The 63,955-nt window shown below is 38.8% G+C and overlaps 1 protein-coding gene and 2 long non-coding RNA genes across 5 annotated transcripts in view; 1 reads left to right on the top strand and 2 right to left on the bottom strand.

Annotated features, from left to right (window-relative positions):
• Positions 1–22,092: 22,092 nt before the first annotated feature.
• LOC122629898 lies at positions 22,093–42,296 on the bottom strand. Its single transcript, XR_006327370.1, has 2 exons — positions 38,476–42,296; positions 22,093–22,276 (listed from the first exon to the last, which is right to left on the bottom strand). It is a non-coding gene; the product is annotated as an uncharacterized LOC122629898 (long non-coding RNA).
• A 959-nt stretch (positions 42,297–43,255) lies between these two features.
• Positions 43,256–46,105, bottom strand: LOC122629899. Its single transcript, XR_006327371.1, has 4 exons — positions 45,908–46,105; positions 45,544–45,615; positions 44,942–45,294; positions 43,256–44,863 (listed from the first exon to the last, which is right to left on the bottom strand). It is a non-coding gene; the product is annotated as an uncharacterized LOC122629899 (long non-coding RNA).
• A 15,178-nt stretch (positions 46,106–61,283) lies between these two features.
• The window catches only part of LOC122630025 (C-1-tetrahydrofolate synthase, cytoplasmic), a 7,434-nt gene continuing 4,762 nt past the window's right edge, over positions 61,284–63,955 (top strand). The window contains exons 1-2 of one of the 3 annotated variants that reach the window (XM_043814041.1): positions 61,284–61,347; positions 63,543–63,614. In XM_043814041.1, the coding sequence (XP_043669976.1) occupies positions 61,322–61,347; positions 63,543–63,614 (98 nt within the window). In that variant the 5' untranslated portion in view covers positions 61,284–61,321. Of the gene's footprint in view, positions 61,348–61,679; positions 61,712–63,336; positions 63,455–63,542; positions 63,615–63,955 lie in introns of those variants that run through there. The other 2 variants (XM_043814042.1, XM_043814043.1) reach the window with 2 other exon arrangements.

The following is a 63,955-nucleotide window of genomic DNA, read 5'->3' as shown; positions in this document are numbered from 1 at the left end:
TCTCTCTCTCTCTCTCTCTCTCTCTTTGTTCTCCTCTTTCTTTCTCTGTTCTCCTCTTTCTCTCTCTCTTCTCCTCTTTCTCTTCCGACTGAGAATGAAAATAAGTGTATCCCACTTCTCGTCCTCCCAACCTTTTTTCTTCATTTCCCTTCGTACTTTCGCCTCGGAGAAGCCTCGTTTCCCTCGACTTTTTTATTACTCTCCTATGACTCCCATTTTCAAGAACAACCCAGAGAGATTTATGCGGTTGGTCAGCGCGTGTTATGGACGCGCTGACGTTATCGATAAGATACTATTGCTAGAAATATTCGCAATTTAATCGTCTGAAATAACGGAACTTTATTTGTACTCGTCGTATAATCTATTTTATTTTCTTTTTTTTTACTTTTTTAGTTATACTCCCATTCTCATTGAAGCAACATTATTTTCTACGTTAACTAATAGACAATAAATTGTACTTTTTAAGGTAACTACAAAGTAAAATATATGTATATATCTATATGTCTTTTTAACAATCGAGCAAGTAGAACGAAGCAAGTTTAAACCAACGACCGGGCGTTAATACCATTTTGCCGGACGTAAGCTCAACTTTCGCAAAATGTCCGCCGTAGGAAAGAACGAGCCGAAGTAGTGCCTTCCAGGGAAAATATTTTTGCCTTCACCAGGAGGATTAAGGAGCACGTTAATTGCGAAATACTGGTACTGGAAACTTCTCATTTCGCCATTTTCGCTACTTCCTGTATTATTATACAAAAATGTTACTCCCTTGGTACTACCATCGCCAATTTTACATGAACTATTTTTCTCCGATCGACCTATTCTTTTATTGCAATTATCCTTGTAATTGAAATAACTAAATTAATAGACATTATATTTTTATAGAATATTTCATATTTATGATTAGACAATTTACATAATGCTTTCATAAAATAGCTGAAAAGAAAATTCCTTTTAAAGTTTTATTGACTTTATGATTTTTATCGAATTCTAGGTCGGTAGGAAAAGATTAATAAACTTGTACGCCAAAGCGAATACACGCGAAAAGAAACGAATGTATCGGTGAATGCGGAGGAATGGCGGGTGGGATGAGAATACGCCGATGTATACAGTCAAAGTGACACGGTTGACACAATGTCCGAACGATCGAGACGCGCCGACGTCGATGGATAGCCACTACTCTGCCGAAGGGGTGCTACAGGTTGACCCCGAGTTGCGTCCTTTCGTGACGCAATCAAGAGACCTTGGCTCGCTTATGATTTACGGATTTCACTACTCATTCTCTGCTTGATAAATTCTTTCACATTAAACTCCTTCATTTTCTTACGGATCTTATCGTTAATCGATTATTCATTAAAAGTTTTCTGTTCGCTTTTTAACAAGTGTTGCGAAAAAATTCCTTCGTTTTTATTCTTATTTCTATTTTCTATATGCAGATTTTTGCAGAGCAGAAGCATTTTTGTTAACGATCAGCCGCTCGTTTGTTTGATATATCCGTACAGTGTTTACCACGAGAAATATACTATTGTAACGCGTGGAGAAGCAGTGATAAAAATCAATAACTTTCGTTGCGCTTGTACTTTCGTCTACACGTAAGTGGTATAAGTCAATATACCTTTCTCCCTCGCCAACGCTGCGATCTTTCGCGGAATAGTTTTACAAAAAAGTGAATGAACAAATTTACATTGGCTGTTTAAATTCATTTTATATCTATAATATTAGCAATAATCTTTAATGAATGTTAAAATGAATTAAGATAGGCAACTGAAATGGCAAACATGAGTTTCTTAACGCGAATAATTTCTTTCTAAAAACTTAATTCTTCTATGATCTCATCGATTTTCACGTTTCTATAATCATTAAAAAATTCAACATTTCTATTGATCTATATCATTAATGATATCAGATCACATAATGAAACAAAAAAAAATATTCAATTTCATATAAATGTTTCTCATCGAGCTGATTTAAACCCAGTTCCATTTGAAAAAAAAAAAGAAAGCTCCAGGGCGTACATTTATTAATAAAAATTCTCTTTACTCAATCGATCGATCCGATTAATCCCGACCTAGAAGTATTGAGACCACTTTCCATAATCCAACATTCTCTCAGCTGATTCAAGATCAAAGCAAATACCTTCCATAGAAATACATGAGAATAATAAGCATCAAGTAAGCAAAAAGTAAACTATATATATATATATATATATATATATATATATATATATATATTGCATATACCGCAGGTAAGTTACTCAAGATTCATCAACGCTAATGATTAAAACGAATAAACAAAACATGAATCAACCAAATCATAATTATAATTTCAGATGACTTATACATGCGACACATGGGACCAGAATATCAATCGTAAATAATGAAAATCATATAAAACTGAGAAATGAATTTTAACAAAATGGATCGAGCCTAATCGATAAGTCGGCCAGCCTCAATCCTTCTCCCTCCAAACTGAACTATAAACCACCCTAGACAATCCGACCCTCTTTGTCCGCAACGCACGAATCCCATCCTTAGGTTCCACTCCCTCTACCTCTCAGTCTCTCTCACCCTTTAACACTTCTTCTCCCTCACTAGTGGTCGAAACAAATTCGCGGCCATTTTTCCATTCCGTAGCTTCAGCGCTGAATTCGCGAGAAGGCACACGATTCATAGCGTGAAAAAGTTGTTGGCTCCCGAATACGTGTTTGGTACTCTTTTCTGAACGTCCTCGTCGCTACCACCGGGACCTGCTACGAAGCTAGAATGCCAAAGCTGGAAAGCTTGCAGTCTGGAACGCCGAGCAAGAGCCATGCCCGCTCATTTTTTTTCCCTCGAGTTTAGCAAGGGAAATGACCTACGATATATTTCTAAGGGGTTTTTGCTGGTTGCTAAGCGGCCGAGAGACGGCGTTATCCAGCCACCCAGCCGGTCTACGGGGTTACCGGACAATTTGCATTTCTCAACCATTAATCTAACCTTCGTCCGGCTCTTTTTACCAGAGATTCTTCCGTCTCTTTCTTCCTATGTCTCTCTCTCTCTCTTTTTCTCTCTCTACCTATCTATCTATCTTTCTCTCTTTTTTCTCGGTTCCTCTTCCCAGCCTCTCGCTCTTTATCCTCCTCAGTCTCAACGCATCCTCCTACCACGGTCCTTTCTCTACACGCTCGAAAGAATGCTTTTGACGATCAAGAGTCTTCCAAGTACAAAGCGAATTCTGTGTACGGGGGCTTCTGGTTTCCATTTCTGTTACATCCAAACGGAGGAGGTGTACTTTGAGGTATTAATGTGTACCCGTCCTGTTAACGATGTTCCGGGCAATGTTACTAAGGTACAGCCAACAATGTCGGATACTTCTTCTTTCACATATAAACTCTTTTAAGTATCTAATGGATGTGCTATAAGAAATGCAAGAGATCTCTTAGAAAGAAGTGTGAATATTTACGATAAACGTTGAATTCTTTACTGAAATATTCCTGAAAAATATTTAAACCCGTACGCTATAAGCCATTTAATAATGGTATCCACGTTTTAACGTTCGGCTACTGCAAACGAAAGAACGAAAAATCCACGGATAGAATTTCCTATCCTATGCGACATGAGATTGCAAAAGTACGGCATGGAAAAGGGGAAGGGCCAAAAGGTACGAGAGAACATGGATGGTAACGCGTTCTAACGGCCATGAGGAGGCCGAGTCTGCACCTCTTCCTCTCTCTTTCTCTCTTTTTCTCTCTCTCATGCATCCTCTTTTTTATCTCTCTCTCTCTCTCTCTCTCTCTCTCTCTCTCTCACTCGCTCCCTCACTCTTACATTTTTCTCCCTCACTCGATCCCCCAAGCGTTCGGATATCATTTTTCAACAGTTTTACTTCGCAAGCACGTCCCTACGAACAAATGAGCTCGCTATCACCGGACGACGACTTTTCCTACCATCAGTGACCGTTTCACAGATATCCATAAGAGAGAGCGTCCCTAAAGCTCACGATGCATTTTATCTCTCTATCTCTCTCTCTCTCTCTCTCTCTCTCTCTCTCTCTCTCTCTCTTTCTCTCTCTCAACCCTTCTTCATAAGAGAGAAAAAGAAAAAAAAAGGCATAACTAGATCGAAGTTTTTGTCGAAGATTATATCCAAAGCCGCTTCCCTGAAATCCTTGGAGTAATTTTTTTCGCACGTTTCCTCTGCTCTTCTCTATCCTTCTATCGTTCTAGGAAAATAATCTTGCGTGGAGAACGTGAACGAATTCGTCGCTCAAAAATTTCAATCCTCAAAAGAATCCACTTGAGAATGAAAATTTAATGCTCGTTACATGATGGTAAAGCGAGAAAAAGTGAAAGTATGATGCGTACTTTACATAGTACCTCTCGAAAATATTAAATAACTTTATCTGCAGATTAAATTCCTAATTAAGATTTTTGACTTTCCTAAATTCGGACTCTCTCCGATCATTCTCTTTGACATTTGTGAGTCCATATAATTCTCCAGGCACGTTCATAATTCTTTAGATAAAAGCCTCCTGAAATGTATTTAGTTAAATAGCATAGGGAGAGAGAGAGGAAAGCGAATAGAGTACTCGAAATACCTCCACTTCACATCGAGCATAATGGACGGTTCCTCGGATGATGCGTTTCCACTAAAAATTTACTTACCAGAGTAGAGACGGTACCTCAATGTACGATGAAAATCTTTTTTTTTTTTATTATCAAGCTATACTAACCGACAAATGTCGATGATAGAACGAAAAAGACGAACGAATATGAGATTGGAAGTAAGATCTACATTTTCTTAAAAACTCGAATAAAAATAATTGCATCTCATCTTAAAATAAACATAGAAGTAATTTAATATTAGAAACTGATTATCGTTTTTATTTCTTTTCACAGAGGCAATAATAAGTCAGCAAATGAAACGGTCCAACTACGAGAACTAGATTCTTTATCCACGCCAAATACCGAAGACATTTATGAGCTCGTCAAAGGGCAACGCTAACGCAAGATGCAAATTTTAAATTGATATCAATGATAACAACGTGGAATCTCATCCTTCTGCGATCAGAAAAGAAAGATAGAAAGTTAGATAGACTTTAGGTTGGTACAGATGGCTGGTAATTTGTTAAGGGATTGACGTCTCGGAAATTGGATATTAAACGAATCTTTCTCCTCCTCGTCGTTGTTCTCTTCGTCATTCTCCTTCCTTCTCTCCTCGCGGCTCGACTCTCTTCTCCTCCTCCTCCTTCCTCCCTATTTCTCCCTCCCCCAATTTCCAGGACCCTACAATTCTGTCCTTCGGTTCCCAACCGTTTATTATGAATACAAGCACGAATCGCACGCTTTTGTTTTATCATGCGAATGGTTTAACTTCGAACGAGTATTTTCGATAGGAATGAAATGTTAAGTCTGCCGGACGTCATTAAAATCATCCAAACATAAAATTAATTACAAATTCAGAGATCCTTTTAGTTATTAAGTATATTACAATATATCATCGAATGAATGCAATTTCAAGACTATCTTAAATATTATTATACTTGCATGTAAAAACAAAACTTCCTTTTAATTCTACCAAAACCTATCGTTTAGTACACATCACTACGATTTATTACTAAAACGAAACTAGCGTGCAGTGCCGTCGTGCCAGTCAGTGATTAGCGACGCTATTGGTTAATCTGTCGGCGATTACGTCGAATTCATCGGCGTAGCGCGCGGAATTCGGTCGACTTCCGATTTAATTATTGCTATTTACCATTTCGAATTCATGACAACTCGCATCGCCGATCGAATCAGTATTATTGGGATAGATGCGAGCCTGCAGCTATGTAAGAGTCACGAATATTCATAGGGGTTTTATCGACGTGATTCCCTTTTAAATTCTTTCATAGAAAAAGTTAAAGATCTTTTCTCGGAGCATCAAATGTTGAACGTTGGATAAATTAAAAAACGAAATGTAATGAGTTACTTTGGAGTGTCGGTTGTGCATAAAAAAGAAGGAAAATTCTTGATAGACGCTTCCTACCGAACGGAACCCATTACCTTCGTCTATTTTAGCTGAAGATCCAAGTTCTCCAAAATGGCGGTCGTGATGGTAACTCTCACAGAAGGGTGGGAGTAAAGTGAAAGAGAAAGAGACAGTGCATGCGACCCTTCCGCTTGGGCGCTCGGGCGGAGGCTTAATTTATTCATTCGTTCCCTTTTACTTGGCGGTATCACGTACCTTACTTTCGGATCACCCTTTGTAAAGAGGGTCGACTGGGCGGGTGCTTACGGCGCATAGCAACGTGCCGCGTATTTACGTTGCTCGATTTCCCGGCTCACCCCGTAACTTTTTCATCCCCTCGACTCTTTCTATGCGCGTTCCATCTCCGTAGGACCGACAGACCACCTCCTATAGTCCCTCTTCAACCCCCTCACCACCCGTACCAGCAGAGAATCTCTTCCCCTTCTACTTTTCCGCTCCCTTTCAATGAGCCTTTTTTGTAAGGAGACTAATTTTTCAACACACGCCCCTTCTAGCTCTCGAACTCGCGTGTATTTCGTGTCCAGTCACTTCCGACGACTGCTTATTAACTTTCCCTCCCCCTCCCGAGATACAGAGAGAGAGAGAGAGAGGGAGAGAAAGAGAGAGAGAGAGTGCCGCGTGAATACCTTCGACGTGGAGCAGCGCACGTGCTCCATACGGCACCGATTCTACCTAACCCGTATTCCACTAATACGTGAACGAGTTCGATCCGCGCGTGTCAATACGCGCATGCGTTCTCCACATCGTCACACGTGCGTTGAACGATGCAACACGCCGCGATCTACTATTTCCATCCCCCTTCCAAGTATTTTTCTCTTTATCGGCTTCTCCTTCGATCTTTGTCGAAAAACCTTCTTAACTCATTAAGGTAAACTATAAGAATACGAACTAATTATATTCATGTATAATGCAAGTATACGTCCACAAATATAGTTTGTTAGAAAATATTGGAATACATTAAAATACGATGACTTAATAAGTAAAAGTATAAGTTGAAGATATAGTTAATAGTTAAAAATGATTAATTACAAAATGAACAGAATATGCTATAAAATGAAAAAGATAATTTTAATCGTGGGTTCTATAGAGACGTATGCTCTCGCATGAAAAAAAAAACATTTCTCTACCAAAGGACACTAGCGTTCGTGTAACCAGGTGAACAGGATCACTTTGTTCCTGTCCCTACGTAAAGGTAATGGACTCGTCAATTGCAGCGCGAGGATAGTAAAAGGAGGAAAGCCAGGAAGAGAAAGTAGAAACGGCCCTATGTCGTCCGTCCGAGTTCCCTTCTGCCGAAAAAAGTGGCAGGAGCATGGAATCGAGTCCTGGCGTGTCTCGACAAAGAGACTTATATCGTCTCGATAAAGAGAAAGAGAGAATGAGGGAGGCAAAGGGTGAAAGAACGGTATGGTTCGAGTGCCGAGCGTCGAGAGGGAGCCACCATCTGAAAAAAATTGGCGGGGAATGATGGCGCCGTCGGTGTAGGTGCACCCCCACTTACCCCCATTTATCTATCTTTCTCATTCTCTTTCTCTCTCGGTTTCTCTCTAACGCACACTCAACAGCCTCTCATGGGGCCTTCTTTCCTTCCTCGTGCTCACTCCTAAATGCGCGCGAGGCGTCCGAACGAAGCGGCAAGTTGCACGAACGAACTCACACAGAGAAAATGAGACGGCGATCGGCGTGGGGCGGTGCTTTTGCGCAAAGTTTTCAACGAATAAGGCGTCCCGACGCGGACGCGTTGCCACGCCTACGCTACCTTTCCGCCGTTGTATACGCACCGTCCGGAATTTTCCCTCTTTCTCGCGTAATCAATGAGAGAGAAGAGAGCCTGGGCCAGGGTATAGCGCCGCCACCGTCGCCACCACCACCACTACTATAATCTCCACCACCTCCACAACCACTACCATCACCAGCACGCGTCTGGCTATTGTAGCAGTGGGTTACGTTACACGTTACACGGCCAGCCTAGAAACCCAACGTCCTTCCGTGCGGCACTCGAGGGAAACCCCTCTGATCATTCCGTTTCTCATGCGAGAGGAAAAAATGCTTCCCACCTCCTTCATCACCTCCCCTCCTCCTCCCCCTCTTCCTCCTCCTCCTCCTCTTCCTCCTCCTCCTCTTACTACCTCGAACCCTTCTTTTTGCTTCTCCATCGTGGCTGGGGATGTTGCGACGGAAAACATTAGGGTTTTCGTTATAGTATCCCGTACACGTGCTCGTTCGACGGACAAGAAACGTCTAACGAGAACGACGATTACGGGAAGGGTCCGTGGATCTCGCGATAACGTCACTCCGTTCTTGGTTAATTTTACTTTGTATGGTAGTCCAGCTATATCTTCCCTGATCTTTAATTTCTTCGATAAGGAGTTAATAGCGTAAATACATTTATGATTAGATAAATAATATACTTCGTTATCTAATAAGCCAAGTAATAGCCGTCAATATCTAGTTTGACAAAGTAACGTAAGCCGAGTAAGTAAGATGAGTAATATAAATTAGCCGACGTTCAGACTTATCTAGTAGTATGGACCGTCCTATAAGCCTGCCACATAAGAAAGTGTTGACAATTATTATTATTTTGTAACTACGTTATATAAATAAATTTCATCATTTTTGTAGTCTTTCTGTTATGCATTATCCCTTTCCTACATTCGTATAATCGCTTTAACATAAGTCGAAGCTCATCGAACTAAATTACGTAGTATCGGAAGGCGATCGCGCGTGATAGTTTCATTATTTTTTCGAAAGCTCGCACAAAATCCCATGATAAAATTCAATCTCCGATCTCTCGCACACTGGATATCGATCGGGAACAGCAGGAACCACAATTATTTGTCACACGTACAAAGGAATCAGAGGCATGTCTGCAGAACTCCACCGCCAATCAATATTTTCGTAGGATACAACGGGTGTCCTGTTTACACGACGTCAGTTTACCGTGCGTTCGCTTCAGGATGTATGAGTTTGCCGAATTAGCGTGCTGTTTAATCAGGCGCGAGGATTGTGTCCTTCCATTGCTTGAACTTTGGCGATGGTGAAATATTACGGCCGGATAAAGATTCACGATTTATATATCTTTCTCGATTTACCCATGATTCTATGTCCGTAAGTTAGCAAAGAAATCACATTTAGATAATAAAGGATGCATTCGGAAAAAGAAACGGAAGAAGGTAAGAGAATAAAGTGCTTGCACTTGGACCGACACTCAATCGAGAAAGTGCAATTCTGTGTTATACGATGTCTACATCGTGAAGATCGACTAGTGAAAGCTACATGCCATGCACGATCCATTCAAGACGTAGCTCTTATTTTTCACAATGCCATAAATACATACTCTTTTGCTGAATGTATGTTACATACGACAAATGTATCTGTTTCGAATAAAACAGCTTTTATAAATTCTAATTTCATTAAATTTTATTATAGATGTTTATATATATATATACGTGTGTATGGCATTACATGCGTTATTATGTGTGTGTGTGTGTGTGTGTAAAGATAACGTTATACAATTTAACTTCATATATAAAAAATAAAGTATAAAACAAAATTTATAAAAATGATAGAATATCGCTATTATAATAGAATATAAAAATCAAGAAATTTTTCAGACAAATTTAAGTTCGAAGGACGGTTCGAAGCTCTTACTCACGATTACCGTCCGGTCGATCTTAACCCATGTGCTTCCCATGTTTCTGCGACACGTTAGGACCCTCCTTCGTCACCATGGTACCAGAAGTACTACCTTTAGATTCTGCATTTCCGTTGTCGAGATAGAAGGACGAGCAAAAGAGGAGGAGAAGAAAAAGAGAGATAACAATGGAAGGAGACAGTTTTACGTCCTAACGTTTTACGTTTTACCCACGCATCATTTCATCCTAAGAGATGATTTTCCATGTCGGTTTTATGGGACATAGAGGAAGATAGCCAAATACCTATTCTAGAAACAAAGTATAGCTATTGGATTCTCGTCATATTGACGCTAACTCCTCAAATGCTTCAGACATTCGAGTTCTTAATGAAAGAATGATAATGATAGTATGATAATGACAAGCCGATAAATATCATATTGGCTTTTTTATAAAAGAAAAAGTATTATTATAGATAAAAAATACTGTTCTCGGATATACAATAAGAAAATGATATTTACTATCCATGATAAAAGATATAAATCGATCTCTCAGAAGCTTAATGATCACCGGCCTAGATACAAAAATCGTCCACGAAACACATTGACACTCGACGCGAATCAGAAGAACGACGCTTACTCTGTTTTTATTTTTTTTTTCTTCCTTTTTTTTCTCGTTTTTGATCAATTTGAAGCCATCGATGCGTCCGACAGATTCGACAGTGAAAGCGTAAATATGTGACATCCGTGAGTCGATACGATTTATTCTCGCATATACCTAGGAATCGGTGTCGGTATAGAAACGAGCAGAAAAAAAGGGAAAGAAGAGGAGACGAAGAGGACCGATTCGTGACAATATTCACGGCAACGATCCTTGTCTCCCATCGAACCACCCCGATTCATCTCCCACCACGAAATAACGCCTATCCATCCTGAAACTCGTCGTCGTGCGATAAACGACCTCCTTCATAATCCATTCTCCTCTTTGTCTCTTCTATTCTCCGACTTAGATCAGTTGACTTCATACACTCATTCGACTGATATCGGATCGAAAGAGTTAATTATTTTTATTTCCTCTTTCTTTTCTTTTTCTTCATCAAAAATCGAGCGTTAGCTTATTTCTCTTTTCCCCTCACGAGCCGCCGTCGAATCAGCGATCGTGGTGCGATGCTGACGCAGCTCATAACGATAATGCGCCTCGGCGAAGCGAAATTCGATGATAATGGCTCGTGGCCGCGCTTGTTCCCCAGTAAGCTCGTAAAAAATGCACGCGGCTCACCGTTCGCTTTAATCGTCGCGACGGCGTTGAACGCTTTTAAAATCGACGTGTGGTTTGTCTCGGACGCAGAAGCGGTAATAGAATAGCTCGAAAGAGTAGAAAGGGGGTGGGTTGTGAGGGTGTTATAGATCGAGAGAGAAAGAGAGAGAAAGAGAAAAAGGTTCGAATAATTGGCGTTTCCAGTTTCTCTCCACGAAACGCCAGGAGAATATTTTTGCGGCGTCGCTTGGCTCACCCAAGAAATTAACCGCGACTCGTTTCGAGCAATTAAACGGCTCTCAAATTCCAATAAATTGAAACTCGCGCTGGTAAATCACCTTTCCCACGATCCACATCGTCGATGAACGAATCATATGATCCTAGTTTTCACTACTGTGGTATCCTTACCGACTCGGTCGGTCTACTCAGAAAGCTACCTTACCGATCACGAAGAATCCTCAACGAATTCACAAATAAAACGCGGGCGTCGCCACTCTCGTGGAAAAGGTTGATAAGGAAAAAAAAAAAGAAAGAGTCCTCGCGCTCCTTAGACAACCCCCACTTTTTTCTAAAGAGAAACTTTCAGGGTAGCTGACAGATATGCGACTCATTGTCGTTGCACTCGCCGCGTTGAAAGCTCGCGTTCTCCGGTAAAAATTGCGCGAACGAACGACCTCCCAGGACTCGTAAAGCGTGCAAGCTCCCGCGTAGAGAGCTTCCACAGGTAGGTGACGTACGTGTCCTAAGACCGAATCAATAATGTCACTGACCTAACCTTTTGCACTGTATATCTCGTGATATATTACATGTCTGATAGAGAGTACAAATACCTCTTTATACATTTACTTATTCGTATTATACTAATTCTTATATAAATAACTTTATTATCGTTAAAACATATAACATGGAAAAAAACGTGCATTTGCCATTCTCAAAGAATTAATTCCAACTCTAAAATTCGACGAGTGACGAGGTCGATGACGGTTTCCTATCCTCAAGTAGTAAAATACGTAATATTATGGACTATGCCTGACATCGGTTGATGCTCGATTTATTCTCCTGGAGAGAAAAATGTCTTCTGGAATTATTATAAAAATGAAAAGAAAGAGACACAACTTTTTTCCTAGTATAATACTATGAATCCTTACATTACAGTATGACATTATTTCAACGCGACTGACATCTTGCTGATAAAACTTGCATAACTATTACGTAAGACTCTATAAAAAAAAAGATAATGAGAAGAAAGGAAAGAATCTCCTCCACTGACCTACTGCAACATGCACGCTTGCGCCGTTCGAGACTAATGCTAGCCATGGTGTGTATTTACACGTGGTTTCCGGCGCGAACGGTGACAGCCGTGGAACGACACACTCGTCCATTTTTTCGTCGGTAGATACACGGGTAACAAAATTATTCGCGAGCACGCGCACGTATACACACAGGGCCTAACGACTACATGACTCTACCAACCTTTCATGTATCCCTGAAAGAGAGAAAGAGAGAGAGTGAGAGGAGGGAGAGGGAGAGGGAGAGAGAGAAAGAAAAACATGTATAGAATATGCAACTCTCACATACACAAAAACCTCCCTACGTAATATACGTCGCCGCATAGCTCTGACGATACATAAACATCGGGAGGATCGGTGGTGGGAGGAGGAATGAAAGGGAGAGAGAGAGAGAGGGGAGATGAAAAAGCGAGGCGCGGCTGAAGATAAGAGGGAGAGAGAAAGAATGCAAAGCAAAAAGAGAGAGAGAGAGAGAGAGAGAGAGAGAGAATCCAATGGGAAGCTGCGAGAGTGAAACAGGGGTAGAAAAGATAGTCGTGTATGTGTGAAAGACAGATAGAGATAGGTACAGGAAGAGAGAGAAAAACAGACACAGAGAGAGAGAGAGAGAGAGAGAGAGAGAATGAAAGAGTGGGAAGTTTGATCGAGAGGGAAGAGAAGGAAAGAGGAGAGAGAGGAGTGTGAAGAGAGATTCATCGAAAGAGAGAGAGAGAGAGGGAGAGGGAGAGAGAAATGGAGAAGGATAGAACTAGAGTGAGAGGAAAGGGGAAAGAAGTGAGAGCAGGCCAGGTTGCCGTTGCTAGATAGAATGAAAAGAGAAAGGGAGAGAAAGATAGAAAGAGAAAGAGGAAGAGAGTGCGAAAAGGAAGGAGCGAGTGGCCGGTACGTTTGCAGGAGAAAGACGAATGCATATGTGTTCTGAAACAAACGTTCGATCAGAGTGCCGATTGTTGCCAATCATACGTTGCCGCGGCCGTACCCCTCTATGTGCCTGGTGGGTACGGACTCGCGAATTCAGTTCTGCGTTTTTACGCGCCGCGGTAACCACCTCGCAGATCTTTCTCGCTCTTCTTGTCGAAAAGCAAAAAACTCGAGTCCTTTCTTCTTAATCTTCATGTTTGCGTGCGCCTTTCCACGTGACCTTGAAATTAAGGGACCGGAGGAACGAAAGGGTTACACTTACATAGCAACACGTACACATCCGCACATTGCATAGAAAGAGGAAACAAGAGGAAGCTCGAGAGAGAGGTGGCCTCTTTCGGATCGTGCGTGCGTGCGTGTGCTTTTCGCGGAAAATGTCGACGCTGCCGGTGGCATTCGATGATTGATGACGATGGCGAAACTACGAGCTCACAACGAGAGAGAAAGAGAAAGAGGGCGAGCGAGCGAGAAAGAGCGAAAGGGAGAGGGAGAGAGGGAGAGAGGGAAAGAGAGAGAGAGAATTTGTGCGCGTGTATGTGCGATTATGTATGTTTGTGCGTGTGCGTGTGTGTGTATACGTGCGTACGCCTCTTGCATACTCATCGAGAGCTTCAACCTCTCCCACCCCTCCCACCTCCTACTTCTCATCATCCCTTTTCCACCACTACTATTATCTCGCTCTCTTCCTAAGCGTGCACGTGCATTCTGCTGTGCTCCGTGTACGCGCGCGGGATGGCCGATGATTTCGGAAAACACGGCCGGCAGTGTCGACCAATGGCAGAGCGGTCTAGTCGTCCGGGCGAGGCAGCGATACGCGATGACGAAATGAGACGGTGTGCGAGGAAGACAAGGAGAGAGAGAGAGAAAGAGAGAGAGAGAGAGAGAGAAAAGCAGAGGGTGGAGAGGAGAGAATGACGGAGTGGGATGACGGTGGTGCGTTGAGTTCGAAGAGGTGTACGAGGGGTAGTTGAACGGGTGAGAGGAGAGGAGGCTGCTGGACGAGCTAGCGTTTCGTGCCGAGTAATAATGAATGTTCGTTGCCGGCGGCCAAGGATTCGTTCTCCCTCGTTTCGTAATGACGTACTGCTTCTCCTCTTTATCTCTCTCGCTCTCTTCCTCTTCCTATCAATGCTTGAAATCGAAGCATTCCCAATATCGATCACTTCTCTATGATCTTCCTGAGGAACGTGTATTTCTTTGATGAGCATTCTTTAAGATATCGGAGGAATGGATAAAAAGACACGAAAGCCGTCAAACTGATAAAATGAGAAACATATTTAGAAATATTATTCGTCAAAAAAATTGTAAAATAAAATCGCTCGAAATAAACATTCGTTCTTTAAGAGAATTTTACGAAATTCAATCATACACGCTTAGTCTAGCTTAATTGTTATTGTTACAATTGCTATGTCTCACGCACGATTTTGAATTAATCATTATCGTTCATTTTCGATGCTTAAATTTCGCTTAACTCAAAAGAGGTTGAAGCAAGCCAGGTTTTTCAATATCGCTTGCTATGCTAGCATCTCGTTATCGAAATTTGCTGAATATAAAACATGTCTATAATAAAATCGGGATTTTTTCAGTACAAAAGTGTATGTGTCATTTCTTATCCTTAATATTCAACACAAGAGAAGAAGATATAACTTGGTTGAAAAATTCCAAACCTAATAATACCCTAACTGTCATTATATCTAAAAAAGAATAAAATATTTTTTTTCATTTCAATTTATTCTAATTTATCTGAAATTGTATGGAGAAATAAAAGTCATTGTAAAATTTAAAGAAAAAATAAAGAAAAAGCACATAATCATAAAAGCAGAAAAAAATCGTTCTTTTTTCTTTTCCCTTGTAGATAGGAACTCCTAAGAAAGAGGGAGAGAAGAAACGAGTTTGAAATCGTGAAAAATTTTTAACTTCTTTCGCGGGAAAAGCGAACATCGACGCGCGTGAAGCACTCTACTGGTTGAAGGGGAAGTAAAATGTGTGAGAGAAAGAGAGGGAAAGAGGGAAAGAGAGAGAGACAGGGTGTTTTGCGCAACCAGATAGGAGTCCTGGAAGGAGAGAAAGAGACGAAGATGGGAGGGGGTGCGCTTTTCACGACGACGATGCAGCTCGTAGGCGATAGTGCGGAGAGCGCGACTCCGGGCGCGCACGCGCTTTTTCGAAAAATCAATAAAACGAAAAGCTTACCTAATGCTATGTTACCTACGGTAGAGTCGGTGAGAGTGGGGTGGGAGTAGCGAGAAAGGGGAAAGTAGACTCCGCCTTCGTCTACTAGCTATAGTGCTGCACGATAGCCGCCTAGATATTACAGTGAGCGAAGCAGATGATCATCTGAAGATGATCTACCTTCTGCCCTCGGCGCTGTTATGAACCAGGGTGCGTCATTCTCTCTTTCTCGATAAGATACTTACAAAAATGTAAGAAACGCCGGAACAACTGGGTCATATAACAAAAATATACACGACTAAATGTTAGATATGCCATTATTTTTTTTATAATATTTTTAATGTATTTTTAAAATTTCTTTCTTGGGAATAAGAATAAAAAATTAGAAATCCCATGTGTCCATATGTATGCATGCGTCAATAGAATTATAATCATAGAAATGTATTGTGAAATAAAATAAATAAAATCTTTTCAAATGTCTCCTTATTAAGTACAGTGGGAAAAAATGTATTTGAATTTAGAGAAATAACACAAAACAATAGTCGCTCTCGCTAGCGATTTAAAACATCGATACCTAAGCTATACGTAGGTGATATGCGCGGAGCTTAACCACCGCCGTGTAAATTTCGACGTTGGAATATTATAGATCGCGTCCTATGGAGGTCAATCAAATTAAAACTGACCGCGACCACTTCGCTCCAAACCTATCCGACCGTGCTTATTATTTTATCAAAACGGTAGGACCACAAAAATCATTTCGAAGCGATTAAAAGCCTCGGCGTGTTAGCGCGATCGAAGCAAGTCCAATTCGTACTCCATCGCGACTCTTCACCAAAATCGGAGAGCGCGACAGCGAGAAAGAGAGAGGAAGAGATAGAAAGAGAGAAAGAGAGAGAGAGAGAGAGAGCGAGAGGGAGAGAAAGAGGGAGAGAAACAGAGAAAGAGAGGAAAAGAGAAAGAAAATATAGGAAAATACGATCGACGCGAATGGATCGAAACTTATCGCTTCGTTAAAAAGTGAAGCTAAAGAGGAATCTTGCTTATTGGAAATATTAAAATGAAATCTATATAAAAGTACGTACATTACTAAATTCAATTAGACTCCAAAGGACACAAAAACGACTTCGGAATTGAACGTGTCCTGAAAGATGTTTTAAATATATAAAATAGATATACATGTATTCCCAGAAAAGGAGTATAAAAAGCTGGAAAAAGAGGGTAGTGTCATAGGGGTGCCTTCGCAAAACGGGAAGTTGCGAATGCGGCGTGCCACGATTAGATTGTGGCTTGTGCTCGAGGCGTCCGACTAGGTTCAACACGTTAGCGAATTCAGTCGGTTGAGTGTTGACAAGTCCGCATCCTCCTCTGCTGGTGCCTTTAGCACTGGCCGTGTAACTCTAACGAGCTTAAGGCACGCCACCTTTTCGCTCGAGTGCATTGTCTAAAACCGCGAGGTGTTCTTGGACCCTCTACTACTCCCACCTCAACAGACACCGTAACGTTTATATGTTTTAACGATAGCTCTGTCGATAGTTAAATTGTTGCTAGCAGTATCATTCATAGGGAATAAAATTTAACGACATCCCTTCGATGTATCTTTTATATCCTTAACAGGAGAGTTATTTTAAGCTAATACATTCCCGTATCAATTTTTTCTCAACTTCAATGCAATTAATTCTTATTTGTCTGTCATCTTACATATACTTTCTTTTAATTATTTATCTATTGAATTAATTTTCGATCGTTTACTGTTTTAATTAATATAAGAATTTGATCCATCTTATATATATTTATAAGTCTGTAATGAGTGTTTTTTAAAACATCACAAATACACCAAAGAAGACGACGAAGTAACTCAATTTTGCCGCAATGATCGAATCGCGAACGACGCGACGCAAGTTAAAATAATTAGTATGTTCCTAATGGAAAGACCATGAATCTTTGATGACATTTCATTACAGACTTGGATCGATGTTACTCTTTGAAGACGAGGGTGCGGGAAATGGAAAGTTGTGAGCTTTGAAACGATTTCACTCTAGAAATTCGTATCCTATTAGTGTAGTATATACCAAACATTTTCGATGATTTCTTATTTATACATGATATCTTATTGATAATATATAGGTATGTGAATACGTTCATGTTACCACATACGAGTACGATGCTGTGTTTCCGAAACATTAACGGCGAGATATTATCGTTCGTTTTTAGTACTAACCACGTGGCCAATAAACATAACCATTTTCGTAAAGGATAGGATGCTACAAAGATACGCATGTAAAATGCGTGGACCGATGAACTCTAAAGCTCTCATTGATATAAAAAAAAACCACTCTATTGATCTTTCTTTTATCTTCAAGAATTTGTCAAAATTTTGTTGCATTTGTACATAACAAAAAAGAATCGCGAAATACTTAATGATTCCTAATGTTGTTACAAATAAAATAAAAAAATGAAAAAAAAAGAATAAAAACTGACAATGACAGATTTACTGACATCGCGATGACACATCGTCATCGAGTGTCGAGGTGACTCAAAACGTCGGATATTCCAGTACGAGTGTAAGTTGGTAGGGCGAAACGAGAAATCCGTTGAAAAACCGCGAAGGCTCAGTCATTAATTGTCTTAGACGTTTAAGCGATGTAAACAGAAGGCCACGAAAGGGAAAGCAACGGGGTAAAAGCGCCGCCAAAAGTATTCTCAGAACTGACCGAACTTTTTCCGCGTCCGGCCGCAACCAATTTTCGCGAGTTTTCACGATTTTGCCGAGACTGTACAGCGGGGTAGCCCTTCAAGTATAAACCACCCCCTACGGTAGCCATGGCGACGCGGACGTGGTATTCCTACCCGGCAACTCGAACACTCCCTCCCTCCTTCCCTCCACCTGGAGCCACCACCCTCCTTCTGGCTCGCATCAGTCCATCCTCCCCCGCCCCGCTACGCCGCCAACTCCCGGGCCGCCACCCTAAAAACAAGAGTGTAGTTGCCGGATCACGTGGTCTCGGCACTCTCGACGGAGTGGGAGGTCGAAGGGAAGTGAGGATAGAGGCAGAATAGGATAGAAGGGGTAGTTCCTAATTGCACCGGGTGGGTAGGACACTAGAGGGGCTCCAGAATTGATGCTGGAATTTTGAGGTTAGGTTAACTCTCTCTCTCTCTCTCTCTCTCTCTCTCTCTCTCTCTCTCTCTCTCTCTCTCTCTTTCTCTCTCCCTCACTTCGTCATTTCCCTCCTTCCTCTTCCTCTTCCTCCTCCTTTCTCCGCTCGACTATCTCTCGTTGCCTCTATCTCTATCTCTCTTGTCTCTCTCTCTCTTTCTCTCTCTCTCTCTCCCTCTTTCTCTCTCTCTCTCTCTCTCTCTCTCTTTCCCTCTCTCTCTCTCTCTATTTCGTTGCCTTTAGAACGAAAGCCAGGACCCGGTAGGGGTTGGTACCCTAGACTGAAAAATGCTGCGGTGTACCGGCCGAGCACAAGGGGGAGAGGGAAGGTTCTTTTCGAAATCATCCCAAAACTGTAATGAGAAACTCTCTCACCAACCGATTTTCGAACCGTATAGCCGGCTAACTTCCGAATCACCGAGATAAACTCGACAGATCGTAATGTATACGCTGAGTTCGGAAAACTCGCTTTTTCGAAGAAAAAAAGAAACGATAACGATCGTTTTAAAACGGAGATTTCAACAGACTTGATCAAGAGATGTATTTTTTTAAGCACTTTCTCCTTTCTTTACTTCTTTAAAGCGATTTTACGAATAAATTATTGTTTTTCGAAAAAATCTGTATTCTTCTACATAAAACCTTATGAGGACTCGAAGGATACGCAAAGTGAAAAAAGTCTTTAAAAATGAGACAGCAAATGTATACCAATTTTTCTAATATTTTGTGATTTTTTCTACTTCTTTTTTTTTTTTTAATTTTTCCACTTTTTTTTATCAAAAGAGAAAGAAAACACATTTGTAGGAGATTCCTGGGCTCCGCCCTGAAAGTCGGCGCCGCGCGAGTCCCTCTTCCGTGTCCCTGCCGACGAAGAGGGTAGTTTGCGTTCGTAGCAGAACGGAGAGAGGGTGGCCGCTCTGGACACAACCCTCCGATCAATGAAGGCGAAGCGCGCGCAGCCTCTCCGGTTTTTTGAAAATCTGCCCGCCAACCTGGTACTTCCTCTTCTCCGCTCCCCTCCTCTTCTGCGGTGTCTACACCTGAACCGCATATCAAGATGGGAAGCGTTTGCGATGTCGAGCAAGCACCATATTGCTGGACGTTCGATATTAACCATTCTAGCTTTTCAATTTTCAAAGGTAGCTCCAACTCAAAAGGAAAAAAAATTAAAATCGACTTACTTTTATCAAACGATCGATACTTGCATGCGTTATTTTCCATCCTAAACAATTATAACTTGTAATATTTATAGAAGGATTCGATTGATCCTTTAAGACTTTTGAAAAAATACCAAGCCTTCTTAATTTTTATAGTACCTGCTCTTCCCGCGAAAAATTCGATTCACCAACGAAAAAAAAAGATGTGCGTTTTAGAAGAAAAAATAGAAGACTGCTGCCATCTAGTGGAATTTTTTTACAAGTTCACTTTCTCACGCTTCGTGTTTTCTTCAAGCACGACGGGGTTCGAGCATTCTCTGTAAGATGGCGCCACGTATCTTAAGGCTATTAAAAAAATTTTTATTAATTTTTTATTGCAAATAATCATATTAGATTCAAGTAATGACAACGACTTGTCGATATTCATGTACTTTTTTAATTTTTATTTATTCCGTATCATTAGAATCAAAAATGTCAGATAATAGCATTGTGCGATAAATAGGTAAATTGCTTTCTTTTAGTCGTTTATGGCACAAGTTCAAACGAAATTACAAAGTCTTAATAAGAAAGATATTTTAATCCATTTTCATTAGGAGCATATATTTTTCTTGTCAATGATATTTAAATATAGTATAAATCGATATATGATTACATCTCAGCTTCTCTCACTAGTTGCTAAACGCTTATGAATTCAATAGAAGCTACATAGGTTTCTCCACCTTTCATCGTCCTTTTTTTTAACATCTAAAAATGTAGTGTAATTTTTAATTAATGGTTTTTCTATTCTTTATCAATACTTTCGGTAATGATAAGTCAATGTATATAATTTAGATCATATATCAATAAATAAAGTGAATTACATAATTCCAGTAATAATATTTTTTCAATATCTTTAATTTCTTCCAGTTATATCTTCAACGACAACAGATCCATATGATAAAATAATATTAGCAATCAAGTTCACAACTAAAAATAGTTTAACAACGTCGACCGAAATGTGTACGAGGTCACTAAAAATCGTACTCGTTCACGATTGGTTTAGACCTATTAACAGCCTGTTGCACGGCCTCTAACGTCAACGTGCATTTACGTCACAGGATTTCGATTCGCACGGTCGCGCATTTGCAAGCTCGAAAAAGCTTATCGATCTTACAATCTTATCATATTCATTGATACTGTAAGAAATATGACAAAGTAATAAATAAATAAATAAACGCATTTCTAAAGAGTTTCGATTATGTAAAAATGTACTAGGGTCCTTTAAAAAATTACTCCTTTTTTTTACTTTTCACTTTAAGATATATGTTATACTTTAAGAATGAAATTTATACATAAAAAAAGAAACCGCTAACTTTTTAAATGTTCCTTGTATCTATATTATAGTGTCATCAATTTTTAAAATTTGTTTAGAAATAAAATATATTAATCAATTATGTTATATATATATAAATTGAATGAATGAATGAATTAATTAATAGAACTGCATGATTCTAAAAACCACAAAATACCAGTGTGATCCCACAAAGAGTCAAGAAAGGATATCCTTATCGATCTCGATGACTCGCAATCGAGTCCAAAGTCGAGAACGTCCAGATTCGTCGGCAGGATACTTGTTTCCTGTCTGCAGTTCCTATAGTCGCGTTCTTGTCCGGATTTCGAGGACGCGGTAGTCGCGCGATAATAAATTATTCGAGATAGATGATGTTGCCACGCCACAACGGGTCTGGGCTTGCTCTCTGCTCCGGTACTATTCTGCAAGCGGGGTATTTATGCCGAGTCTGGCCGCCATGCTTCATACCACCCGGGATAGCAACCCCCTGAGTTATGTCGACCGCGTTGCTCTTGATAGATTTTACAATTTACGATCACCTACTACACACGTCATCGAAATAACAACCTAGCTAGTATCTTCGTTTCGTCTTATCTTCCAAATTTTCTTACTTATCATCTTGAAGAAATCGAGTAAGATAGCTTTCGTAGTTTTTACCTTGGATTCTTAAAGATGTTGACTTAAGAAATGTTTCTAAAGTCTTACTAATGTACCGAATGTACAACTTCTTTGACAAATTAACACTTAATCTTCACTTTTATCATTTCTACCAGATAGCAAAAAGATGATTAAAATATAAAACCACAATGATATCGACGATTAGGAAAAATGTATATACGTAGCATAAAGAGAATTAAAGTTTTGTAGAAGTTTTAGAAGTGACTATAGGACGAAATGCGACGTGGACTCGTCGTCAAGCGTAGAAGGGGTTAGTTTTATGGTCCAACAAAGATAAAGCTCTAACTATTACTATCCCGGCATATTATCTCTCAGTGCAAGGTGGAAACACACCATACTACAGTATCTCACCGGACTAGACCGCCATTTCATAAGCTTTCACATCATTTTCTCCGGCTAGTAACCCTGCCAACGAATATTTCGTACTCACCCTTGAATCTCTTTCGATGCTCTGCAAAGTGTCAGGTCAGTCGAATAGAATGAGTTTGAACGAGGCATTTTGCATTGCATGAATAATATATCTTTATTAAGTTATAGTGGATAGGGAACTTAACGGGTATGAGAAAATAAATATGACGTTGACATTTTAAACGAATGATACTGTAAATATTTTATCCTTACATTAAGATGTTATTTCGATAAATCTTCGTTTACGGAACTTTCCTTTTGGTACGTTATTCCCTGTAACATATTGAAAACAATTATATAAATAATTATCTTACGTATAAAACAAAATGCGATTCTATAAAGTATATCCTTTAAAAAAACGTCTTCATTTGCAAACTGATTTCCATTCCCTGTCATAATATAAAATCGAACGATATCGCTGACATTAGCTCAATCGAAAAGTCTCTCGACAGCTAGTCTCGCAATGAAATACTAATGCAATTAAACGCCGCCGACAAGGCCGCTCCGGATATTGGTACTCCTCGGGTATGCAATTCTATTACCCTTCCGCCTGAACGCTGCCAGTCCTATCACCACTCCTATTCACCCCCAAACGATCGTCCGTACAGAGCTTTTCTCTTCCTCCTTCATCGTCCATCCTTCCACCGATTTCCTTCCCTTGCTTGACTCGAAATAAAGCAAGTATTATCGAAATCGTTTGACTTTGAACGAACTCCTTCAAATCCTCAATATCACTTTCTGATGTTCTCTCTCTCTCTCTTTCTTCCTCCCCATCGCCTTTCCCTCTTTCCCTCGTCATTAAGAATGAGAAGTAAGAAAAAAGAATAAAATTTACTACCTTTGGAATCAGCCAATATGACAGCGTGATCACTATAATTAAATAAACAGATTAAAAAAGAAAAGAAGAGAGGTAAAAAATGGAACGTCGGTAAATGGGGTGAGTAAATAGACAGGCAATGAAATGGATAGGTGAAGAGGAGGGAAGAGAAAGAGAGAAGATTCAAGGGTGAAGTCGTGCAAGGGCGAAAGGGTATGACGGATTAGAATGCGACACGATTAAGCGAGCAAGAGCCGTCATCCTTCGACAACCGACACCCTTCACCAATTCGCCGATTCGAAACTGCTCGAGATTCCATTCGCGCCAATTTCGAACTATCGTTCGAGGCGAAGAGCAGCCATGGAATTCGCGCAAGAAGTTGCCAATATTTGTCAGCGACGAAAACTTTGGAATTTCTCGACGATTCTTAACTATTTAATATGGTAGGAAAAAAAGAATGGAAATTTTTAATATATTCCTACATATTTCAGAAATATTACGTAACAATTATAAAGTTTCAAAAATTATGTGGAATAATAATTACACAAAAACTATGAATACAAAGAATTATCTAAATCTAAATGAAACTTGTTCGACGAGTGACGATTCAAAGATCAAGATAGGTAGTATTTGGAGTGAGAGTAGAGATGGACCGAATTTGTCAGGCTAACAAGGTGTTAGCTTCTCACCGCGGTACGCCTCAACATTTGTAATGCTCAAAGTTAATTCTCAGTTGCTTCGAGAGAGCAGACGAAAACGGAACAGTGATAAACGTATTCGACGATACAAAAACTCGTTAGAACTTCAAACACTTGATTCAAAGAACTACAAGACCTCGTCCGATAAACGTATTACAAAAACATTTTTCACGGAAAAACGCTAGCAATAAAAACAAATCTGATTGATTCGAGAAAGGAGCAATAAAAGATATATATCTGTTCGATGGGAAATCTATATTCCAGCAAAATCTCGATACATCCTCTATCTTGAGAAATGATAGGTGTTCGAGGTTGACAAAGTCGATGGAAGCGTCAGCTATCTCGCCGTCAATCTGACCAGCGTAAATGTATACATATATAGATTCAAGTACATAGTAAAGTACCATAGTGTGAGAAAGAGAAAGATATAGAGTATGGGTGAAGGGATTGGGGAACAGAGAGAGAGAGAGAGAAAGAGAGAGAGAGAGAGAGAGAGAGAGAAAGAGAGAGAGAGTGAGAGACGAGTATAGTAAAGGAAGTCGGGACTTGCAGAGATTCGAGATGGAAGAGGGTGAGCGGTTTGGCGAGGACACCGGGTGGAGTCGACGGCGCTGCCCAGCATCGACCAGAATATTATGGACTTATCAAGCCATCCTAATAGTCTCATCAGGATGCAAGCCTGCAGATCTCATCATCCTCGGCTTCCCTGAACCACGTACCTACGTAGGAACGACCGAGCAATGGCGTTTCCTGGCGTAGATAGCGTTATAGGAAGTAATAGCGGACTGGTGTGATTACGTGCTGTCCTAAGGCACGGTCAGCTCTCAAGGACATTGCCATGGGACTTGAGTCTGGAGTCCACTTCCATGTCCTGCTTCGAGATCATGGAGTCTGTACCTTTTTCTCTACATTCTTCTGGAAACTTGCTCGATGGTTATCATATTTTTTTGTCGATAATATATTGAAACATACATCTTTATTATTAGTTATTAATATGATTCGATATTGAGAAAATAGATCGTTTGAATACAGACTTATCTATGTATATGTTTTAATCGTTCAATGATAAAGGCACATATATTTGATAATAGGAGAAATATTCTAGAAATACTTTCTTTTGAATTTTTAACTGCAACTTAAAATGTTGATAAAAAGAAACAGATTAAACAAAGTTTTTTGGCGATAAGATAAAGTAACATAAAACAAAGATAGACCCTCCATCGGTCAGAATCCTTCACCAAGGCATATTGCATACCATGCAATCGTAGTACAGAGAATTACATAGTTTTGGGATATATATTGTTGTTTAGTACGGTTTAGAATTTCCATAGATAACGGAGAATTATAACGGAGACCACTGTCACAGGACCGAGAAACCGTGAAGCATGCTCGTAGGTGTGCACGTACGCACGTAGACATATAAATCGCTCCTTTCTTCGAATTTGATTCGGAAACACAGAGACCAATTTCGATAGTACCGGGCGACTCTGTATGCATGCGCGCATGTATAAATGTCTGTGTGTACAGTTTAAGCGTTACACATTGGCAATGTTATAGTCAATGGATTACGCGTACGTATTAAATTCTAAGTAACCATTGCACCTCTAACATGGGCTATTTAGTATTAAAATTCTATTGTTATTGAAATTTAATTAACAATGGTATCGATGATCAGATGGAAAAAAGCTTATACAATGAAATAAAGAATACTGAAAAAAGAAAAATGGTGATCATATTCGTGTAGAATAATCTTTGGATAAGAAAAAAGAAAAAAAATAGAATGGAGCCGAAGGTCGGAAAGGAAGTAATCACCAAACGCAAACTCAATTATCAAGTTCGTTTTCCTTGATCAAAGTAGAAGCGGAAGTTGTCGGAACGTTGGAGATAAGCGGGCTAAATCGTCGACATGGTTACGGTACACCTGACCTCGTCATCTTTCCTTCTCAGTTCCTCTGACCCTTAGCCGCAACTAATAACTCGCCCTTTTTCTTTTCTCGAGGAACTACAAACTAATCTACGACACAGGCGTGCGCGCTCGTTCTCGCACACACACTTGTGGCCGCGGATATGCTATTGCCTCGAGGGAAATATTCCGCTTGCCTGATTTTCTCAGTCGGTCGATCATTCGACCTGGAAAGATCAGGAAGGCTGTAGATCCTGAGACGGTTGCTCTATCGGTAAAGAAGAAATATCAATCTGTAGGAAAGTGAAGATAGAAAGACGGAATTCTTTTGGATCGCGTTAGGACGAGACTTGATCATCCCGGTTAGAAGAGGAGGCTAGGTTTAAGCAACTCTGTGGAAGTTGCGGGTAGGGTCGGTTGGCCCGAGGGCGGCGGCAACTATTATAAACTGTAGCACCTCGAACTACCGCCTCCGGTCCTCCTTCTCCTTCCCATCTCCTCCTCCTCTCTTCTTCCTCATCCTTCCACTCTTCCTTCCCCCGGTTAGTCTCCAGCTCGCCACCTCCTCTTCCTTCCTGGACAACCCCACTATAGCACCGTTCACCGTCTACGTTCGCTTCGAACGCCCGACTCTCCGTCTCCACACCGCCCCCAAATAACCCAAGGGCCCTGCCGAACTAAACCCACACCCTGCAACTCTGGCCGGTCTCTCTACGAGTAGTCTCTCTCTCCTACGTCGTACCCTCTAATCAATCAACCCCCAGGCATTTCGGCCGGTCCGCGCCAGGGATCGCGGCTTTGCCAGTCTTTAGAGAGACGTCTCTCTATCTCCAAGAATGAAAGAGAGAGAGAGAGAGAGAGAGAGAGAGAGAGAGAGAGAGATAAAGAGAGAGTACAGCCAGTACCGAAGCGTTAACCTTACTACGTTACTATTTCCGTTGCCAGTCCAGAGTTCTCTCGAAGCTTTGCTCAGCAACATTGCTGTTGCGGAATCTCTTTGAGGCAGTCCGCGTTCAAGATTAAAAGCTCGAGAGTACACGGCGACCCAGTTACACGATATCGATACTCAAGGCCTTTGACCGAGCTTTCGTACTGAATCCTTACCCTTAAGACAAGAATCGTACATAATCTCTCTGAAGTCGACTTAAAGAATTCTTCTAATGATCTCAAAGATACGCTTGCAGAGATACAAAATGAGATTAGAAACACTTTATAGTTTTAATCTATATATGTGCTTTCGATTCAAGAATTTTGGCTGATTACCAGAAAATGATGCACTTAGAACGAGATTCTTTGTGGTAGCAGTCGATGGCAGGCACAGTGCAGTTAATAGGTAATTATCACGGTGCGATTTTGCTCGGCAGCCAATTCCATTCATTTCCTCGATATCTTGGGAGCAGCGACCGCGTGTCATCCATTGGCTTCAACGATCGTGTGTGCGTATCTACGTAACGTTCGAATATCTGCCCTTTTCTCGTTCCTACTCTCCACTGTTAGCAGCCCATTGACGCGAACCATAGTTGCAAAAGGAAATGGAGTAATTATAAGGAAATGACGGGCGTCGCCCGTGTGGTGGATTAGCATTGAAACCTTTGACGGAACTCGTATCTATCGGACGTATTGACCCAACCCATACACTTTATCTTCAAGCTATTAGAATCTTCTTACGCTACTCGAATTATATTGTAATTCCGGGAAATGCAAACGTATCTAAAGGTAAAGAGAAAGATAGAGAGAGAGAGAGAGAGAGAGAGAGAGAGAGAGAGAGAGAGAGAGAGATATTACTAATTTTGATCCTTTATCATTCCTCAAACACATATGACGAAATTCTCCGACTATCGATTGAACTTTATAATTAATCTTATACCCATTTATTGATTTCTTCCGCATTTATTATCACAACAACCTGAATCAATATCGTAATCATTATTTTAAGAATGTCGTTTTTATCCGATGATCTGATGATGATAGAACTCAAACGTTACTCTTAAACGAATTCAAGAAAAATTAAGAAGAATAAATGAAAACAAATAAAAGATTTAGACTCGTGGAAATAATACGATACTAGAAAATTCATCGCGAAATAGCGATTAAACTCAGGCGAAGCGCGAGTCGCCTTGTCGAAGACCGCAGATGTCTCTAGCAGACGCGAAATCGTTAACGTTTAATTGCGCACTTAGGTCCCTCTGACACTTAGGTTCTAAGCCGCGGTAACGCGAATCTACACGCATAGACCCAGACACACAGATACACAAAAGCATTCTAAACGTGTATATGTGTATGAATTAACCGACGAGGCGACGAGCCAATACTCCGCGTAACAGCTCTAGGGATGTGCAATGCAATTAATATAATTACTTTCGATTACATGGAGGCACAGAGAGCGAGAGACTGCTTCTGTCGTGAATTTGCGGACTGGTAGAGGAAAAGAGCTGTATGCTATGGTGGATGGGGAAGGAGGTTTACAGCGAAGGAGGTTGTATGTTCACGTACCAATACACGTATGAAGAAAACTAAAGACTTCAATCTTTCTTATCTTACAGAAATAAATAAAAATATAAATATTTAAGTTGAAAATTATAAAATACATACGTATACATTTATCTATTAAGATAACAATCTAGCACTGCAGCAACAATACTCATCTACTTATATACGCTAAATTAGAAATGAATAACTTTGGTTAAACGTAAATATCCAGTAAACAATCGCAAACTGTAGAGACTTACCAAGGATTTTCATGCAATATTCAACAAAACGAAGGAACTCGTTGGTGAGCCGGCCGAAGTAAATCTAACAATTTTGTGTATCTCCGTTCACCGTGTAATCGTATTGCTACCTGTATACATATTCTGATGTATATCTGTATGTGCGCTCGCGCAAACGAACGAGCGCGTATACTTTGGCGTGCGAACGTCCGAGCTCGTGAGTTTCCCAGAACGAAACTACGTGCGTGGTCCAAATGCATGCAATTTTGACTAGATTAACGCTGCATTATTCAGCTAATTAACTGCTAGGAACGCTTCTGTCGGTGTTTTCGCTATCTCTCTAGGAACGACGTCGTTTGTCTTACGGCCATACCCGAAGACACCTACATCGAGACCGCTATTATCCGCATTCTGCCATGCTATTATTATTTTAATACTTGAAATCCCACTTCTGTGTTTCTCACGAAGTGGATAAGTCGAAGAAAATTATTTTAAATAGAACGAAGAGATAGAACTGTTTAATTTTTCCATCCCTTTCCAACTCCTTTCCTCGACGTCGGTAACTCTGAAATATCTAACGTTAAAGATTTTAGCATCTTTGACATCTTCAAAGAACTCACGACAATATGATGAGAATAAGGATACGTAGCATTCAGTTTCGAAATAGCAGTATAGAAAGCAGAAACACGTATATAGTATCAAGATGGCAGCATATTAGTGATATGCCTTGGTCTCTAGACTGGGCTTTCGAGAAACGACTGTCGCTACTTCCGCAGCTCGTCCTCGAGGAATATTCAGCCATTGCCTCTCCTCCTCCTCCTCATCCTCCTCCACTTCTCTTTAGGTAACCGCTGTTCTGCTTTCTCAATTACGCTCTCTTTCTCTCCCTTACCGCTGCTTCCTTCTCTACCTCATCCTAACCAACCCTCTGGTCACCCTCCTCTCACTTCCTCTTCTACTACCATCCGACCCACCTTCTCTCGATTCGGTCAAAGTTTGGAGAGCTCGCGCTTGAGAGGAAACGCCGAACGCCACTGCAATATCGTATAGTATTCTCGAAGAACATGACGAGGAAAACGTTGGACTCGATTCCGTCCACCGAAAATTGTTTGATGCATTCACTTTGTGTCAATACTCTGATTGAGATGTAATAAATTTGACGATGATAGCCATTCATGAGAAAAACGAAATAAATATTTCTGATAATATTTATAACGTCCTCTCCCGAATATCTCTTTGTTTTCTGATCCTATTAAATAAGGCGAAGATCGCCGATAAGAAATGTATTGCAAGAAATTATAATTCATTTAAAATCAAATTCATTCCTTTAAACTTCACTCACGTATCTTTCATAAATTACGTTCCTAATTAATATTTGATCTGATAATTAACCAACAGTTTATTGAACATTCTGTTTAACATTATATCGACGAATCTCAAAACTGATTTCCAAATAGTAAAATGTCAACTAATTACAACTAGCTATATTCGATAATAAGAATTTTCTACAAAATGTATAAACTTAGTAAAAACTAATATGCAATTAAACTTTTCTGCTATTGAAAAATCTACTAATGTAAGATAAACCACGCCGTAAGGAAAATCTTATGTACCATTATCTTTATTCGATTTTCATCGTTCATTGTCTTTTGCATCATTATCTGCAATGCTACGAATAAAGTGATCTTTTCGCCAAAGAAGATAAGACTATCCTAGTATTGTTAGAAAACAAAGATATAGATATGTCAAATACGAGTAAGAACGGCATCACTAGACTATCAGAGGAAACAAAAGTAAAAGAGAAAGAGAGAAAGAGAAAGAGTGCTAGTAGAGGATATGAGGAGACACTGCATTCTCTCTGGAGAAGCAACAAACGAGAAAGCTGGTGCAAGTAGTGCGATCGCGTTATGACGCAGAGCTGGTCGCGAGTTTGTTGCCAGCGTATGTGTCGATACGTATGGACACCTACACAAAACCCCTAGCGTCACTTCGACCCCGGTAACCTTCCGTTCCCTGCACCCTCTCTCTCTCTCTCTCTCTCTCTCTCTCTCTCTCTCTCTCTCGCTTTCTCTCTCTCTCTCTCTCTCCGTTCACCCTTCCTTATTGCAAGTTCCACGGTCCGTGCATTAAACTATGGAGTTGCCCAGGCATCGACCCAACCCAACCACCCACCATCTGGATATGCGGCCTGCGCGCATATACGCTATGTACATTTCTAATCAAGCGATATTGTAACTGCGGTCTAACCTCCAAACACTACGGCCTCCACCCAACCATCCCCATCAGCTCCCGAAGCACCTCTCTCTTTCCTTCCACCCACCTCAACACTGCCACCTCTCGCTACGACCAACTGCCACCAACAACGCCGTGCTCCTCCTTCGTGTATTCTCGCACCGGTATTAAATTGTAAACTTGTGCCAGGCATCGCTCCTACCTCTCCTACTACTACCACCACCACAACGTACTACTCTGTCTCTGTTTCTCTCTTTACCTCTATCTCTCCATAGAGTCGAACACCAACTGCACCCTCGGAGACGTTTTGTGTATCTTCGCTGGGATGCTACTGCACCGAGTTTGTCCGTCCCTTCCAAAAGTTTATATTGTTTTTGTTCTCCTCGGAAATGTATGAACCAGCTGTGTTTATGCACCTTCGAAACTCCAATCTCATCATCGTTTTTCATTCTCCAATCAAACGATCGTTAACTACCAGGTTCGATCTATATGTACGATTGACATTCCGATTCAGTTTCCGTTTTCGATTACGATCCTCAAGTTCGTCGAGTTAGAACCGTTGGATTAGTCCGTTAATCGATGTGCGGACTAGACCCAGGAGATGATATAGAATGATTTTAAATCGTAACAAATAGTTCGAAGTTCTGTCAATATGACTTGACAATTGCACGAGTTTCTGTGTATTTTTTTCATCATACTTATTCCTATGAACAAGCTAAATATGTTACAAATATCTAAGGAAATAATAGTTACAATACCAGGAAGATATTGTATGTTGCATCAAACATCTTTGTCAATATTATCCAGCTTTCGTTTCTTCGCAATTTCCTCTCTCGGAAACTATACATAGACACGTACATAGAACGAAATAGAAGACAAAAGCGAGAGAACGTCGAACAAGAGACGAGACTTCGGCGTCGGCGTCGGCGTCGTGAATATCGACGTCTTCAAGTCAGCTTCTACCCCAACCATCTAGCCTTCTACCTCCCTCAACCCACCCCGTACGAACAGAAATGTGGTACTTCTCTTCGACCGAGCCCACACCCCCTTCCTCCTCACGCGAAGCCCACGGAAAATTAATGGACTCGATTCCCGTCGTCCAACCCACACGAATATGGCTGCTACCGTGCTCACCACTACAATCCAGAATCAAAATTCACGTAGGATACTAGCTGAAATTGCGGAGCCGCGGATGTCGCGGCTAAGCTCCTCTTACCAACCATGAATCGAAACGTTTAACGCGAAACTTGTGGATAAGCGAATGGGAAATATTGAAGTTCCAATATTCTAAAGATTGTACAAAAACGATACAATGACTTCATTATGCATCTTCCGATGTATAAATTCAACGTAGGAAAAGAACTTTCAAGATATAATTCCTTTTTTATTCATTGTTATCTTTGAAAAAAAATTCATCTGATTGAAAGTTGTATAAATTTCCTGAACGAAGAAAATAACATGCTTTGATTTTTATTTCATCATGAATCGGCCTATGATCCATCATTCCACGAATATACCTCAAAGGATCGTTTATTGAATGAATATGTCAAAAGTAAATATCAAGGCCGAACGAGTTTCTAAGCAGAGGCAACGAAAGCGAAGTGATTACATAAATTCATTCAGAGAAGCGAAACGTTCAACGGCAACGCGTTGAATGTCTTTATAGGATCGCTCGGCTTACGTAAAATTCCATTGAGGGCAAAGTACATTTTGTGCCAAGTTATTCGAAGCTCGATTAATGATACGGACATTGCCGCTCTGGCATCTACCCTAAATCCACGTTTCAACCCTTACACGTTTAAGCACCATCACGGTATTATGTGATTTTATGAACGATACATCCACGTAATCCGACAAGGATTATGACACGCACAAAGAAGGAGGTGATAGCTTCATGTTTGAAGGTATTATGACAAACCTTCTTTTTTGTTAAAAATTACGAAATAATGATCAATATTTTCGTCATATCGCGTAAAGATAGTTTCTACGCGTTTTATTTATAATAAAATATTTTAATATTTGATACTATATGTGTATATATATATATATATATATATATATATATATGCATATATACACGTACATATATATATATACATAAAAGTTATAAGATACTTTACAAGGTATCTTGAATAAAAATTTAGCATGGTATGAAAACGCTTTCTCACACTATTTTATGCACCCTAAATCTTTGGCTTAAGTAGCTCGTACAGCTCGCATTATGATTTTTGTAGATACAGTGAATTTCTTGAAAAACCTGTTTTATCGAGAGCAACCTTGGTCCAGAGTTTTCTCACGGTACTGACCATTGGTCATCTCACGAGATGCGAATGGATGACGCGCATCCGATGAGAAGTAGAAGCGAGGGGATGAAACTGGTCATTCAGGACCACCGATACATCTACGACGCAAATCCATGAATGACATTTACATAATTCCGTATTTCCTACGTCAAAAAATATGATGAGTATTTAACTCATATCTCATTATCACATTTTCAAAATTTTAAATTAATAATTATACATAAACATTTCTTGTGTCGGAAATTCTTCAAATGTCTATTCAAATTATTTGACAATAAGCTCCCTATTTACAATGTAGGTAATAATAAAATTTTATATTTAAAAAAATTTTTAGTTTTTTAAAGAAATAAAATTTTATATATTTAATAAAAGTAATCAAATAATATTAAAATATCTGTTAACCGTCAGTTTTCTATTATAAACTTAAAATAGATTATTCGTACTACTTATATGCAAATTTAAACGAGTTCTTAAATACTTTTTTTCTCGATATAGTATCATCACAGAAACGAGCCCTACATCCATCAGTAAAGATTTCCAGATGAGCACTTGAGAATAATTGTTTCTTAAATATTTATGTGAAAAACGACACGATTGAAAAGATTCCGAAGGGTAACTCTTTCCTACGTTCTCGATTTCCAATTGAAGAAACCTGTCTTGCTGGACCTAAGAATGAAGTTCCGTTACCAGTCGAGTTCTCACGATCCCTGGACCAATCCATGGACCAATAGTCAAGCAGCATTCTTCGGAAAAGAAAGAAACGACAAAGTAGTGGGGATCATTTTGAAGTCTAAAATGAAAAATCCATTTTATTGGCGAGAGAAACTATCAGAACCGGAAACTGGTTCGGTGTATTTCAAGAGACGGAAATCTCGGTTTGTTGGTCAGTTTGAGGGATGCTGCAGTCCACGCAGCATCCCTTCTGCTCGTAAAGACATTTTTCACACATTGACAAATTTTTTAATTGTTGTTTAACGTCAAACGCAACTTCGTTGGACGACCAAATCGAAGAAGTTGATGTCCTGCACGAAACTACAGTGAGTAATCTCTTATTTCATTTAAAACGCGAGTGATAAAACGCACTTAGAACGCGATTGAATCAACGTTCTTCTTTAAGTAGTTTAATAATTACATACATTAATTACGTACAATCCTATCGATGGACGTCTTCGTCGAATTTCGGTAAAATTACTTTTCATTTTACGTTTTCATATGAAAACAAATCATTCGATCTTACTTCGAAATACCATACTTTCGTGGTAAACCGATCTCGTCTCGTACGAGTATCGTCGGACGAGAACTAATATTGCGTTACATCGAGGATCCCTTTCGACATTCGTGTCTGAGCAATCCGAGGTTAGAATTATTGATCTAATACTCGAGGAAGCTAAGCCGGGTGTCTACGTTGGCCGTGAACGTATCTTATACTTCCCACCCTACGTACCACCCCCGACTGGGCTCAAAGCCTCCAGCTCGGCAGCCCTAAAAGGAACCCCATAATTAATCGCGTCCCAGCCGAAACACCCCCGAATAGAGGTAGCTTCTCACTATACCTAAATGAATTCCCTATGGATGCGTGCACACAAAAGGGAGAAACTGAAGTAGACAATAAGACAATACTTTTTTCAAGAAATTGTTTCTACTAATTCATGTGTATTCTTTCTTAAAAAAAAGGAAGATCTTAATTTCATTGGCAACAATCGTTCTTTATAGCTTTTAGGATTAACCGATCAACACACTAATTATCCATGTAACCTGTTGAATCCAGGATTATCGGACTTTTTAATTACATTCCGATAATCTGCACAAATTAAATAGAGATAATCAGATTGTTTCTTTGCTTTCTGATTAATTTCATCGAAATGATAGGTAATTGAATATTTAGAAAGGTTTGCAATACGAGCGTTTATAAATATTGCTGCGGTATATTATTGATCGAAAATATAGTGACGAGCTATAGATTTTGGTCCATCCCCTCGTTACATCCATTTACCTGTCTATGTGTGCATTCGAAGAGCGATAGATCGCAATTTCGTTTGACTAAAAGTACGGAAATCTAATACTGCGATATTTCTGCAATGGATTCGCTTGAAATTATAGTACGTTGAAATTCATATAGTATGTTCCGTCAACCTATAAATTCGAACTCATGCAAAATATCGTATTAATTATATGAATATCGTTATAAAGATAAAACTTTTTTAATTGTTTTTTTTTTTTTTTAATGAAACTCTAGATATACGAAAGATCACGGAAACAAAATCGTTTATGGAAAAGTGTCATCAAAAAAGGGATTAACTTTTTCACGAAACAGCTAAACACCAAGATTTGTAAACGAGTAAAAATAAAAAAGAATAGTTTTTTCATACTTTGCCAAACCGTAGAGTCAATTAGGGAACATCGATAATCCTGAAAAGGTCTCAATCGGTAAACACTTGTAAACGAGGTACATACTCGGCAACGGTGGTGGCTTCTCGTACCTTAGAACGAAGCGTTAGGTCGGTCGTACTAGCAGGTTAGAAACTACGTGTGGCCAGTGATTACGTCGATCGCCGAAAGAACAAACTCTGGATTGGATTAAGCACACGGCTGCACCGGCACCTTCGCCATTTACCGGCCGTGGCCGGCAGTCGCCGCCACGGTTTACCATAAAGTTTACAACTTCTGTCAGCCTTCGCGGCCGCTGTAACCGTGCTAGAATGACGACAGGCCGACCCCTTTGGTCGTTGGTGTTCCTCTACGATCCGCACACTTGTGTCCTTTCTCTATGTCTCTGTCTTTGTCATTCACCTAGATGAAACTTACATGCAGATAGGAGTTAACGCAAGAGAGACACGATAAGTTAATAATCACGTTCATTGTATTCGAGAAAACAACCACGATCATTTCGAAAAGCTCGTAACTTCAGCAAATTTAAGATCTTATACCTTTATTTGTTTCTCTGACATCTCGATCATATATTTTGTTAAATTCAACCGACTTTATTTTATGATTTCTTCCCTTGCTCTTACCTCTCTTAGGTTCGGTTGAAGGACAGGTTAAATATCAATTTAGCTTCGCTCGTTCCCGAATGGTGAACTTACATCTTAATACAAGTCCAGCCGTTTACCATACGGAGTGAGAAATCTAGTTTGTACCAAGTTCGTGGTATTCTAGAGTAATGGAGTGGAATCATTTCCACGTGCCATTTAACTCAAGTCCAAATTATATTACAATTTGCTGCGGAAACATGGTTCCGCGCTAAAAATAATATGCGGCAACGCGTGCTCTCGAAACGTTTCAAACCACGAATTTGTTAAAGATCTCGTCTTAATATTCGCAAAATTTATAACGCGTTACAAAAGTGAGAAAAGATAAAAAAAGAATTGATTTTATTTAAAGTAATGATAAATTACGATCTAACAATATCCTTGTACTTTCTCTCGTATTCCAAACCAACGCGTTTGAATTTGCATCGCTTTTCAGTTGCAATGTTCGCCTTCCAAAAAGGGCTCTAAACAGGAAGGTAGCGTAACGCACATAATGGCGTCAATGCAGGCTAAGCCGCAAGGGGAAGTACGATGCAGCACAACGCGGCCATCCCCTTTTCGTGCAAGAGTTAGTTTCCAACGAGGGTCCGGCACCCTTTCCTTAATTCGCAACTAAGATGGCAGCCGACCCGTCGGCCATTTAGTTTCACCCTCCCGTTCAATGTTCCAACTTGCATCGCGAACACTCATACGTAGAAGCCTTTCTATGTATATGCACGTACATACGTTTACTTACTCTCTTACGACAGTGTGAGAATCGTGCAGTCATCGTCTATGTATAACGCGAGGCAGGATAATTTTCTCAATTTCGCAGTGTCTCCCGTGGGGTCGGTCGTTAAGGGCTCGAAGTGAGATTCCAGGGGGTTGAGGAAGGTTTTTAGGGTATAAGGGGTTGGTAAGGGTTAGACCGTAAGATAGTTTGATAGGCTTGGTTGCCAGGAGACCTCTAAGACCTTAGCCCGACCGTCTAATGCCCAGAAAGGCTGCCACCTGCACATATGTACTTCAGGCTTATAAGTGATCCTACCTATGTATCTATCGATACCCTCTGCATCTACTGTATTATGTATATCTCGATAAAATAGAAGAAAATATATTTACAAGTATTAATAAATGATTAAGAATTACGAGATTCTGAATATAAAATCTTTAAGAAACGATATAAATTACGTAAGACGCCAACTTTCCTTAATCATAATCTTTAAATTAAACATACTTTTCATCTCAATTGATATATCGGATATACATACAATAAATTCATTCTGACGTATTCAATAAAAAATTTTTTTTCTGAATAGGAAAACTGATTGACTCCTTTTGAAATTTCTTAGATAACGGATGAGTATAAAATATTGAAATTTAATTGAAAAGTTGATTGTATTTGTTCGGTCGTTTAGATCAAATATTCGTGCGTTTATAAACGCACGAATATTCTCGATCGAGCCTCGTCAACCGCGAGGTACAATCTTTCGCTTAGCGCCGTTCCTAACCTATAACCTTCTCTTTCTATAAGCCATTTTAGAGCGGCGACATTAATGTGGCGTAATGTACCAGCATGCATATCCACCGGACAAGGAGTATAAGGTCAGAGATACTCGCGCGGCCAATGGCTGAACGTGGTAGCCTGTACCGAACAGTTTTACCGATAAGACCCACCGTGTTTAACAGCCCCCGGCTAAAGCCACCCTTCCTCCCATTCACCCACCACCCTTCCGTAGTTCCCTCCACCCCTTTACTTCGCTACACGTAGAACCTCAACTGTATATTACATGGCACATAGGTAAGCGCTTGCTGGTAACGCTCCACGGATAAGCCAAAACGCGAAAACTTTGCCACGATCTCACTTTTGACTCGTGCAACTACCTACGCTCTGAATCCTTCTCCAAAAAGTAGCCCTACAACTTCGATGAACTTGTTAAATATAATCAAAATATTAGAAAAACTTCTTATGCATTAATGAAATTCTATTCGAAGAAAGATTAATTAGTTTCGTAATCATCGCATAACATCAGTGATCTCGGTTGAGATTATGTTTATTTATCGATTTGTTATAATTATTGAAATACGAATGTAATAAATATCGTATGTAAAATCATTTCATATTATCTCGATAATTATCGACATTCATTCGATACACTTTACACGACGCAGAAAAAATAAGACGAACGTCGACAATAAAACGAAAGGATACGATCGATTTTATCGGAATGGACTTTCTCTCTCGAAGGAATGAAACAAAAAGAAGGAGAAAAAACAAGGAAAGCCAAGGCCGAGAGAAAAAAAGAAAACGAAAAAAAAAAGGAAAGAAAGAGAAAAAAGGAAAGAGAAAAAAGAAAATAGAAAAAAAAGAAACGAAGCGAAGGTGTCTCGGTTGAAAATCGACGCGAGCGCCGGAGGTATGTGGAGGAGGAAGAAGAGGGGATTACGGCGATGCAGAAGCTCCGGGAGCACAAGAAACAACCCCTTAGAGCCGGATCAATAGAAGAAGGGGGGTGGTAGACGCCCGGACTGAGGTGCCGAGTGGGAGGGAAGTCGGCAACGGAGCGGTGGTCGTCGCCGTTGGCGAGAAGGGTGAGACGCGAAGAGTGAGCAAGAGAGAAAGAGAGGGATGAGAGAGAAGGAGTGAGAGAGAGAGAGAGAGAGAAGAAGAGAGGAAGAGAGGGTTGAGAGATGCAGGGGTGGAAAAATCTTAGGTTCCTGGAGCGTTGGCGGAGAAGAGCAGAGATCTAGCAATGGTGGGAGTAACCTTAGACAAGAGGCGTGGTCTGCTTCGTATTCTCACCCCCAGGGTTTCCACGGAGAAGCAACCCTTATCGTCGACGTCGGAGGCCGAGCACCATGGACGACGACAACGACGACGACTTGCATGGAAGACATTGTACGACGACGTTGAATCTTCTTTCTCTCTATCTCTCTGTCTCTCTCTCTCTCTCTCTCTCTCTCTCTCTCTCTTTCTTTCTTTCTTTCTCTTCTGAAATCAATCTGTTTTTTAGCTTTCTTCTTTGTCTTCCCAGCGAGGAGAACCTCCCATGGTTCTTATCACAAAAGAATGCTCGCGACGCGACGAAAGAAAGAACGCCGTAGAAAGGTAGATTTGTACGCGACGAGGATGTCCCGACGAAAGCTCGCGGCGGAGAGCTTTTTTATCGGCCAACGGGTAGACGAAGCTCGAAGAGTGAAACGCTGCCGCTGCGGCCGTACTTTTTTACGGCGCATGCGGCTAACTCGCGAGAGAAAGACCACCACCGGTGCTAGCTGTCGTTGGTGGTGGGGTTGAAAGAGAATCGAACCTCGCTAGTCTGCGTTCATCGCTCTCTCTTTTTCTCTCGATGCTCACTCACACGTTCACTCTCTTATTCTCTTTTCTTTTTCACGTCTGTACGTTCGAGTACGTACTGGAGTAAAGTTAATCCGTAGAAAGTGAAAAGAGCCATAAGAAATTACTGAATCGACCTAGAATTTTAAGAAAAAATTTTTTTGAAAAGCACGAGTTTTTCATTGAGATCTAATCGGATGTACCTGGTATCAATGTGCTAATACATATATTCTTATATTCTACGTATAACGAGACCACTGCATTACCTTCAGACTTACAAATAGAGAAACAGGTTCATTCATGCTACGAATCAACCTCTAATCACCACATTGACTTCTATCGTAGCACGATCTATGACTTTTGAAAAGCATACGTACGCTTTGCAATACGAAGAACCGATACAGCGTACCATGATCAGTTTCCTCACACATACATTAAAGCACGTTTATAATAGTGGTCGTTTACACAGGCAAATCTTGCAGTACGGAACGTTCATACATTTCGGTTACATTACCGTAGACATCATCGGATGTGTTGACGGGAAATACGAGCATAACTCAACCGATCCTACCTGCCGGTATTTCGCTAAAATCTGTGTCCCTCTCCGTTCCTCCCTTCTTCCTCTTCCCACCAGCCTGTTCTCTCACCCTCTTCAACCCTCTCGCTCCTCTTCACTACCCTATCGTGTTCCCACTTCGACCCTCTCTGTCTCTTTACTCTCTCACTCTCTCTCCCTCTCTCTCTCTCTCTCTCTCTCTATCTTCCTCTAACACTGCACTGAGTGATGACGTCATTTCCTACCGAGCATTATACATCTCACAGCGTATTTCCGTCGCGCGATTAAGATTGGCTGGACTGTAACCTGCAAAACGAGATCTTCATATCTGAGAGACGTTACGCGTGATTCTAGTTGGAAATGAAGGAATTAAAAGATGTTGAAATCGATTTGTCGAAAAATTAACGAGATTTTATACTTCGTACTACATTTATTTCACTATTATTTTTAATATATGATAAACGTGTAGTAAAGTTATTGATTACTATATCTATATGCTAATCGATTACGTTCTTTTCTTTCGAAGTTGTCCAAAATTTGATCAAAGTCCGTGAAACTCGTTGCGTTGAATTTTGTTGTACGAGTACACATCAAAATACGTACGTGATTCGATTTAGGGAATAACTATGACAACCAGAAGCTCGGACAACGTATTAATTATTGCATGCAGAGGCAAATTGTTTTCGTTATCGTATTCCTCATGCTGAATCATCGCATACGCGTATTTCGCATTAAATTATCATAACCATGGCATTCATAAACAAGGCATCGTTATAAGACCGAAGAAATTGTTTCAATTGTAAAATAAAGTTCAAGCGAGTCGGAGTTATTTATTGAAATGGAACTTCCGAGCGCCTAGCTCAAATCAAACGACGAATATGAAGGTTAGAATAAACGACCAATTGGACGATCGCAATTCACCCAACGAGTGTGACGCTTTTACAGTTATGGCTTCGTAAAAGGCAAATTGTACTCGAATTACCCAACAAAAGCTCGCACTTTACTTATCCACGACTAGGTACGTTTATTATCGTAAAAACATTTTCAACTTCGAATGAATGAACCAAGGGAAAAGGAGATGTAAATATAAGTACAAAGATTACTTATATAAAGATGATAATATCTATATCTATTTTAAAAAAAAAAAAGTCAAAATAAGCAATAAGCATAGAAAAAAAGTTATCGATATTAACGATAAATGAAAGGATCAAATGAAATTACACCCTTGTCGCTATCGAAGAGTGTCTAGTAAGTAAATAGATTGGGTGGCAGGAAGGAAGTATCGCAAAAAGACTCTTGCACGGATACAATCCCGTAAATTTCTTCGGCAGTACGGACCCCTCCATGTTCAACAGGAAGCAAGAAAAGCCAGTTGTTCGATGTTTTACACGCTGCTGGTCCACTCGGCGCGACGTGTTTGCCGGAATCAATTGTTGTTTCGGGGTTTGTTTGCGGGCAAAGTGCAGCGTGCGCTGCCCAATGAGCCACCGTCGGAATATTAGCGTGGAACACGAACACACGGGAGAGAAATTTGAGCGTCAACGCTACGAGTTCGCGATTGTGACGCGTTACCGGTACGATTCGAAAACGTACCATGAAAACACCCTCGATTGCTGCTTGCGATTTGAAAGAGCTAGAGTGAGAGAGAAAGGAAGAGAGGGAAAGAGCAAATTCTAAACCATTATTATTGTTGCTGCTGATTGAAACAACGATTCATAGAAACTATGCAAGCTTTCGCCTCGAAATCCTAAATGCTTTTACTAGTGAATACAATCAGTTCGTGAAATTTCTATGAAAAAGGATTTTCCAAGTTCTTTCTGTGATGAAAAAAGAAAAAGAAATGTCAGAAAGAAGTAGTACATCACAGTAGCATCCAAGACGATTCCCACGGGACATCTTCCTCTACTGGAATCTCTGGACCGCAGAGTTCCGGATTCCAAAAGAGGAGAGTAACTTGCCTCTTAGAGCGAGAAGGGGAACCGCTTTTCGTCCAAGCCAAGGGTCGTGCGAGAGGTTTCTCCTAGAAAACTGGTCCAGCATCTCTGGACACTCGGCGAACTTTCGAACTAGTCTTAAACATGACACGAAAGTCCACTTGATAAAGTTGATCATTCGCGAACTGTGCAAAGAGAAGTAATGGAAATGTGAAACGAAGAATATATTTAAAAGAAAGAATAGTTATTATACCACGAAAGTGAGCTGTTTCCTTTAAAAACAGTCTAAAACGATTCTTCTTTCTAATGTTGAATGTCTAACACCATGGATTAAAAATTGCTAGGTAACCTCGTTAATTACGTTTTCACCCCCTACTCGTACGCCGTCACTGTTCTACATTTCTGACCGTTACAGACAATAACGTACGAGTTTCAACAGAATCCAATTAATGCTGACATCTCTCCGGATGTCTTTCACCATTTTGAATTTTAAACGGCGTAATATGCTAGCCGACACACGTCAGTCTCTCAAATTGGCGAGCACTTTTCTCATAGGATCAAGTTACATACTGGTCATGGTTATGTCAACGTTGTTGCGTAGATGTTCTGACTTTTATTCTTATATTTTTTTTACTTTATCAAATTATTATCTAACCTATCAATCGAAGCAACGATATCTTTTTCCAAATTAAATAAATAAAATTTTATTAAAGATAAAGTTAGTAATGATAAATGAATTAAGAGATAAAAAGATCTTAAAGAGGAACGTATTTATCTCTACGAATAATTATAACATAGCGCCGAGTCATGGTTCGTTATCAAAGAACGAATACATTAACGTAAGATCTTCCTGCTTGTCCCCAACGTACCATCGTAAAGAGGAGACAATGCGGCTAGCTACAAAAACAGGAGTATATCTAGAATGGCGAAGAAGAGAGAACGGAGCCCTTACCTAATCCCGAGACAATACCTTGTTCGAGCGTCGTCGCCAAGGCAAAGGCAAAACGAGGGGGTGGACGATTCTCAAGGGCGAGAAGAGAAGCCCCTTTAACCGGTCGAATGTGTCCGAGGTTGGAGGTGGAAGGTGGAGATACAGAAAGAGGAGAAGAAGGAGAAGCTGGAGAAGCTGGAGAAGCTGTAGAAGGTAGAGGAGGAGATTGGAGGTGGTAGAGGAGTGGAGAGGGTGGACGGTCACTTGACGATTAAGAACACGTACTAACCCTGCTTGGTTTTCCACCCCTGCAGCCTAGGATCAATACAACTTACTTTCCCCTCTTACCCCTCACTACAAAACCTCCTCATCCCTACTCTACCGACCACCGACGTTCTTATGTCGCTGAACACTACGGCGAAGCTTCGCTTCTTACGAATCTACCGGACTACAAAACCCACGAACAACTCGGTCGGATCCAACGGGTGTCCACCTTTAATTTGCTACCAAAAAAAAAGATATAAGACGTAAAAAGTACCATAGTAAAAGTTCGGAAAAATAGATATAATATAGGATCATGAAAAACTGAATTACAAAGTACAATAATTTGTTTTTGAAAGTATTGGAAGGGTATTGAAAAAAATCCAATGAAAACATAAGTAATCCCAATCGAATTCATCCCTTGGTCCCAATTGGTTGGAAGTCTTATTAACATCTCATAAATATTGCTGGATATGTATTCCTGAAGGAGCTATTAAAACTTAGGATAACTTAAGGAAACACTCGATTTATTATCATTTCCCTCAAATCGCCAAAATATATAAGTGTCGCATATTCATTGATACTGATCATTAGCATTTCGTTATTTATTTGCTCACAATTCACCCGGTAGAAATGGCTTGGCTTGGTAGAAGTGTGAGGATCGTAGGTGTGGAAGTCTTCTTACGATCGATAGAGGTTAGTCGCGCCCAGCTCCGCGGATGGAAAACCCCTCACCACCCTTCCCAGTTCTCTCTCTCTCGAGAAAGCAAGAGTAGTAGTGGTGGAAATGAAACTGGTAATGCTAGTGGTAGTGGTGTTGCTAGTAGTGGTGGTAAAGTAGTCGCCTTCCAGAGGTGTAAAGTCGTCTTCTTCAAATCCCTTCTTCTTCGTCTTCTTATTCTTCGACGCGTTAGCCGCGTAAAAGCTCGCGGCAACGACTCCTGACGGTAGGGTCGCAAACGTTCGAGATTTTCGACGTGGGTGGGGAGTTTTCCTGGCACTTTTCCACCTTTTCCGTACTCCACTTTTCCCCTCCTTCTTTCATGAAGTACTTTCGTCCTTCTCCAGCTCTGTGTCACTTCTCTCCTTCCCTCTCTCTTTCTCTCTCTCTCTCTCTCTCTCTCTCTCTCTCTCTCTCTCTCTCTCTCTCTCTCTCCCATTATCTTTGTTCCTCACATTCGTCTCAAATAGCCAACCTATCCTTGCCTTATATTTTCTCTCTCTCTCTTTTCACCCTTCCAGAACTCTACGGCAAAGCGCTTGCGCTCTCTCTTTCTCTCTAGATATCCTACTCTCTTTCCCTCTTTCTTCTCTTTTTCCTACGGATCTGCAACGCGACGTATACGCACGATATCGAAGGACTCTTTCACGAAAACGAGGACTCCCTACTCTATGCCGTACTTGTCTCGGAATACTCTAGTATTTCCAGCCGAGAATATCGCGACGCAGAGGTTATTCTGGAATGGTACTTCTCCACGTGCATTGACGAGATATTTAAGCCTTTGAGAATGATAATTACAGTGTATATAATTCAACATATCTGGAAAATTTTTTTGTAAAGTTTTATTATAATTTCTCAATATAGAAGGCTTTAAGAAATAAGAGGACTTTATTTTTCTCTTATAGGTATAATAAGATGAATTACTAATGAGCTGAAATTAGATGGATTTTTCATATCTGACTCCATCCTCAAAACTGTGCTACTAAAATATCTTTCCTCTATCGCTATCAGAGTCAAACGATTTCACGTTCGAACGAAGAGGGCGGATCGAAGGGTAATCAAGCACAAGAAGATTCTCATCGCCGATCGATGGAAAAAGTCGAAATTCCTAGATCAGCGAACTCGTTAAGTCGGCCATTTTGGGCAAGTCCTTCGATGGCTTTTCGTAGGGTACCTGGTGCCACCCCTTGGATGAGCTTCAGCCGGCAACGTGGCTAGCCAACCCGGCAAAAGCGATTAATTACTTTGAGCAATTTGCTCACCAACTCCACTCAGCTCGTAGACCGACACTATTCTCATTTCTCTGTCCAGGCAGCTACCACTACTAGTAACACCACCACCACCACCACCACCCTCTCTGTCCGCTAGTCCGTCCATCCGTCCGTCTGTTCATCCATTCGTTCGCTCGTTCGTTCGTTCGTTCGTTCGTTCGCTCACTCGCGTAGAGATAGCTACGTGAACATGTACAAACACGAGAAAACTCATTCGTAGGGATTCCCACCGATAGAAGCAAGCGACGTGTAGCTTACCTATGTGCTGGTCATTCAACGAAGGCAGAGAGTGACTTCCTGTAAAGCTATGTACATCCAACCAAGGGCATTCTCGTTCGAGTTGTCGAAGGGTTAGAACGCCCGTAGTCAACACCGAATGCGAACGCTATTTTCTAGTCCGAATACACCAAGTAGAGCGCGTTACTTCTCTGCATTGATCCTCCTGCCGCTTCGAAATTCCAACGTTGAGTACCTGAACGCCTTTAACCCTTTCCGGAGCTCGCCAGTCGAGGCTGTCCGTCCTTCTATTTCTTTGCCACTATCGCGTAATGAAGAACGAGAGCGATTCCGTTCGAGCTATTCGTTCCAATCGAGAATTAACTATCTCAACCCTGTTATCCGTAAATTTCGATCGTTAAATCGTATAGAAGAGAAAGCAAAGCAATGGGCGATAAAAGTTTAATTAAGCTGGATAAAAAATATTAGGAATAAATTAAGATAATGGGCAAATCAAACCATCGATAAATATCACTCTATAATGTCACATTTAATTGATATTATTCCAATAAAAATAACTCCGCGCTCATGATATTCAGACTCACAAAGATATTAAATTAATGAGATTAATTAACAGAACAGACCCGTGAGTTAATGCAGAAGTGTGTGTAGGGTTGACCGCAGGGTTACTCACATCTGGAACGGACGACAGCATTCTAGAGGACATTTCAAATGAGCTTTACTACCTTTACCAAACAATTAATAGAAGAATTTTAAACAGATTAACGAACCATTATTTAATGATACGAATAACGAAGCTAAATTTATTCCAAGTGTTTCTTTAAACTTTATCAATAATCGAAAAATAAAGCAATGCATCTTGGAGTATCTAAGTACTTTTGCTGAAAGAACAAATCTTTCAAATATAAAATAATCGATCTGATATTGATCTAAAAGTCAAGACATAAAATAGTGAAGAAGTATCAAGAATTATAGAAGTGTACATACATCACGAGTTCTTAAAAGGCTTAAGTAGAATTTATCGCAGTATGCTGGTAGTTTTGTTTATGGATAAATGTCTTACTTCCCCTACTTTGGCGGTAGCCGCGGCCATCATGTTACCCCGCCTTTCCTTTCAAAGCCCCACGTATTCCCCTTACAAACGTTAGACCTCCACCACTACCACCACCACCATCAGCAACAGCAGTACTACCACCACCACTATCACCACCACTAGGACCACCGCCAGCATCGCTACTCCTCGTCTTACCCTCGCTTGAAAATGTGGCTCCCCAGGTCGGTCGTCCCCACCCTCCGCCCCCTTGACTCACCATTCCGACTTACCCCCTCCAAACGACGAAGGAAACGTCGAAAGGCGCCAATAGCGCTTGGGTAATTTCAGCTTATTGTTAAGGGGAATGAAATACTCGACGCATTTAAACACCAGAGAACATTAGAAAAGGAGTTAAAAACTTTTGAAGAAACAATTCCGTGCCGATGTTTTATTTAATGAATCCCGGACTTTCCAATGTATACTTTCAGAAAAAGGGATTATGCAAAGTGAATTACTCTTACACGATTAAAACTACGTTGTTAAAGTAATTGTTCTACTTCGTGTCGTAATAGATGAAATATTAATTAAACATTGTTTATATACAGATATAATATAACGTTTGGATCGACAATATTATTTTAAATAATAAGGGATTAATATTATTAAATATAAAAATTATTAAATATTATTATTAATTATGAAATTAATATTTTCTTTTGCGATATATTATTTACGTGCTAAAAGAAATTAAATTGCGAAAGTTATATCGTTAAAGTTTATCGGTCGTTCGTATGAAAAAAGCGAAGACAAAATGAAACGAGATAAAGAGAAGACGAGAGGGAAAAAAGGTTAGCATTACGAGCTCTAGAACGCAAAGTCAAGTTGAAAGGATTAGAAGGATCCTTAATCGGTGAAACCAAATCCGGATGAGGAGGAGAACGGAATGTCCTCATTTCTATCCGTCCTTTTCCGCCCAAAAGTACGTGGAATTCAGCAATAAAGATGAGAACTTTCGATCGCCGCGTTGGTTTTCACTCCCTCTCGCATTTCTCGATTCCTCTTCACACTTTCTTTCTCTCACCTTTTTTCATAGTCTCAGCTCAAAGCATTTCCCAAGGAGGACTTTATAAATTTCTCAAAGAAGGTTCCAATGGCACAATTCTCCTTTTTATCGCCATTATCATCTTTTCCATTAATTCATGTTAAGTAATAAAAAATATCAAATACAAAATATAAAAATAATGAAATGATCATGTACGTGTTATCACGAACACGTTTAAAAGTTTTTCTTCATAATCCTTCGTAAATTTAACATTCTACATAAAATCCTCAAACGTAGAAAAGTTGAGGATCGATCAAACCTGAGTAGACATCTAAGCTTTAAACGGCTAGCCGGTTTTGCTACCGAGGTTGAACTCGAACGGCGAACGCCGCGATACGTAGTCCCAGGACACAGGACGAGCAAGGACGAGTGAGGATGTGTAAGGACGCGTTGTTGCAGGTAAAGGAGAAGTAGGTAGAACGTGCTATTCTCGAGGCAACGACGATCAATACCCAACAGCTCGGCACGTACGAGTCTGTATAACTATACCAGTGTATTCGGTGTATATGGTAAAGGAGGGTAGTTGCTAGAAATAGGGGTGGAAACATCCCCAAGGAACCGATAGTGGCCCATAGCGTTGGCAACCCACCCCATAGTTTTAGCCAATGGATGCCCACTACAATCTCTAGCTTCGTACTACGAATGAGATGCAGATCTATCTGTATCTCTCTCTGCCTTTCTATTTTCTCCCTTCCCCTTCTAATTCTACTCCATCTTTCGCTCTCCTCTTTCGTCTTCAGGGTCGTTTCGCTATTAAATGCACTGCTTCATATATCAAGAACTTGGCTCTTAGCTGAATTTAGAAATTATTTGTAACTCGCTTGGGTTCGAAGAAGAAAGCTGTATCAATAATTAAACAATTTCGTTTACTTTTAATCATGCGATTTAATGCAGTTCATTAAATGACTAGAAAAATCGAATCGCGTTCAAACAAGTGGAATAATCTTTGATATATAATATACACATATTTTACACTTTGATATATTTTATATACATACACGAAGAGTTCGAAGCTTTGAAAGGAAGAAGGTGTACGATAACTCTATCACATCGATCCCAAGATCAACGATGATCTCTCATCCGTCCTTTTCTCGCCGTTCGTGCGGAAACGCAGAAAGATCGTATCTCACGGCGTACCTTTGAGTTTATTAACGGAGGAGGCCGCGAATGAATGGAAGGAGTATGATAAAGCGCATTAAAAGAGGGTGGCGCTCCCATCCTAAGGGACGAGCGCGCGCGCGCTTCTGTTGGAATGAATCCGAAGGGTGAAGGGCGAGGTGAACTTCTGGGGGTGGTAGTGACGCTAGAAGAAAACGCGGAGGTACTCCGAGAAGGGTTTCATTCATGAACGTGTTTTATTGTTTCAGGACACAACGCCGACAACTCGAGAACAGAGGAGCCCGGATAATAGCGACGGAGGAACCGGAAAGCATAAACCCACGCAAAAGTGGAGGCCACTTCAAGCGTTTTCTACGTGGCGACCCTTCCGAAAACGATTCCGACCTTTTCTTCACTGATTTCATCCTGAAAAATAAGACACTTCAACGACAAGATATCTTTCTGTTTAAAGAGAAGGAAAACCGATGTTCAATTTTGAATAAAAAATTTCAAAAATGTCGCAAGACAAATCTTGCGAATTTCCAAAAAAGAAAGTAAAACAGATGAGCGATGAATTTCTGGAGAAATTCTGAAAAGAAAAAATGAAAATGATAATTGGTTGGAAACATAAGAAGATTTAATAATGTCGAATTAAAAATTCGTAAAATATTTTTTGAATTTTCAAAAATAAGAAAAGTAAAGTAATCGATTTTTTCGGAAAAAATTCTAAAGATAAAATATCTACATCGCAATTCATCGTCGGTAAGATGGAAATATTGAACGAAAAATATTTGCTCGTCTAAGCGCTTGCTATCTGGAAGAAAAGAAAATCCTTCATTTTTATTAATATACCATGCCATTGGATTATAGGTCCAACAATACTTACAAGTCTGCCACGCCCAACTTACCATCCTTAACTTCCTGCAACACCTATGCGAACCCTTTAAATCCCCCTGCCGACTAACATACTCCTCCCTTCGCCCAATCTTCCAGAGAAGGGTTGTCCAAAAGTAGAACCTTTTTGTTCACATTTTTTTCGATTTACTTGTACACTCTCTGACAAAACTTGAACCCCCATTCATCTATGATTTTCATCGTTTGAAGATCATAAGAAGACTAAAGGAACAAAATGAGAATACCTTACATCTACATTTATTTCAAAAATTTCATGACCTATTATCAAAACGGAGCAATGTGAGTGTCGACAAAAGCAACAAGTAATTTACTAATTTATAAGAATTACAATAATTTCAATCGACACGCAATTTCCAAAGAATTTTCCAAAGGAAAAAAAACAAAATTTATGAAATTACGAACGATTCGACGATGATATTACGAAGTCTTACATTTCTAACGATAAGCTACAAAATCGTTCGATATATTTCTTTTGTACACGATTGCACATGAACATGCACACATATACACACGCGTGGCCTTTATCAATTTTCATTCATATTCACGTAACGAAATGCATTAAAAACGTGAAACGCTCAGCTTTTGAATTACAAATACACCCTGTCCGGGACATTACGATCGATTCGAAATTATCCGACGGACCTGAAACGTCTACAAATCGAAACAGATGTAAATTGCATTTCCTGAAGAATGACAAAAGTACTAATTTGGAATAGAATTGGACAAAGTAAAATGAAGAAAAGAACGTATTAGTCAGTAGAAAATATTGGAAAACATTTTTAATGAAAATTCGAAAAAAATAGTCTTCATACGACATCTGTTTGGAGTATAAAAAAATAATAATAATAAAATTTAATAAAACGCAAAGATCAACGATTAACTTAATTAACAAGAAGACCGAACGAAGAAACAATTTAATAAATTTTCGCATTTTGTCTCCACTCGCTAGATGTTATTTAAAAGCTTGAGAAACTGATTAGGATGATCTCGGATGGAGCGAATTTGAGCGGCAAAGGAAAATATTCCGACTGGGAAAAGAGAAAGACGAAAGAAAGATAAGCCAACGGCATTCCAATTAGCATTCTTACTCCTTACAGGTCCGTTGGCAAATGCCGGCCTTGGGAGGACGCGAGAGAGCAACATAAACCGTGCGATAAAACGTTGCCAGCCGGGCAACACACACATATATCACTAGTGTCACCACCAAGAGACCAACACACAGATAGCAAAGCATCAGGCGACGTGCTCTCACCGCCTGCTCTTTTATTCATTTTACTTTTTCGCGCGGCTCCCGTAAGGCGGTAAAGTTGAGCGCGGTAAAGAAACACGTTCGAAAGAGAAAGAGCGAACGAAAGAATTATAGAGAGAGAAGAGAGGAGAAGAGAAAAAGAGAAGTTCGTAATGCCTCGTATGCGCTCTGCTTCCCTGACGACCCTCACCTCTTATGGTTCTCAAAAAATGTTTCCATTACTCCAGTTTATCCATCCTTTCGTATTAAACATTATATACAAATTGTAATGAAATGATACACTTGAATTTTTTTAATTATTGCCAAAGACAACAATAACAAATTATTTGACTAATATTTCTCGACGCTTCCTTCGGGAGAAACAGTTTAATTGAAATAATTAGAAACGAAAAATAAGTTTGTTTATTAAAGAGCTCATTAAACCTTTCGTAGCTTTTATATTTGTCTTTCACAAAGTTTAATTGTATCAATCAATCGTTCATTAATTGTGCGACTTTATGAATAATCTTGACAAATTTCTACACAAGGTTCGATACGTAATAAGTCCTTCGATTTTGTATCGAAAAGAAATTTAAATCCTGAATTTTTATCTCCATCCAGAAATCGTCGCAGAAAGAAGTAGCTAAAGTTGAGAGCCACCGTGTGCAAGGAGCTCACCGTTTTTACCACTTTACGAGAAATTCACACCGCGGAGCTCTCTGAAAGATAGCATCGACCCTTCGTGACCATCCGCGAACATTTTCGCGCGGACAAAATTTTCCCGTCTTTTCGCCTATCCATCCGTCGTACCTGTTTCATCTTTCTTTTTCTTTCTCTTTCTTTCACTCTTTCGAAACTCTTAAACGGTTCTCTACCTCCTCTTCCTCCAACTTCCACTCTCTAAAAAAGTACCAAAGGCAAAAAAACGTAAGAGTAAAATCAGCGACACCAATTTTCTCACTCCTGACCACTAAATAAATAATCATTTAATTAATATTTAATTATTTATTTAATAATTATTATTCAATTATTTATTTAACGACTTCATTTCTGCCGGTTTACAACCACAGCATGGTTTCATCCCTTATCACATTCTATTACCAAGAATCACGCATAAAATTTTTCTCACGAAACTCTGTCTTTATCCCTTTTGCTATTTTCTAATCATTATATTCTTTTTTTAACGATCAAACAGAACAAAAGAACGCTAGTTTGGGTAATTTTTATTTTGATTGAATATATGCCGCTGCATACCGCGATGAAAAATAAATTAAATTTTCTAATACGATCACAATTATTCACTTCGAGTCCATCGGAAATTCAAACTTTTCTAAATGAAACTTTCCAGTTGGTCACGTTATTCGGTTCACCCTATATATCTCGATGACAAGAACGAACATTAAAGAGGAGAGACTGATACTCCGACGCTGGTGACCCTTAAAAAAATATCTTTTATTCGATCGATCGCTTGAAAACGAAATCTAATCGTATTTCAAACAAATCTATTTCAACAATTATTTAATTCTTCATCTAAAAAGAATCAATATTGTATTAGACTGTAATTCCTATAAAAAATGTATCCTTAAATTCCATGTAAAAGATATTAAGGATTAATAATCTATGTTCAAAATTAATCCAGTGAAAATGTAAAGCTTCGTTTGTAAAATATTTTTTCATTATTGCATATTAGAATATTTTAATATTTACCAATGAAATATTTTTAAAGTCATAAAGATAGATCAAATCGAAATATTGAATAACGCAAAACAATATAAAATTAACTAATTTCCATTTTATCAATCGAAATTTAACATTCTTTTATAATATGGTCAATAATTGCGTTTTGTATCGTCGCTAGTATTTATAAACCTTTAAAATCGTTCCTATTGAAATACTCTTTAATATTCTCACGCTTGCAACCAAAGAATATATTAATTATAAAACATTAAAATAACTTTCACCGAATAACTAATAACGTTCTGAAATAATAATGAAATCAATTTGAACATTGTTAGAAAGTAAGATAATAATTCGATAGAAACAAAGCACTAAATAATTGTAATTTTAACGCAAAATCGAATCCATACTAATTTTCTGCCGATATCAGAACCAATTCTAATATTATACACAACGTATAATTATTATCTCTATTCCTATTCAAATTATTGTGTATTCATTGTATGTATACTATTTAAATTGAAACTAATAACATTTACACACGGCAGATAAATAAACAGTGAATTTACGATATAGAATGAAAGCCATGGTAGATAAATAAACAGTGAATCTACGGTATAGAATGAAGGCAAATCTACTTCGATTTTCTAATAATTTGCAGGAAAATAGATAACAGCAATGTTTCACAGACATCGATTTTAAAATTATGATAAATGATAAATGTAAGGGGATTCTGAAACGATATTTTGATTAGCATTATGATTTACTAATCCATATATAACAAATTTCATCTATAAAAAAAAAAACAACTACGAATAAAAATCTGTTTTCTACTTAAATATACCTATTTCGTGTATTCATTTATTCATGCTCTAGATTTTTAAATATGCTTTGTATTATTTCACGATCGATATCACCATTTATGTGTTATACGTATTAACAAAAGAAAATTTTATTAAGAAAGAACTCATCCCTGATGATCTTTCCTAACTGGTCGAATCGTACACGCAGATGGACCAACATCTGCCAGACCGGTTGGTCATCTCTCACTGATTTCCAGTCTTTACATCGCGCTTTTGCGTTTTTTTTTTCACCTCACGACCGGTTGATTCATCATTGTCCATGACTGGTCCATCTCGATGCTGCGATTCAGTCTCACTGACCAGTTTGTCCAGTGCTATATTAGACCGCCTCTTAACGTCGAAATAGGGTGTCGACTGGTTTAACGAAAATCTTAGCTTAGATATCGTATTGTATATCTTAATACGAAATAAAAAAAAGAGAAAAGTATTTCAGCGATCAGTGAACATTATATCTACGACGAAGAAAGTGAGTGACATAAAATCGATCAGTGATGATAAACATAATAGATTTTATATTATCTGAGAAGAAAAAAAATGTTAAGAATAAATTCTCGAGTAAAAACTTAATAAATATTTTAAACATTTAATGAAAAAAGTAATCTTTGTTTTGTTTAATTCTCTACTGAAAATCGATAATAAAACAAAAACGATCAATCGAAATAATGTTAATAATTCTATCAATTTCTAACAAAATCTATTGAAATTGATAATTAATTAAATAAAAACAAGAATAAACAATGAATAATTATCATTATAGAAAAAACTATATTACCGATCAATTTCTTGCTTTCTCGGAATGCTCTTGTTCAAACTTACTCTAAGGATGCGTAGGTGGCTCTAGTAAACTGGACACTGGTCAGAATCAATAATTTACCGGAGATGCACACAAAATGGTAACCTACGCCATCTCGTAGAAGATGGCTGGACATTTTCGTTAACTCCATTGGTTTTCGATCAATCGTTCACTCATTTTTTCATTTTTTCTAACTTTAAAATCCCTCCATTATCAGTTTTTATCTCACAGATTTTTGTTAATTAAATTTACACTTGATTGAATAAATAATCGCACTTTTTCAGGATATAGATAACAAAGATTATTAAAGCTTACGTTCTTACATTCACTGATAAACTTAAAGCAAAATTTTGTTTTCAATGTCTTAAAAATATAAAGTAGAAATATCAAAAGTAAACAACAGTTCGGAAAAGTATCCTCCGTATAAAAACAAACAACTGAAAGAGAGAAATCGTTAGATCAACATTCATTGGCGTGAAAGTTTTGTTGAATTCGGATCCCTAATTTATAGAAAGTCGAGTGTCACGGATGTCGAGATTAATCCGTTTGAAGTCGGTCAATCTTAAGACGACAGCTGCTGCTGAAGGAATCCATTAGTAGGCTTACGGTGTTCGCGTCTTTCCTGGGGTTCCTTGGACCACCCCCTTGAGGGTAAGCAGAAAGGCGCTTTTGTTCAAGATAATAAGCCACCATTGTTAAGATAGGTGGATCTATCCGTCGACCTTATTGTTCATCGACCCGCTTTGCTTCGGATTTCTACGATAAGAGAGAAGTTCTCGACCGTGTTATCATCATTCGTTTCTGCTCAAAAGGGTTGAAAATATTTTAATCGTGTACAAAACTTCGTAGTAAGAAGAAACATAGCAACTAATCGAACTTCTAATCGTATATCCGATTTTTCCTACAGTAGACTTATAAATTAATTATCCTATATATTACTTATAATAAAAAAGAATTAAATATAATAAGAATATTCCTATAGAAAATGAAAAATAATTAGTCTTTTCTAGTTTTTTCAAAAACACACGTTATAAGAACGTGCATGGAGACTCGTTGAGAAGATTCGCCATCGTCGTCGTCATCATCCTTAGAGTGAGTGAGCGAGCGAGATGACCGTAGGACCGAGGGCCAGCCTCGTGAAGCAGTACTGCACCCCCAGGAACAAAGTTATATCGGCTCCTGTTGCAAAGAGGGGTGAGAGACGAACGTCGATGGGGTAGCCCGTTCCTGGGGGAGCGACGAAGTTCGGTGATTACCTAGGACTCTCCTAGGAACGGAGAGTTTCCTACTTCAGCCTCAGCTCTGGCTTCAGGAACCTAACAGTCGAGCAAAGTAACTAAGGTTATTCGCTGGTTCGTAGAGAGAAGCGCAGGAAACGGTGAGTATAGTAGGTAGGGGTTGAAAGAGAAGGGATGCAGCCGATATACCGTGAGATTCTGCATCGCGCTATCTCCCTACTCGAGCGATCGTTCCCGTGAGAATCTCGAAGAGTCGTGATTGAGAGGAAACCTCTCGATCCTTTACCTCTGACCTTCTTCCTTCGACTACTTTAAGAAAATGATGCTTGCGTGTCTTTGCTCGAGTTTTACGCATTCTTATTATAATTACGTGAGATAGTAAAGTATTTGTAAATAATATACTAACAACATTCGAAGCGTTCAAGTCATAAAAAAACGATAATATCAGAGCATTGAAACGTTAGACTTTATAACATAACATAACATCTGAAAGTCATTTTAAAGTTACAAAACAAAATATTCTTACTCATCTGTGAAAGAGCTTTAACCTTCGAGCGAGTTCGAGTTTATATTGAAAAAGCGTAACTCGCGATCGGCCAATTTCCCGGTATTTCAAAGGACACGAAATATCGTAAGGACGGGCCGTCGTAATAACCATAATTCAATATGGCTGTTAAGATGATAGGAGTCTCGAGACTCTATGTCTGGTTTACTCAGTTCCGTGGGGGTTGCAAATGGCCTGCAGAACCCTTTCCTGCACCCTCTCCTCTATCATCTACTGCACCCTCGATATACAGATGTTATCTAAGATGAAAATCAGAGAGAGGGGATACCATTGTTTCACTATAAGAAATCTCGATGCTTTAAATAGTTATATCAAGATTTCTTAAATTGTAAAATGAAATTAAACTTTTTCAAATTGAATCCATTTTTCAGTGGTACGTTTGAGTAATCAATAAATAGATTCTAGACAGCCACTAGATTACAACTCGTTATATCTAATCGAGTTGATTGACCTACGTCAGTTTTATATAGTACTACATAGAACATGATAAAACATGAAATCGTATAAAAATAGTATGTGAGCCTATTTTTTCAAATTGACCGCGATTATCTCTTCTCTCTTATCATTCCTTGCAAAATAATCTTTACTTGTTAACATACAATTTCATAAATATATTTCTTAGTATTCCATTAACTGAATACGAATTACTAAAAATTTGTATACTCGCAGTATTATAAACTGATATAATGAAATTAATTCTCGAAAAATATAATCATGTTATGATTAACAAATAAGAAAGAATAACGTTGACAATAGATTTAATCAAATATTCAATTATATGAATTAATGTAGATGTAGATGTAGATAATTTTAAAAATTTTATAAATTTACAATCTCTTAACATATATCCGTCATTTTTTATATTAACAATCTTGTCTTCTACGTGTCATTCTTTTTTATAATTTATTAATCCCTTAAATAAATATCTTCTCGTCAATTCATCGAACAGACTGCACAAATAAGACTATGCAAATACACAAATCTAACTTGGAAAGATTTCCTGCCATCTTCGGCAGTTAAGATCCCTACAACTTTCCCCTTCCATTGAATCTATGGATCGTTAGGGTGAAGGATTCGAATCCCCTTACATCAGTGTAGGCGCGGCCATATTTTTGAGGAGAAGTACAAGGGAAACGCTTTCATCGCGGAGAAGCGGGGGGTTAAACGTGATGCTGTATGGAGCAGAGATGGTACGCGGACACCCAATCAACCCTCTGTAAGGCACGTCTTACCCTCTCTACGAAGTTATCTTTCTTGTTCCTACCCCGAACAGAGTTAGGGTACTCTCCGAACTCTCAACTATTGACCGAAACACTCTCTACTATCGTAGCAAGCAATTGCTTCACGAAAGTTGAATTTCTTTATACGTTTTCTGATTTCTTACCGTTCACTATATTTTTAATATAAAAATTAAATAAATGAATATACATATAAATAGATCTAATGTACTCAATATTTGAATATAGTTCCATTGCAATACTTGTGCTTTAAACTTTATAAAACAGTGTCTACGATATTCTAAAGACAGTTATAATAATCTATCATATAAGCAAAAGGAAATTTTAACGTCATATCGACACAACCGTAATTGAAAATTACTGTCACACAATATATAAAGTATCGTGATCGATGGAAAAGAAATTTCGATAAAAAACTTCCTTCATTTTTCAACGCTATCCTTCACCTCGCACTCGCAAAGTTTACGCATTACAAAGACATTGATTTTATGTATCCAATCACCGCGAGTACCTCGCGTCGAGATGATAATGTCAATCCAATTTCGAACTTCTAATCCAAAGTTGTTCCCCTATAAGCTTCCGCGGTCGTCCGTTTCGGTACGAACAGTTGATGTATTTTCAATCTCGTTGATTCAACAAACTTTCTCGCGTTGAGAAAAGTAACGACTATAACGCAGGAAAACATGTCGCGAAAATATATTTTCATTATCCCAAACATTTTACACGAATATTTTCATGAATCTGTAAACAAAAATGACTGAAATTTCAATTTAAATAATCTATCTTGGATCCTTGACAAAATAAAATCAATTTTTTATTTATTCATTTACTTATTTATATATTGTCATAGTAGAAATAATAAAATCATTCCTACTAATCTGTCAAATGACGAACACACGTCTAAAACGTTTTGAAAATTAAAGATCTTAAATAATTTTAGAGAACTAGCTTGACCCGAACATTAAAAGATATCACGACCTTCAGTTCTATTATATCGAATCGTGAAATCCTGATGATCAAGGCATAATAATTCGGTGAAGCGTCTATAATTCAGACGTACCACGTGCTGTCCCTAATTTCCTTGATATTCGCGTCGAAGGGTCCTTCCGCTCGAGGAACCTAAGGATGCCAGAAATACCTTACTATCGAGATATATATTGAAGCGCGCCTTACAGGATAGGCCTAGACACTTTGGACTTGTATTAATTTCATATCCCTTCCGCCGTCTGATGCGCGGACGGTACGTTCAATCGTCTATTTATTACCGACGTATATCCAATCTTCTGCCCTCTTCGAGATATCGCCTAGATGGTAGGGAGTGCCAAGTGGATATTAATTTCGATTAGTCCGCTCTAAGGAAACTTGATTGAAAACAGAATCGTCGACCGATATGAGAAACTAATAAGACAGTACACACACACCCATATATATATATATATATATATATATATATATATATATTCAATCAATTTCAAATACGTAATATATTGATGTAAAATATAAACATCGAAGAAGAAAAAGAAAAATTATTAAATTCATCAAATAACTATCAAATACTATCAAATACTATCTTTACCTTTTACAATTACGAAGTCCAATAAGATTAAAAGATCGAGCGAGAAGTCAAGAAACGAGAGTCAACCCTTGAGTCGAGTAACTTTAGGAAGATTCTCAAAGGGACCAACGAAGACGAGACAGGACTAGAGAATTGGAACGGTACACCTTCCTTCCATCCTCGAAGTACCTCGAAGGAAATCGGTGCAAAGTTAAATGCGAGTTCTATTAACGAAATCGAGTTGGCTCCTGGCAAAGCCAAGTGTGGATATGCACCGCATTACTGAAACCCCGTAAAGGAATTTGCGGTTTAAGTTGCGTTCCTCGCGGAGATAGAGCAACCTTTTGCCTTTCCATAGCATCTGTCCTACTCTTCGAAGCAAATCCTCTCCTTCGCTTGTACGCACTCCTTTCTCGCTTTACTTCTCCTTCTACTGATGATTCGCGGCCTCGGTCACCCCAAGGCTAGTTTCTCCGCAGAACCCTTAAGCATAACTATCCGCACAAGTTGGAATCCGTAGGTACTTTCGTTGCGACGAAGCTACGAACTCGCCTCCCTTTTCAGAGCAACCACCCCTCTAGCTCCATTCCCAACCTCCATCGTTTTCGTTCGGGTCTCGAACGCGAAGGCTATATTAGTTGCAAAAGCAAGCTGAAAGGAGAAACGGTGGATAGAGGGCTCGAAACGGCGCTCGAAGCTAAGATGGAGAGAAGGAGAATGGAGAGAGAGAGAGAGAGAGAGAGAGAGAGAGAGAGAGAGAGAGAGAGAGAGAGAGAGAGAGAGAGAGAGAGAGAGAGAGAGAGTGGGAGAAAGAGAGAGTGGGAGAAAGAGAGAGAGAATATCGCCGTGGAAATAATAAGCCTGACGTTTAGAATCTACAAAGTTCCTAGAAACTTGGGAATCGAAGCTGTCTTCCTAGTTAAATGAAATAGATTGAAATGTATAGAGTATTTCAATAATGAAGTATTCAACTTTGGTGTTCTCTCAAAATTTTCATTCCTTCTTCATCTCCTTCTTCTTCATCCCAATATCAATATAAGCGAGAAATTCCGGTTTGGATTCTCAATTATTATAACGACAGTTATGCATCCAATAGAACCAGTCTTGCTTAAACGATCCTGCTTTCTCCACCCTTATAAGTAGCGAACCGGTAAACTCGTGATGCCAGAAACACACGTGTCATCTATAAGAAGAGTATCTCAGTTTTTCAACGGTTTTCGTGGACCTAACATAGGATGAATAATTCGGAACAAACTAAAACGATAAAAGAGAAGAACGCCATCGAAAGACGTTCGGGAATATACCAAAGGGGTGGCCAATCGAGGGAACTACGAAAGAGGGACGGGATGGTTTAGGGTGGGAGTATATGATGGTGGAGGCAACTCGTGCTAATATCGATTCTACCTAAGATTGCCTCAGGCCGTTCTCATAAGTCGAGATTGAAATTGAAAGATAGAAAAAAAAAAAGAAACCTAAGTTTTCACGCTGTTCTTGTTAATCCTAAAATTAAAATTTAAATAAATGATAAAACAAAACAAAACGAGACAGAATTACTTGATAAAGAATCGCTCGAATTTGATAAAATTCAGCAAGATTCGACTAGCTAAGAGAAAATAATTAATGCTCAAATTGGCATCGAAACGACAATTTCAAAAACATTAAACCCAACATCTTGGAATAATTCTCAAATATAAGTTTAAAATCAATTAATCTTAAGAAACAGCCAAACGAACGTTCGAGAAACATTCATTTATTTGAGTAGTAAGTTATAAGATCGAAGGGGTCTAAAGTAAGCAAATATTTGTCATTAACTGTTCTGTGAATTCCATCGAATTGAAGATTCTTGCTACGGCCTTCAAGAGGATCATAACGTGTGTTAAATCGAAGAGAATAAAAGTGAGTTCTTCGGGAGAAAATTTACAATTCGGCAGAGAGACAATCGGAATTCGGAATCAGCGGTGAGTCCAGGAAAGCCAGGAAGATAAGACGTAATTAAAGTCGATGGGCAAGAGGGATAAGGAGAGAATCGGTGGAAGTACGTAGGTTCGCAGGAGAGCATAAACTTGTCCCAGGGGATGAGCTTGCTTTCAGTTGGCCCTCAGTAACGTTACAAGGGGAGTATCACGAATGCGACCACGAAACGAAACTCCTTTGTCGGACTACCGTCTCACCGTTTAACAGCTAGCCGAGAGAACGAGCCGGAAAGAGAATCTTGGTTAATCTTACTAATCTTAGAACGATCAACGAGTGGGCCTTGCGATATCAAGAGAAATACGTTGTTGATCATTTAAAAACCACGAGTTGTTGATATTATCTATTTATCCATTAACATTGAAAATTAACTTGATAATTCTATCTACTTACAATTAAAGTAAATTCTCATTTAATATCAATGATTCTAATAATTTATTTTTCTTATGTCATTATATCTTGTCATCATTATATCTTCTTGACTAAACTTTCTGAATTGAATAATTCGATTAAAACTATTAGAAACATCAAAGCAAATTCTACCTAATATAATCTTTGTTTTTGCCGTACTGTCTTCAGTATTTACTATGGGGAAGTAAATACGAAATGAGAAGTAATACTCACTTTGATCTATTGAAATATTCAAGGATACAACACAGCAAAAAGCCAAATCGCTTTTGCAGAATGCTTGATGAAGTTACTAAGAGTATTTGAAACTTGTGGGATCGTCAAATGAGTTATTATTAACTATAGTTAAGTTTCAATAATTCGAAGAATAATTTAGCTCGAAATTGATATTAAAAACTAAAATTAAAAAATTTTAATTAACTATTAAACGCATTAATTATTAATCATTTTTTTCGATCAGTATATTTAAAAATCGAATCTATAAACGTGTAAAAATAAAAATATAAAACTTGTATCATCAAATACGTAGACTTAAATCTTGTAATAGACAAAGGTCACGATAAATACTAAAGTTTATCGCTAACGGTTACGCAACTTAAATGGCCCATAAATGAGTTGATTATTCTCGATAATTATGGATTCCTAAACCCTTCCTGAATATGCATGTTAGTTCTGTAAGCTAACAGTTCTCATAATAGTGTCACGATAAACGATTCTATGATCAGGACGCTCCGAGCTTTTAAGTAAGACTATTATTCTATAGTTAATATTTCGTTAGAAAGAAACATCGACTATTTTATATATTTATATAAACATATTATTGTTACCGTTTCATCGATCGAAATATAGTCACTTTCAATAATCAAATCTCGGAATATGTTAGGATAATGCAGAAAATTAAAATTGTTTAACCAATATTGCACCGAGACATTTGTAATTTCAGTGACGAATACGGAAAAAAAATGAATTAAAAGCATGTTAGGAGAAACCTGTCTCTTCTCTCGATTCATTGTGTCGGTGTATTTGCTCGTATAGGAACATTATACCTCTCATGCTGTCGGCGCGGGTGAATTGAAGAACTGAATTAACAATGGGACATCAGACAATGTATGATTGTCAATTTTTATAGAACAGCTAGTACGAAGTCAATACGTATTCCGTAAGAAAAACAGAACGTGCGATTTCTAGATAGACGTTTATGTTCTTCCATACTCGACTGACTTTATATGCATAACTTTTTTGTATCTGCAATTCATTATAAACTGCTAATAATATTATTTCAAAGAAACTACTGATATATTTAAAATAACAAGAAAACAAATCCCTAACAGATAGACACGCGATAATAAATATTACGTTATTCTAAATTATAATTATCACTGATTGATAATAATCAATGATATGTGTTTAATGAAATATATTCATTATAAGAATAATTACTTAGCAACCTATAGCTTATTTGTTTTCTTCGAAGTAACGTGATAAGTTAAAATTAGAAGTTATATGCATTATTTTTTCGATACGGGATAGCGAAACGATACAAACATATCTACATAAAATCCATGCAGCATGTTGCAAGAGTTTACGCCATAAATTCCTCTCATTTTTATTCGATTTTGATAAACAATAACTGAATTGGAAAATAAAGATTTTTTGCAAGAGATCATAGTTTTTGATTTTCAAAATAGGCTTTTACTTGGGTAAAAATTACTTTTAAAAATTATTTTCTTTTTAAATAATTGTCTTCAAAAAAAAAAACCTTTATTTTTCGAATGAGTTTTTGGTTACACAAAATCGAACAAAAAATACAACCATGAGAATTCATGGCGTAAACGCTTGCAAACGCATAGCAAGAGAATCCCTTCATGTAGTATACATATTTATTTACGCTATATCAGAGAGCTATGAAGCATATCGACGTCTTTTTTTTTGGAATCTCTGAGTGATCGACTATACAAGGCACAGATATCCACGTCGCGTAGGTGCGTAGTGGGAGAAGAAGCTTCAACTCTTTCAACACGAATGTGAAGTAGCGCCACTGCGGCTTCATAAATTGAAAGAAAAACAAAGTTTATGCCATGAATTCTTATAGACGCAATTTTTATTTAATTTTGATGATCAATGACTCCTTTGGAAAATAAAGATTTTTTATACGAGATTATCGTTTCCGATTTCCAAAGTAAATTTTTACTTGCGTGAAAATTATCTATTCTTTGGCAAAGAAAATAATATATTCCAAAAATCGGAATCAATAAATTCGTGTAAAAAATCTTTATCTTTTGAATGAATATTAAAATCAGAAAAAAATGTGAGCTGGTGTAAAAATTCATGGTGTAAACCTTTGCAAACATATGGAATTGCTTAAACGTCTTAAAATTACAGAAGAAAATATAACTTATCTGCCAATCACCTACAAGCTATATGATATTTAAATATGTGATTAAAGAAACAGATACCTTATATCAGAAAAAATATATACATATATAATGATGTATTGATAAATGGCTACAGGGTGATCCATTTTTGAATATTTTAAAATACAAAGTAAACTTTTAATATAATTATTAGTTATATATTTTTAAAGAAACTCTTGAAATTATTTGAAGAATATCTATATTAAAGATTATAAAGTCTATAATAACGTTTAATATACCATGTAAAAAATATAATATAATGTATTAAATGGATCACCCTGTATATATACATTCATTTACGCAGAGACTGCTTCTAAAAGCCGGTTGTCGACACTAACGGCGTTCATTCTATACATTCACTCACCAAGCGTTATATGTGTATACGTGCACACACAACTTTATAACTGGCGTGCATAATAAGAAATCAAGTATTATTGCAAGTATCTCTCGACGAATGAAATCGTGCTAATCGAAGAAACGAAGACGAAAAGTTTTAAAGTTTTCATTGTCGTTGAATTTTGCAGTTTTTTTAAACGAGTCATGTCCACGTGCGAGGACGTCCGAGGAATTGTACTCTCCGGTACACAATTGGCAAAGTAAGTTATAAATATTATCCATTTGTACTTATTTTTTATTTATTAGATGTATTAACATACATCTTTCGAACGAGTAGCATATCTGTATGTTCTATTTCGTATTCAACATGTGTCTTAATATATGCATAACGATAGGATATATAACGATAATTAATTTATTTATTTCATTAACAATTGGCTAATTTGATCTAAAATTATGAAATGTTGTTATTTGTACACTCGCTCAAGGTCAAAGTAATTAAGATTAGTTATGAAAAACATGGACTAACCTGTCTTACGAGTTCTTTCCTTCGCGAGTAAAATTTAAGGTTATGGTTCCTACAAAGGCGGGAAAAAAAACG

The sequence above is a fragment of the Vespula pensylvanica genome, chromosome 6 (genome assembly GCF_014466175.1).
Source record: "Vespula pensylvanica isolate Volc-1 chromosome 6, ASM1446617v1, whole genome shotgun sequence".
NCBI classification, from domain to species: domain Eukaryota; kingdom Metazoa; phylum Arthropoda; class Insecta; order Hymenoptera; family Vespidae; genus Vespula; species Vespula pensylvanica.
The sequence above is the reverse complement of the archived record's forward strand: the minus strand, read 5'-3'. Positions and strand labels throughout refer to the sequence as shown.